Here is a 61,303-nt window from a genome sequence, read left to right on the forward strand (position 1 = left end):
CCCTAACCTGGATGACGCTGGGCCAATTGTGCGCCACCTCATGGGTCGCCAGGTCGTGGCCGGCTGCGACACAGCCTGGGATCGAACACTGGCCTGTAGTGACGCCTCTAGCACCTCGATGCAGTGCCTTACACCCCTGCGCCACTTGGGAGGACATTCCTGCAGTCAGCATGCCAATTGCATGTTCCCTCAAAACTTGAGACAACTGTGGCATTGTGTTGCATGACAAAAGTGCACATTTTAGAGTGGCCTTTTATTGTCCACAGCACAAGGTGCATCTGTGTAATGATCAGCTTCTTGTATTGCCACACCTGTCAGGTGGATGGATTATCTTGACAAAGGACACAATGCTCACTAACATGGATGTAAACAAATTTGTACAAAACATTTTAGAGAAATAAGCTTTTTGTCCACATGGAACATTTGTGATCTTTTATTTCAGCTCACGAAACATGGGACCAGCACTTTACGTTTATATTTTTGTTCAGTGTAGTTACATAGGCAGGCAAAACGTAATTATGCTTTTATCAACGATGACTTCAAACAATTAAATCAAATGACAATTTTTACAATCAGGTTTTCATACACATCTTTATCAGCATATCCATATACAAGAGATTTTTACAGCTATTTGTTGGGAAATTGTATCCATTGAATTGGACACTGAAGAGCGCACAATGAATTGAGAACTTCTGGCCTTTGCCATACAGTAATGCAATGAAAAATGTAACGCCGAGTGATCACTCCAGCTACAGGACAAAGCTAAAAGGCATTAAGAATGACACCTGGCTGGTGACTTTTGAAGGACAAATCCTAAACCATAAAAGCTTATCTCTGAAGCCAAGATAATTACTGAGCCTGTGTTCTCCAGGAGAGTGTTTATGCTAGTTCATTGTTTACTTAGCAAACTTTGTGGTGGGTCTTTTAGCTACTGACCCTAATTTCGCTCTGGGAGCCTGTAAGAGCTCTTAACTGTGTGCTGAGGGTTTGAGTGCTGCAAATGGGATTTCATATAATCAATGATTTGAGCTGGGTAGAGAAACGCAAAAGGCCAGATTCAGTCGAAGACACACTGCAGAAAAATGACTAAGCACTGCAAAATCCCCCCTTTCATAAAAATCCAAATTAGGTAGAAATTAGTCTGTACATTTTAACATGGTGATTTCCCAGTCCAGGCTTCCAGCAATGTGTATTTGATTGAATCCCTAGGAAATGTATTGGAGAGACAGACTGACTGAAAGACAGTCATAAACAGGACATTATGACACTCAACAAGGGCCATAACAACCACCTGACAGTACTCTCCCAAGTTATATGACACTTCAAATAGGACAGAACCTCTTCCTTACCCAGCTACTCACCGAAACAAACATTTGTTTCTTGGCACCACCAACTGTACCGAGGAATATTGGTCTTTGCAAATAATACTGCACATCAGCACAGCGGAGATACTGTACATATTGTCTGACTCAATGTCTATATAACTGGTCTGGTATCCATCCAACTTTAGCCCTTTAGCCTGATGCTAGCTTTTGAGAAGTTATACTTGAAGAGTCCATTCAATTTGTTTAAAAATGCATTGCAAAATGGGCACAGCACTGGGGTGTGATCTTGCCAAAGTCCTGCTGTTGTGATAGGCCACAGTGACTGGCGTACCATGTCTGATGGCTGTGACCAACTACTCTAGAGTAGCTTCCTTTCTTTGTCTCCTCTCCAACTGTATGACCACTGATGGGTGAAAGTGGTGGCTTATTTCAACGGTAAAGCTCTCAGTGAGAACATGGATTCTGATGAGTGGCCATGAAGGAAAGGATACAAGGGAAGGAAACACATTTAGGCAACTAGGACGCTTCCTATGAGAAGGCCTCGTGAGCGGGAAGTGGTGTCCCTTGACCCCTTGTTCTGTTCTATGGAGGTGTCCTTACAGCTTGAGGTCACGGTCCCCCAGAGACGAGAAGCAGTCCTCCACACTCTGTTCGGAGACCTCCTTCAGTGTGGATGGACTCCACTTGGGGCTGTGGTCCTTGTCAACCAGCACTAGGCACACAAAGCAAAAAAACGAATTGCATACTGACAGAAACAGCAACTGACAGTCCTAATAGCACAGAAATTCAAAAGGGACGTGGAGCAGTTTTTGCCAATTAGTACTCAATATCATTGTACAGAAATAAGAGGTCAATCTGTAAAATCTCAAAAGGGATTTATTTATGTGTTTTGCAAGAGTCAAACACCTTACCTGCCCTCACACCCTCGTAGAAGTCACTGCCCTTCTGCAAAACAACAAGAATCAAAAATCCTGACACATACATGCTTTAAACGAATAATACCAGGAGACAGGTACATAGCTGTTGAGGGTCTATTCTATTCAAAATCCAGTAAATTAGTCAATTGCATTACCTTCAGTTGGAAAAACGTTTAAGCTGTAAGATAAAGTAAATCAAATGTGACGAGGAAGAGAAGGTAGTATTAAAGGCCTGGGGCCTTTCGGTACGTACCACCATACAGGCCTGACTGAGTCTGTACTCCATCACCAGAACCTCCTGCAAACTCATGGTGCGTCCCGCCTGAAGTTGCTTGAAGGTTATCTTCAGTGATGTGGGAGACATCTTGGCGAGGGTCTGTGAAATTCACAAAAACAAAGAAACAACAAAAAAACTTCTTAGCTGTAGCCCAGGTGGTTATTAGCTAGCAGAACCTAATGTTCAATACACTAGCAATTCTTTCATGTGATATTGTGAGTAGCCTATATCATTACCCACGATTACTGCCTTTGCATTGATTAGTGTAACTCTCGTACCATAATTGGCAGTGACGAAATAAGGGCATTTCAGGATTTCCCTCCAAAGCCTGCATAGATACTTGAACAATTTTTCTCTTATTAGTGCCCTTGAACCAACAGGGAAACGTTTGTGCTTATGGACTATACCAATTGCTGCACTTTCCACTCAGCAGTTACAACATCCAGCTTCATAAGAAGAGTTGCTTCATTATCATCGCTCTCTTTCAAGAAGAGCGGGCCCATTTCCTGTTTTACATAACCAGCGTCTTCCTCCCAACTCATACACCAGCTGGATTCGGGCATGTTTACGATCAAGCACATCCCATCTCATTAACGACACCATCTGTGATTAAAAACGTGTGTAGGCACTCAGCGCATTATGAGGCAATCGTATCAGTTTTCTCCACACTGAATCTGCACTTATGATCACACGGCAACAGGGATGGCAACACCGTACAATGTCATTCCAGGCAACATGGAAATGCGTCGCAATCCTTGTGCACATCTCTCTCACATGGCATCCAGGTTTACAGAGCATTAGCATCCAATCAAACAAGGACAGCTTGGCTTTTGGCACTATTAAAAGGAGGTATTTATCATTCAGGATAAGGTTGTGCCACGGCAAGTGTTTGCCCAACACGGGACTTTGGACAGTTGGGAGAGATCGGGCGTTTCTGACCCAATGTCACACTGCCGATGGGACTGTTCGGTTAAGTGATCATCCTTATTAAGGGTGTGTTTTTTTAGAGCCTTTCATTGAGCCACTGTGATAAGCTTAACCATATTAAGGGCTTACAGAGTGGCAATTACTACTGTTAGCAGAGCCCTGAATGCTGGCCTTATGTTCTCATACTCTCAGATGACGTCAGACTGGCTGGCTAGCTGGGTTTCATTCACATTGAGAAGATGAGAGGAAGTCATTTAGGAAAGGGAGATCCCTAGTCAGTCGTACAACTCAATGCCTTTAACTGAAATGCGTCTTCCGCATTTAACCCAACCCCTCTGAATCAGAGAGGTGTGGGGGGCTGCCTTAAATCGACATCCACGTCTTCGGCGCACGGGGAACAGGGGGTTAGCTGCCTTGCTCAGGGGCACAACGACAGATCGGGGATTCGATCCAGCAACCTTTCGGTTACTGGCCCAACGCTCTAAATTTAGAACCTAGTCCAAAGACATTTCTACATAGCGACAGATTTAGTTCCTCTATAGCCCCTCTCTCTGCTAGCCAAAGCTCCTACCTTACCTCCAGTTAGCGTATGTGTGGGAGATGGGGATGGAGGTCACGGTGAGTCTAACTAGCTTGAGGCTGGACCCACCTCAGCTTGTTTCTGGGCGAATGGAGAGCCGTCTGTCTTTAGGTTGTGTACAATCCCCTCCACGCTGTTGGACTGGAATAACCTAAGGGCCGCAGGAATACAGGAATGAGACACGGTCAGTTGAAGTACATATGGCTGAATACACACATGCACACCCAGATAGACACACACAATAGAGCACTCACTCATTTGGTGTTGTGAGGGGCTGCACATGGAATTCATAGCCCTACCCCTCTATCTATAGCTCCCAAATGCCCTTTCCCTAACTTCACTCACTCCACCATCTGAACTCATCACCTAGTGCCGTGTTTCTGTGACTCCAGTCCTCGAGTCCCCAACCATCATATAAGATGGCGCTGCAGTGGATAGCGGCAGTCTTACAGGCTCCTGACCAATTCTGCTATTTTGTGTGTTCTTTTACGCTGATCTAAACTTTTTTGTACATAATGTCTCCGCCATCATTTCCTATGACCGAAAACAGATTATCAACACGGGGGCCCGTCGGAGGTGGTGTGTGTAGTCCCCTCCTGTACTCCCTGTTCACCCACGACTGTGTGGCCTCACACGACTCCAACACCATCAAGTTCTGACAACACGATGGTGGTAGGACTGACGACGATGAGGCAGCCTATAAGGAGGTCAGAGACCTTGCAGTGTGGTGCCAGGACAACAACCTCTCCCACAACGTCAGTAAGACAAAGGAGCTGATCGTGGACTACAGAAAACGGAGGGATGAGCACGCCCCCATCCACGTCGATGGTGCTGTAGTGCAGCGAGTCGAAAGCTTCAAGTTCCTGGGTGTCCGCATCACTAAGGAACTAACATGGTCCACACACTGCCAGTGAAGAGGGAATGACAGCATCTCTTCCCCCTCAGGAGGCTGAACAGATTTGGCATGGGCCCTCAGATCCTCAAAACGTTGTATTTATTATATTAAAAAAATGTTTACCTTTATTTAACTAGGCAAGTCAGTTAACACATTCTTATTTGCAATGACGCCCTACACCGGCCAAACCCGGACGACGCTGGGCCAATTGTGCACCGCCCTATTGGACTCCCAATCACGGCCGGTTGTGATACAGCCTGGATTCTAACCAGGGTGTCTGTAGTGACACTTCAAGCACTGAGATGCAGTGCCTTAGACCGCTGCACCACTCGGGAGCCCAAGTCGAGTTCTACAGCTGCACCATTGAGAGAATCTTGACTGGCTGCATCCAGGATCTCTGTACCAGGTGGTGTCAGAAGAAGTCCCCCAAAATTGTCAAAGACTCCAGCAAACCAAGCTGGACTGTTCTCTATGCTACCACACAGCAAGCAGTACCAGTGAACCTGGAACCAACAGGACCCTGGCCTGAACAGCTTCTATCCACAAGCCATAAGACTGCTAAACAAGACTGCTAAATAGCTAATCAAATGGCTACACGGATTACCGGCATTTACCCTTTTCTGCTCTAACACTTGCACACATACTGGACTGTACACACACACACACACACACACACACACACACACACACACACACACACACACACACACACACACACACACACACACACACACACACACACACACACACACACACACACACACACACACACACACACACACACACACGCTGCTGCTACTGTCGATTATCTATCCTGTTGCCTAGTCACTTTACCCCTACCTACACTATATATACAAAAGTATATGGACACCCCTTGCAACACCCGTTGCTGAAAACAACAACAAATCAGGCACAGCCATGCAATCTCCATCGACAAACATTGGCAGTATAACGGCTTTACTGAAGAGCTCATCGACTTTCAACGTGGCACTGTCATAGGATGCCACCTTTCCAACAAGTCAGTTCGTCAAATTTCTGCCCTGCTAGAGCTTCCCCGGTCAACTGTTAGTGCTGAAATTGTGAAGTGGAAAAGTCTAGGAGCAAGAACGGCTCAGCCAGGATGTAAAAATCGTCTTGTCCTCGGTTGCAACACTCATTACCGGGTTCCAAACGGCCTCTGGAAGCAACGCCGTTACAAAACCTTTTTGTCGGAAGCTTGATGAAATGGGTTTCCATGGCTGAGCACCCGCACACAAGCCTAAAATCACCATGCGCAATGCCAAGCATCGGCTGGAGTGGTGTAAAGCTCTCCGCCATTGAACTCTGGAGCAACAGTTCTCTGGAGTGATGAATCACGTTTCACCATCTGGCAGTCCGACAGACGAATATGGGTTTGGCGGATGCCAGGAAAACGCTACCTGCCTCAATGCATAGCGCCAACTGTAAAGTTTGGTGGAACAGGAATAAGGGTCTGAGGCTGTTTTTCATGGTTTGTGCTAGGCCCCTTCGTTCCAGTGAAGGGAAATCTTAACGCTACAGCATACAATGATATTCTAGACAATTCTGTGCTTCCAACTTTGTGGAAACAGTTTGGGGAAGGCCCTTTCCTGTTTCAGCATGACTATGCCCCCATGCACAAAGCAAGGTCCATACAGAAATGTGACTGACTGGGTCAAATAGGTCTTATGTAGCAACATTTGAAATTGTGTTTTTTAAATATTTTTTTACATTGGATAAAAGTAGAGACTTAGAGCTACAAAAGGCATATCATGCACTACAGTTGAGGAATGGGAAAGTAATTTTGCTTTTGAATTTGATAAACTTGTAAACCTACTTTTGAGAAAATGGCCTCTGAATATTTTGGTACCACTACTGGAGAGCCCTCCTTTGTCTGCACCCATTCAGCATCATTCACACCCTCTTAAGCTTTAGCCCCACCCATCTCTTTAAGGGTTGATCCGAGCGTTCTGTACTAACAGCAGCAGTCAAGCACCCAAGCTAACATGCTAGCTACTTCCAGACACAAATGAGAGAATAGCTCACTGAACATTACTTGCCCTAGCAGAGCTGGTTAGGCTGTTTTCATGTTTTCCAGAGCGTTAGGGACTGCAACTGTACTGTCAGATTGTCCATTCGTAAATTCAGAGCGTTTCGCTCTGGGAGCGTACAGAGCGCTCTGGCCAATGAGTAGGGTGGATCCGAACGGTCTGACCTCACAACGGCAGTCAAGCACCCAAGTTAACTGGCTAACATTGGCTAGCTACTTCCAGACACAATGAGAGAACACCCCACTCTGACCATTTGACTCACCCTACCAGAGCTGGTTAGGCTGTTTTCATGTTATCCAGAGCATTGGTGACTAACTGTGCTGCTGGTAACAATTTAATTACACTTTTTTGATGACGTTTACTGACACCGATTATATTTAACGGGTTTGTAAATTTATCAGTTATTCTGCAGTCTGGTACACTCAGACGAGAGTGCTCTGAAATTTGAGTAGATTGCCAGACTGAAATTACGAACGCACCCAAAATGGTTACTTGCATAGTGGAGTCTTTTGTTAAGACATGTAGCTAGCTAGCTAGGTAAATAATGAACCAGAATCCCAACTCATTACGTTACTACCCTGCATGAATCTGCAGTTAGCTAACCAACCAGGTTCAATGTTAGCTAGCTAACATTAGGTTTTAGCTCGCCAAGCTAATGGCTCCGAGATATGAATAATAAGATCATACACATAACATTAGCTATCTAGCTAGGTAAACAATGAATCATAATCCCAACTCATTACGTTACTACCCTGCATGAATCTGCAGGCAGCTAACCAACCAGGTTCTATGTTAGCTAGCTAACATTAGGCTATAGCTAGCCAAGTAAATGGCTCTGAGATACATATAAAAATATCATACACGTAACGTTAGCTAGCGAGACAGCCAGCTAAAGTTAGCTAGCTAGCTAAGAGTACACTAACTTGAAATGAAACCACTTAGTCAAAATTAGAAATGTGTAATATCTGAAAATGTATCCGTATACATCATTCATGGATGGACGCGTCTCCTGTCGGATGCCATGTTTGCCTTTAGTTTGAAGATGTAATCCGGAGTTTGCGCCATCTACTTAGCGATCATACTCGAATTCCACTGATTTCAAAATTCGGTCCTCCAGAAAGTGGAGAAACACTTCTGCAGTTTTACTACAGAATAAAAAATAATGTAAACCCGCATTAGACAGGATTACCTACACATACTGACCAGCTCAAATGGACAGAAGCTTGTTATATGGCAGACCAATCCAAACTCATCTCTTAGCATGTCCAGCCCACTCCTTATCTCAGCTAATCATGGCTAGTGGCTAAACCAACTAGGCTTGTAATTTAACAAATGTATTCGTATTTACAGATGGCATACAAGTTTGCTATTAAGGCACATGAAAGTTCACATGTTCAAGAAGGCACTTCTGCAAAAAAAATGCATTTTGATTAAAAAAAAAGTTCACCTTCAAGCGGCTCTCCTGTGAGGTAGTGACCCGCGACATACGCCTAGTTTCCTGAAACGGGTCACAAATGGTTTATCGAGATTGGTGCGGAAGAACTTGACTGGACAGCACAGAGCCCTGACCTCAACCCTATCAAACACCTTTCGGATGAATTATAACGCTGACTGCGAGCCAAGCATAAATCGGCCAACATCAGTACCCGACATCACTAATAATCGTGGCTGAATGGAAGCAAGTCCCCGCAGCAATGTTCCAGCATCTAGTTTAATGCCAATGATTTTGGAATGAGACGTTCGACGAGCAGGTGTCCACATACTTTTGGTCATATAGTGTACATGTACATGGCTACCTCAATTACCTCGTATCCCTGCACATAGACTCAGTACTGGTACTACTTGTATATAGCCACGTTATTTTACTTGTTTTTGTTATTCACTGTGTATTTATTCCTTGTGTCACTACTTATATTTTATCTTCAACTCTGCATTGTTGGAAAAGGACCTGTATGTAATAATTTCACTGTTAGTCTACGCCTGTTGTTTACAAAGCTTGTGACAAATAAAATTTGATAGATTTTTGTTGTTGCCCCTGACCACCTCACCTGATTAGATGACAAGTTTGTAATAATATTTGGAAGATAAATACACAACGCAGGGGATGAGAGGACTAGGATTAACGATCAATGGGATACTTGTTATTTGACCATTGGCCAAGTTGTCCTGCAAGGACTTCTGATTTGTTAAACCCAGGCTATGGTGGTGGGGGGGGGGGGGGGGGGGGGGGGGGGGGGGTTATAAGTGGCATCCTGTCCTTTGTTCTGTGGAGAAGAAAAAAACTGAAGGACAGGGAAGACTGAACATCTAATTTTCAGCATAGCACCTAGGATTTGTCCTGCTCAAATAAATCTATTTTCTCCCCCTGATTTGCTTTGGGGTCTGTGTTATTGAAGAATAACCTCAATTGCTAACAAGTTGAATCAGGTGTGTTTGTCCAGGGCTATAACTAAAAGGTTTGCTGTTGGGGGTACTCGAGGACTAAAGTTGGGAAACCACTAACCTAGCGTATGTCGGCACCTGAATGTGTTGGGGTCACTCTTTCATTTCATTATGTGCAAAATGTTTAAAGCAATGCAACTACTCACTGAAAAAACTATTTTAAAGAAATATGCACTTTCTTGGCACGAGACCAATGTTATAATACCCAGTGTGCAGGTGGGATTGACATCCACCAGTGCCTTAATTGTCTACAGTTAAACATTACATCAATCATCCTCTGAGAGACAGAAGGAGTATGTGTGTCAGTAAAACAGCAAACAGCCAAGGACAAGTGTCAAAAATAGCCTACATTACACAACAGCGTTTCATAACAAACACATACGGTAGACAGGGCCAGTGATGATAAGTGAAAATGAAGGGTGTACTCGATAAGAGGGCATATAAATAGCGACTATGGGCGATCTCTTTCTCAGCTCAAAAGGAAGTGCTCTCTCTCTCTGTGCTGCAGGCGCCCAACTGTTAGCAGTGCACCAATCAATGATGTATATAAACCCTCGATTGCTTATGCTATGTATTGGCCAATGAGAGGCTTTGAAGCAACCGGTCAGCTATACTGGCACTCCCCAGATGAAACAGTCCTCCATAGGAATTCATGGAATTCTACAGTATTTAAGCATTTGTTGTTGATGTGGGGAAAGTAACAATAGTACTTAAAAAAAAATTATGCTTTAAGAAAATGTTATATTTTTTCATTTGATATTTTGACATTTAGCTCACATAATTTAAAAGCATGCATTAAGGGGTCTGTAATAGAATACATCTGATAACATTTTTTTTTTTACATCTATAAATGCATTTCTCTAGCTTCCGAAATATATTTTTTTACAACGGTGGAGGAGTGCCAAGATGGAGTGCGGTGGCTTCAAAACAGCACCCCCCCCCCGTCAGTCATCTAGTGTATATATAAATCATTGGCACCAATGCTCAATGTAACAGAACAGTTTGTTTTGCAGTGTGCTTCAATGCTGTTCCTGGAAACGCACATGGTGTGCTGGCTTTTGTTCTAGCCCAGTACTAAAACATCTGACACCAGTAATTATCGAGCCCTTAATTAGATGAATCATGTGTGACATCATTTAGAGCTAGGCTGGAACAAAAGCCTGCACACCCTGCGGGTACCGAGAACCAGGATTAAAAGAACACTGGCGTCAAGCTACTACAGGGCAACTAACAGAGAGAAGCGTTTAATGCTAATAACAGTTGGCCTACTATGACTCAGGCTTATGTACTGCTCCAAGGGCTGTGGTTACACCACGGCTCAACGTCCTCTAGGCCAGTGTGCCTCTGTCACACATGGACACATATCGCAAACCACAGAGAAAAGTAATTCGTGCGAAGGAAATGTTCTGTATCTGTTTGGTATGGGAGGGAACGCAACCTGGCTTGCCAGTGTGTTATTACAATAAATATGGCTACGCTCTGTAACGGAGCCATGCTTTCGAAGAGCTGGGTTTTATCTTGGGGTGTGTGTGTGTGTGTGTGTGTGAGCAGCGGTAAAGCCAGCGGTAAAATAAGGACAGAGTTGGCAGGAATCATTAATCAGCGTGAAGACACTAGAGACGACGCACTCGTTTTTAATACAATCTGTAAACCTTTGTGAGCAGACTCCAGGAACAAAGGGACTTTGTTCTCCAATATACTGTAATATAGCTAGCAAGTTAAAAGCTGTATACACTTCTCTGACCCTCACCCAACTCGTTTCTAAATTGTGTGGCTCATGGCTTCATCAGTTAGACCACCTAGGGGGGAAAAAATGGAGGCTGTGGTATTCAGAGGACTTACTTATCAATCAAGTCTATGTGCTGCTCAAGGACAAATGGCTTCTCTGCATCCAGACTGCTCTGTGGACAGAATTCACGAATACTAGTTAAAACACATACATACACTTTCTCGTTTCCACATTCTTCCTCTTGGGAGTGTATTACAATGTTAAGGACTGGCAATGCAGATATTGTTGGCGTTGGCATTTAATTCCATTTACACTTTGGGAAATCTCAGGCCAGTTGGCACAACACTACGCCCCACATATTGTTGTGTTCAACTCCACCGGCTTAATGCAGGTCCAAGTTTATAATACCCCTGTATAAACCCACATAGGGGGCTATAAAAACCCTATCCCTGAACACACCAAACCAAGGCATAGACCAACGGTGCGTGAACACACACACACACACACACACACACACACACACACACACACACACACAGTAGATCCTACATAGATATGACTAACAACCCAATTAGTATGAAGCAAAACATTTACACAAAACGGAAAAAAGCAATCAAATCAAATTTAATGGTCGCAAAATGCTTGTGTGCTTGGCTCCAACAGTGCAGTAATATCTAACAATAAACACGAATCGAAAGAAGTAAAAGGACAAGCAATGTCGGAGTGAGTGAGTATGTATGGGATGTATAGAAATTATGGACGGTATACAGATGTAGAATATATAGTATATCTGAAGAATACGTAGGATAGAATAGTATATGTACAGCATTAGTTAAGTAGGATAGGCTATGACTAGAATACATATGAAGTGGGTAAAACAGTATGTAAACATTATTAAAGTGACCAGTGTAGTGCGGTGCGATTGCTGACGGTGCAGTTGCCGTACCAGGCGGTGATACAGCCCGACAGGATGCTCTCAATGGTGCATCTCTAAAAATTAGTGAGGGTCACATTTTTTTAGCCGCCTGAGGTTGAAGAGGTGCTGTTGCGCCTTCTTCACCACACGGTCTGTGTGGGTGGACCATTTCAGATTGTCAGTGATGGGTACGCAGAGGAACTTGAAGCTTTTCATCTTGTCCACTGTGGCACCATTAATGTGGTGCGTGCTCCCTCTAATGTCTCCCGAAGACCACGATCAGCTCCTTTGTTTTGTTGATGTTGAGGGAGAGGTTATTTTCCTGGCACCACTCCGACATTGCCCTCTTCTCCTCCCTGTAAGCTGTCTCATTGTTGGTAATCAGGCTTACCACTGTTGCGTCGTCTTGATGATTGAGTTGGAGACGTGCATGGCCACGCAGTCATGGGTGAACAGGGAGTACAGGAGGGGGCTGATCACGCACCTTTGTGGGGCCCCTGTGTTGAGGATCAGCGTTGTGGAGGTGTTGTTGCCTGACGGGGCCCCCCGGGTCGGCCCGTCAGGAAGTCCAGGACCCAGTTGCACAGGGCGGGTTTCAGACCCAGGACCCTGAGCTTAATGATGAGGGTCTATGAACAGCATTCTTGCATAGGTATTCCTCTTGTTCAGATGGGTTAGGGCAGTGTGATAGTGATTGCATCATCCATGGCTCTATAGGGGTGGTATGCAAATTGCAGTGGGTATAGGGTGGAGGGTAAAGGTGGAGGTGATATGATCCTTAACTAGCCTCTCAAAGCACTTCATGATGACAGACATGAGTGCTACGGCGCAATAGTCATTTAGCTCAGTTACCTTCGCTTTCTTGGGTACAGGAACAATGGTGTACATCTTGAAGCAAGTGGGGACAGCAGACTGGGATAGGGAGAGATTGAATATGTCTGTAAACACTCCAGCCAGCTGGTCTGCGCATGCGCCGTCAACCCTGCCACATACGTCTCGTGTCTGAGCCGTTGAATTGCGACTCCACTTTGTCTCTGTACTAATGTTTTGTTTAATGTTACGGATGAAATAACTGGACTGTTTGTACTAAACCGTATTCCCAGTCACCGTGGGACCAGTTGCCGTGGTTAAATGCGGTGGTTTACACTTTCAGTTTGTGCGAATGCTGCAATCTATCCACGGTTTTTGGTTTGGATAGGTTTTAAATCGCCAAGGTGGAAACAACATCTCCTATACACTTCCTGATGAACTCCGTCACTGTGTCAGTGTTATTCTCAGAGGCAACCCGGAACATATCCCAGTCTACGTAGTCAAAAGATCTTGAAGCATGGATTCCGACTGGTCAGACCAGCGTTGAACAGACCTTACCACGGGCACTTCCTGTTTGAGTTTCTGCCTTTAGGAAGGGAGGGGCAGAATGGAGACGTGATCTGATTTGCTGAAGGGAGGGCCTTGTTGCCGTCCCGGAAAGGAGAGTAGAAATGTTTGAGAGTTTTTGATGCGAGAGTATCGCAGGCAATGTGTTGGTAAAACTTTGGTAGTGTTTTCCTTAGATTTGCTTTATTATAGTCCCCAGCTAAAATAAATGCAGCCTCAGGATAAACAATATACTACAAAGTCGGTTAGGAGCCATGAACCAGGCAACCTACCCGTTTCTGATAGGAGTCCAACACTCTGGAGACATCTTCAATGGAGGGAGTTTTCAGGTCCACCAGCTCCTTCTCAAGGGCTGCAATCTGGGGAAAAAGAGGGAAGAGAATGATCTATCTTGATCTTGACCACACCACAAGACTTTACTTTGACTCATGATTCAAGACATTCACCTCTCCAAAATGGAACCCTCTCAGGTCAAGATAATTTTCCCAGTGTGGGCTACAGCTATTTGTATTACACACAGGTAAAATGTTGTTTTTATATTCAGGAAATCTGACCCCTGCTGCTCTCCTGCATCCGTTCAAGGTTGTAGTCCTACATGAACTCTAGTCCCTACTGATAATAGCCTCACACCAACAGTGTCATGGCAGCTATAAAAAGGAGAAGCCATTTTGTGCCAGGAGTTTGTTGGCACCTGCAGACGTTGGCCACGGACCCACTGACTCAGCACCCGGTTCCCCACTAAAGCCCTGACCTCCCGCCCTCCTCCCAGCCCCAGCCCTTAGCCCAGCAGTACCTTTTGAGACTCCACAAAGTGACTGGCAACTCCTGCTCTCTGGACATCGCGTCCTTTGAGGCGGAATCCCGTCAGGGCCAGGAAGAGGCCCAGCTGGCCCTGTAGCCTTGGCAGGAAGTAACCTCCGCCCACATCAGGGAACAGTCCTGGCAAATCAAGACAAATTAAGTCACGGTGCTGTAAATTAGATTTTAAAAAAACAACAAAGCAGTGAAACATATCTAGTTGGGAGAGTGGTTGGAAACATGTTTCAGTCAATTATTGATTAACCCAGTACAAATAGCAGGTGCAAATATGTTGCAATAAAAATGAAATGTCATTGGTACACAACATTGGAAGCTCTGTCCCAATTTCTGGTAAATACAATAAGTTGAAAGGGCAGTGTGGAACCTGTCAATCTAGTCACAGATCCTACACCCACAAGTGACAAAAGGGCCAGAGATTTCCTTCTCAGCGAGGTCCTGGGTCGTTGCTGTGAGGCCCAGAAAGACAACCGCCCAGTAATGACAACGCTAGCAGACAAACCTCCCTTGATACAGATGGTGTCTACAATAGCGGCTCTCAGTTGAGCCACTTCAATACATGGACAGGCACCTGAAATCAAGCTGGTGCTAGTTGGCCACCAGAACAAGAGACTCAAACAGGCCCTTTATTAGACTGCTTTCCAGAAATCTCTAATGGAGGCTCAATTGTGGTGAGGGGTAAAGCGGGTGATGGGGAACCGTCACTGTTCAGATCCTTGCCGTAATCTGCATGTTATTTAGGAAACATTTCAAGGACGTCTCAAATTGTAAAGGATTTGAGTATTCCTGTCTTAAATTATGCAACGCGGCAATCGTGTTCGACAGCAGAGCAGATATAAAGCGAGCTTGGCTTCTCCATGGCATGATGACACTAGTGGGAGAGGAAGAGAGCGAGAGAAAGAGAGTAGGGTCAGGGATTAGAATCTCTGACCTGATTCTGGACTGAACATGTAATATCATAAATGCCAGATTATAAATCCTGTTGAAACCTAAGGCAGGGAGGGTTAAAGACAAACACAATCTCTTAATCCTATAGCGGACGGGGTTAAGGTACTGGCGGTGGATGATGGGGGAGGGGACGTCCAAGTGAAATCCCAGATCGACGGCACAAAGTGATGAGATTTTAATTGAGCTGGGCAAGTGTAGACCCGTGTTAAAAATTGGCTTCCGTTTCTGTTTTGCTCTTATTTCTGGTCAAAATGGTTTAAGACTGTTCCATTATAAATGTTTCTCACAGGTTAAAACAAAATCACTGATTAATTTGTGCTTCTCTACATTTCTGGTCAACGTGCAGAAAGACTAGTGAGACTACTTGCTCTATAGCACCCACTCTGCATGACGCATTCAGAGAAGCACTAGTGGACATTGGATCTGAACTTTTCTACTGAACATCTCAGACGGAGGAAGAAATTAAGTTTGAAATGCTTCACTATGCGCCATTTCGTCAAGCCACGATCACACTTAAATCATGTTTGAAAGACACTTTCTTTGTGGGTGCAAGCATTGTGTGAGGGGGCGGTGGAGGGTGTCTGAGATAAATCGTTAGTCTTTCCTTGTCACTGCTTTCGGGATAATTGGACAAGTGATTACGAAGACACCAGCCAAGTGGACTGCAATGGTGGGATAAGGGCCTCGGCGTGGTTGCCTAAAACATCTTAAGTGACATTTTCCCCCTCATCCGTTCGCTTAAATTCTCCTTAACTTTTAGCTAAGTAGCTAGATAGCTATAGATCTAGCTAGCTGGTTGATGTTTTCCTTTTGCAACCAGGGCAGAGTGATTACGAAGACATCAGCCAACTTTTCAATCAATGACTCAGTTGAGATGATTGGCCTAGTAATATCCTCTTTTTCTCACCACCACCACCCCCTGCCCCTTATCCCACCATTGCAGTCCAAAAGTTTCCTTAAAGTTTCCTTAACTTCAGGTCAGTTGCACAAAAAATGTAGGTGATTTTACCCCCTTAAATTAAGCGAAAAGTTAAGGGTGCCCATGAGGTCCCTTATTAAGTGCTTCATTCAGTATTGATATGAATGTAAACAGCATTTTAGGAGGTGAATGTTGCTTTCCTCTGCCCTGTTTGCAAAAGGAAAACATCAACCAGCTAGCTAGATCTATAGCTGTCTAGCTAATTCGCTAAATGATGGAAGGTGCACAATCCATGGCTACAAAGCTAGCTGGCTAATTACGCTGTAAGTTAGCTTGACGTGCTAGAAAGCAGTGTTGTAGTACTCCAGTCCAGCACTCAGACTAGAGTCCCGATTTTCATGACTTGGACTCGACCATTGGTGACCAGGACTCACCTTTCTGTGACTTGTATTTGCATTTGGACTGAATAGGCTACTATGAATATTAGCAGCATTGGGTGCACATAGCGGCGAGGGTTCTGTTCTATAGCAGTGAGAAGGACGCGCTCCACCGGCACACAGCCTACATTAGCTGGTGAGCTGCGGCGAAGCAAGTGATGAGTGTGGAAAGACAGGCTCCACGCCGGACATATACAGTGGCAAGAAAAAGTATGTGAACCCTTTGGAATTACCTGGATTTCTGCATAAATTGGTCATCAAATTTGATCTGATCTTCATCACAACAATAGACACACACAGTCTGCTTCAACTAGTAACACACAAACAATTATACGTTTTCATGTCTTTATTGAACACAGCGTGTAAACATTCACAGTGCAGGGTGGGAAAAGTATGTGAACCCTTGGATTTAGTAACTGGTTGACCCTCCTTTGGCAGCAAATAACCTCAACCAAACGTTTTCTGTAGTTGTGAATCAGACCTGCACAACGGTCAGAATGAATTTTGGACTATTCCTCTTCACAAAACTATTTCAATTCAGCAATATTCTTGGGATGTCTGGTGTGAACCGCTCGAGGTCATGCCACAGCATCTCAATCGGGTTGAGGTCAGGGCCACTCCAGAAGGCGTATTTTCTTCTGTTGAAGCCATTCTGTTGTTTTACTTCTGCGTTTTTGTGTCGTTGCCCTGTTGCATCACCCAACTTCTGTTGAGCTTCAATTGGTGGACAGATAGCCTTACATTCTCCTGCAAAATGTCTTGATAAACTTGGTAATTCAAGCTGTCCATCTTGCTGAGGCAGCAAAGCAGCTCCAAACCATGAGGCTACACATTGCACAAGCAACTCTCTTGCTTCCCCGTAATCACTAGTCACCAGCCAACTATTTTTGCTTTGCCCGGTAAAGAAAAACTGCTTTTCAAAATGTAAAACAATAGTATTGAGTTAAAAAGTAAAATAACAGTCTAGCTATTGGTCTCTCTCCCATTTAGTGTAGAAAAGTAGCATGTCTGAATTTGTCATCTCGCTCTACCCTCCCATTTCCCCCCTCCATCCCATACCCAGGTTCTGACAAGTATCCATTTAGTTTTCACTCTGCAATAAAAAAACCTACACAAATAGGGCCTCCCAAGTGGAGCAGCGGTCTAAGGCAGACCCGGGTTCAATCCCGGGCTGTGTCGCAGCCGACCGCAACCAGGAGAACCATGAGGCGGCACACAATTGGCCAAGCATCGTCCGGGTTAGGCAAGGGTTTGGCCGGCCGAGATGTCCTTGTCCCATCGCGCTCTAGCGAGCCGGGCGCATGCACGCTGACTTCGGTTGGCAGTTGCACAGTCTTTCCTCCGACCCATTGGTGCGGCTGCCTTCCGGATTAAGCGAGCAGTTTGTCAAGAAGCAGTGCGGCTTGGCAGGGTCGTGTTTTGGAGGATGCATGGTTCTCGACCTTCACCTCTCCCGAGTCAATAGTTGGAGCGATGCGAGTTGCAGCGATGGGACAAGAATGTAACTACCAATTGGGGAGAAAAAGGGGTTAAAACGACACAAATATCAGTGGGTGATCACAAAAAGTGATTGAGAGCCTGTTACAATTATGCAAGCAATCATCTGGTCAATCCGACCATTGGGCAACAGGAAGTCACTTCAATGCTCACATGAAAATCTTCCTGCAAGCCCGCCACTAGTTGTTGCTAGGCAGATTTCTTAGACAAAATCCGGACAAAAAAATGCGCCGATGTAGCAACAGACGAGCCTCAAACAAGCAGTACGAACAAGCAAAAAAACAGCAGAAACCAAAATACCAACACCCCAAATCATTTGTTTTGCGTTCCAAAGTTTTTCAGCAGATGCTGCAGAGTGTGGCACAAAATAGGAAACACCGGAACGTTCCAAGAAGTCTCTCAACGTTGCGTCTCTGGGTTTAGAAACTCTGTGCCTTTACCTAAGGAAAACGTTTGAGGGGCTCTATGCAACGCCCTTTGGTAAGGGGAAATTATTCCTTCAGGGAAATCCCTGAAGGCCCTGTTCTTAAAGTTCCTTTCACTATAACATCAAAGAAAAACTTTCCATGCGGATGGCAGCAGTGTTGGCCTACCATTGGCTTTAGCATTCAAATGAAAGAGAAAGTGTCCAAAAAAACTGAATTCAGTTCTGAGAATTTAAACTTGAGCTGTAAACTTTGGCCCTTCCACTGTAGAGGTAGAGGCTGAAGTGAAGAGCAATGCATTGCAGCTTGTGGCTCTGAACCAGAGAAGTGTGACCAAGCAGCAGGGTAGAAAGCCAGGCAGCCCAAAAGAGGATTAGTCCCTCGGTTCTAGATGAAGTCTAACGCCGCCCGAGAAGCTGTCTCTGCTAATAGCTGGTCTGTCCTGTCCAGTCACGCACGCACAGGTCTCAGTATGTGCAATTTAATGATTATCCTGATTGTTATTTTTCCTCTGCTGTCTTGCCAGTCCCAGGGCACATGCCATGTGTTCAAAAACGACAAAATATGTAGTGTTTTTCTTCTATGAAAAACTTAAGGCTTTACTTCAGGGGTAGCCTATCCGTAAAACAATGAGACCCTTGGAAACACTCCATCACTTCCGAATTCAGTCGTAACTGACAATGACTGCTCCATCTCTCAGAAAAAGATAGACGAACTGATCGACCTTGATGCACGCGCGCACACACACAGCGAGAGATCAGAGGACTTCCAGAGACAGTCTCATCTCCAGTGGGAGACAGCATCTCTGCAGTGAAGGACACCACACAGCTCAGGTGGAGCAGTCAGGAAAGTAATCATTGAGACAGCTCAACCAGCACACGGACGTGTCCTTTTGTGTGTGTACTTTTGTGTGTGTACGTGTGTGTGCGCAAGAGAGTGAATGAGTGTGTGAATGAGTGAGTGAGTGTGAGAGTGAGAGTGAGAGGGGGACAGGAACAAGGAGAAAGAGAGTGACTATATGTGCGTCTCAGGATGTGTATTTGTATGCAAGTGTCCTTGAAAAAGAGGATGTGTTTGGGTGTAATAGGGTTGGGCGATGTCAACCTTTGTCCTCTGCTAAAATGACAGTTGGGCTATAAAACTAAATTGAATGCAACTGAATGAATCATGACAAAAGATAATGTTGTTGAAAGCCTGGGCAGAGGCTAAGTGCAGGCAATGGCAAATCTTTTCTAATATTCCTTTCTAGAGCAGTGACTGATGAGTAACGGGCTGTGTTACCATAGTGAGCTAGATGATAGGCCTACATTATGGGTTGGACAGTCTTCTAATCTCTCGCGGACTGATTCTCATGGACAGATGAAACGTTGAGAATCTGTCAAGGCTCAAGTAGAATTATGTGATTACGAGTCACTGAGCTATAATAGGTTACGAGCAGCAGTAGTTCCTGGTTTGGGGTTTTCGTCGTAGATTACTTGGAGGAATCGGGATTGGGTGAAGGCAATGCTTAAAATGGTGCAGTGAATGTGAAGCTTGTATGTGAAGGATAAGCAGTTTCCACTACATTCGACAGCCACAAAATCTAAACAGTCTGTATCTAAAATTCCAGATTTTTTTGCTGTTGCTTTTTGGCCATGATAAACATAGGTGAAGGGAGGGGGGTTGGGACGAGATATTCCGTTCGCGAGGGAGGAGACCTTGCTTCTTTCCTTTGCACAAAAAGGTAATCACAAAAGGTTATTGGCCATTTGGTTTCAACCTTGCATGGAGGGATTTTCCCGGCGCGCATGGATCATTTGTTGATTAAAAACGTGTCATTAGATTTTTCTAAAGGCGATTGACATCGTCTGTTCTTTCTCATGAATTAGTCCTCTGGCTACCTTACGTTTCTAGGCTACTCAAATAAAATGACATTCATTGTTTGATCTGGAGAAAGCCATGAATAAAGTGTATCCTTAAGTCATATTCATACTGTAGCCTATCGAATGGAGAGAAGGGAATAAGTGCAGTCAAAAACGCGATTTCCCGATGTTTAAAAAAAAAAAATGTATACACTATGAGGTTGGAATAATACTATGACAATTTGAAAATGATAATGACCCTTTAGGGCAGGGGTGTCAAACTCATTCCACGGAGGGCCTAGTGTCTGCAGGTTTTTGGTTTTTCCTTTCAATAAAGCCTTAGACAACCAGGTGTGGGGAGTTCCTAACTAATTAGTGATGTTAATTCATCAATCAAGTATAAGGGAGGAGCGAAAACCCGCAGACACTCGGCCCCCCGTGGAATGAGTTTGACACCTGTGCTTTAGGGTAACAGCGGTTTGAAAATAATGAATAGAACAATAAGAAAATAAACCAATAAACGACACACTGACATCACGCACAGATGCATGCGACTCTTGGCGGCAGTAAGAAAACACTGACATCCACGACAGTAAGAAATCCATTGCCATCTGAAGCCCATTCAACATGTACGTTTTTATTACATTAAACTAAATCGCTTTTTTGGGGGTCCTCACACACTTAAAACGATGTTCTGATTCTTGCTTCAACAGTCGCTGAGATATATTGGTTGTGATCTTAGCAAAAAAAAAAATGTTTTTTTGCCTATAGCAAAAGCTAGCCAAAGAGCCATTTTACTGGTGTAAAGTGCTCTTTAAGTATAACACAGTTGATTTTAGATAATGACACAAACATTATATGATCCAAAAGGAATGTGATATGCACTCCTAAGCAAAATGTAAATCAAGGCTTTTTTTGCTGGCGTTCTTGGCTGTCAATCATCGTCAACAGACAATGCTATTGTAATATCGCCCGACCTTTGAGGTGATTGATAAAGACCTAGCACACACCATCCTTCAGAATAATTGACAATATACAAAACGGTCACAGTCCAAAACAAAGACATTTCAATTTGATTCAGGAACATGCGCCGGGTTCAATATATGGCCCTCAAAAAGCTTGAGAAGATTATTTCGAGATTTTGGGACAAATGCCTTATAGCATGTGTACAGACGGTGAGGGTTACAAAAAAAGAAACAAACAAATTCCAACTTGCTTGCATGGAGTGGACAACCACCAGAACTAACTTAATTGCTGTGAGAAACCCTGAGATAAGACGAGCAAACGTAAGAGGGGAGGCTCATTAACCATAGAAGAAGAGTACCATTTCAGACATTAAGCATCTCTATGGCCCATTACAACTGCGTCGATATACAAGATGACCCCTTTCACGGCAAACCACACCGATAATTACAGGCTAGTACAAAACCTGCCACACAGCAAAGCATCTGGATCGATTCAGAACATGTCCTCCGTCGCTGACTGTGCTGTACATCTTTGTACAGTATAAGAGAGCCACTATGGCATCAGCCAGTATGGTGCGATAAAATCATCAAAACAGAAGAAATTAAACTCCCGAAATGATCTGGGACACATTATCACGTGGTGCCATGAAAGCTTTCTATTGTGCATTTTACAATCGATCGTCTCAGGAAAAGTGGCCCATCTTCGACAATCGAGAAGGTAAGGTAGAGTGTAAGGTGTCCATTATGCCTAGTGGAACAGTTTCTGGGCAACCTCACACCTGGCAACATGGCACAAAGTGCAAGCGGGTATGAGTGACTGTCCGAGACCAATGATCGACACTGAGGCTCTGTGTGAGACTGGCCTCAAGCATTTTAACGACCGTTTGATTTGCGGTTGGCCACGTGGCGAGCATTCCTTCCTTCCTTCCATTGCAAGTAGTACCCACTAGGTGATAATCTGCATACCCTCTTTCACACGGCATAAATTTATATTGTCAGTTTCCACATAAAACAGTATTTTCCTATAGTTCAAGGTCACCATAAACTCTTAAAATAATAAGACTGATATAGTCAAATCAATTTGTGCACTTAGGTTTATATTCAGACTTTAGATACGGATACTGTAGTTTGAGAAAATAAGACAGATTTTGACCTCAGAGTTAAACAGGTAACAAGCTATTGCGTAAATAGCTAGGTGTTAACATTTTTTTGCTACTAATTACTTTGTCACTTGAAAATTAAAAGCCGCACACACTAGGAACTCAGATGCAATAATTTAATAACCTAATAACCAACTAACTACGTACGTTGTCACCTGAAGTGTGACCATATAACTGAGGAAATATGTTGCTTGGTGGTATGAGATGGTCAAATCATTTTCTCATGTTTACATAACTGCAGAGAAACAGCTACAGAACAGCCTGTTCACATCTGGCTGATGATGATGATGCTCAAGTCCGCACGGCCCATTTATTATTAATGCACTGGAGCGACCGTGCAAAGCAAGGCAACACACTCGCAACAACATGAGCCAAACACGGACCTCGGGGGAAGAAAGGGGCGGATGCCAGTGCATCGTCTTACCGATTGCCGTCTCTGGCATGGCGAACATAGTCTTCTCAGTGGCCACCCGAAACCGCCCATGGACCGAGAGGCCCACACCCTGAAAAGCAGAGAGAGTGTTAGAGTGTGAGAAAGAGAGGGGAAGATAATGAGAGAGGGCAAATTAATTAGAGGACTAGAGACAGAGAGTGAGGCAAGAAAGAGGGAAAGCGAATAGATGAGGCAAAGAGAGAAGATGAGAGCAAGAGAAAGAAAGGTTAAGTGAGGGGACATCCAACAATCCAATGGATATGAGTGATGTGATTGACGGATAGGTAGGTAACAGATTGGAAATGTAGAATGAGGTAGAGGCCAGGCTATGCCCTTTGACCTTCTGTGTGTGTGTAATGAGCCTCCTATGGCACCAATGATTAGAATGGCGCTGGAGGGGATGGCTGCAGTTTAACGGGCTCCAAACCAACTGTGCTATTTTTTGTGTTTGTAACTTATTTTGTACATAATGTTGCTCGAACTGGACAAAGATGTTTTTCTTTAATGAGTTTGACGCGAAGGATATACTGCTTCTCTGAGACTAGGCCCAAATCCCCGTCAGTCGCGTTAAGACGAAAATACAGGGGGGGGGAGGGGAGATTGGGATGCCTTGTGAGAACTCGTTGGCGAATGGGTAACCCGCCCCTACCATCAGTTATATTGGCCAACGTGCAATCACTGAAGAATAAACTGGATGATCTCCATTCGAGACTATCCTACCAACGGAACATTAAAAACTGTAATATCTTATGTTTCACCGAGTCATGGCTGAACGGCGACACGGAAAATATACAGTTGGCTGGGTTTTCCGTGCATCGGCAGGACAGAACAGCTACGTCTGGTAAGACGAGGGGTGGGGGCGTGTGTCTATTTGTCAATAAGAGCTGGTGCACAAGCTCTAATATTAAGGAAGTCTCAAGGTATTGCTCACCTGAGGTAGAGTAACTCATGATACGCTGTAGACCACACTATCTATATTTTTCGTAGCCACCTATTTACCTCCACAAACGATGCTGGCACTAAGACCGCACTCAACGAGCAGTATTAGGCCATAAGCAAACAAGAAAATTATCATACAGAAGTGGTGCTCCTAGTGGCCGGGGAATTTAATGCAGGCAAAATGTAGGCAAACTTTGGCGGATGCTATGCCAAAGGACTGTTTTGCTAGCACAGACTGGAATATGTTCCGGGATTCATCCAATGGCATTGAGGAGTATACCATCTCAGTCATCGACTTCATCAATAAGTGCATCGACGACGTCGTCCCCACAGTGACCGTACGTTCATATCCCAACCAGAAGCCATGGATTACAGGCATAGCTAAAGGCTAGAGCTGCCGCTTTCAAGGAGCAGGACACTAACAGAAAAGCTTATAAGAAATCCTGCTATGTCCTCAGACGAACCATCAAACAGGCAAAAAAAAAACAGGATTAAGATTGAATTCGACTACACCGGCTCTGATGCTTGTCAGATGTGGCAGGGCTTGCAAACTATTACAGATTACAAAGGAAAACCATGACTCGAGCTGCCCAGTGAGCCTACCAGTCGAGCTAAATGCCTTTAATGTTTGCTTCGAGGCAAGCAACACTGAAGCATGTATGAGAGCACCAGCTGTTCCGGATGACTGTGTGATCACGCTCTCCGTAGCCGATGTGAGCAAGACCTTTAACCAGGCCAACAATTACAAGGCCGCGGGGCCAGACGGATTACCAGGATGTGTACTCAGAGCATGCACGGACAAACTGGCAAGAGTCTTCACTGACATTTCCAACCTCTCCCTGACCGAGTCTGTAATACACACATTTCAAGTAGACCATCATAGTCCCTGTGCCCAAGAAAGGTAACCTGCCTAAATGACTTCTGCCCCGTAGCACTCACGTCGGTAGCCATAAAGTTGTTTGAAAGGCTGGTCATGGCTCAGATCAACACCTTCATCCTGGAAACCCTAGACCCACTCCAATTCGCATACTGCCCCAACAAATCCACAGATGACGCAATCTCAATCGCACTCCACACTGCCCTTTCCCACCTGGACAAAAGGAACACCTCATCACTAAGCTAAGGACCCTGGGACTAAACACCTCCCTCTGCAACTGGATCCTGGACTTCCTGACGGGCCGCCCCCAGGTGGTAAGGTTAGACAACAACACATCTGTCACATTGATCCTCAACACGGGGGCTCATCAGGGGTGCGTGCTTAGTCCCCTCCTGTACTCCCTGTTCACCCATGACTGCGTGGCCACCGACAACGATGAGACAGCCTTTTGGGAGGAGGTCAGAGAACTGGCAGTGTGGTGCCAGGACAACAACCTCTCCCTCAACGTGAGCAAGACAAAGGAGATGATCGTGGACTACAGGAAAAGGAGGGCTGAACACGCCCCCCATTCACATCGACGTGGTGGCAGTGGAGCGGGCGGAGAGTTTCAAGTTCCTTGGTGTCCACATCACCAACAAACTATCATGGTCCAAACACACCAAGACAGTCATGAAGAGTGCACAACACCTTTTCCCCCCCAGGAGACTGAAAAGATCTGGCATGGGTCCTCAAAACGTTCTACAGCTGTACCATCGAGAGCATCACCGCCTGGTATGACAACTGCTCGGCGCTACATATGGTACTGTGTACGGCCCAGTACATCACTGGGGCCAAGCTTCCTGCCATCCAGGACCTATATAAGAATAATAGCGAAGACATCAAAACTATGAAATAATACATATGGACTCATGTAGGAACTAAAAAAAAAAGTGTTAAACTGCGTTTGAGCCAATCAGTTGTGTCATGACAAGGTAGGGGTGGAATACAGAAGATAGGCCTATTTGGTAAAAGACCAAGTCTTGGCAAATGGCAAAACAGCTCAAATAAGCAAAGAGAAACGACAGTTTATCATTACTTCAAGACATGAAGGTCAGTCAATCCGGAACGTTTCAATTACTTTGAAAGTTTCTTCAAGTGCAGTCACAAAATCCATCAAATGCTATGATGGAACTGGCTCTCATGGAGGACCGCCACAGGAAAGGAAGACCTCTGCTGCAGAGGATAAGTTCATTAGAGCTACCAGCCTCAGAAATTGCAGCCCAAATAAATGCTTCACAGAGTTCAAGTAAGACACATCTCAACATCAACAGTTCAGAGACGACTAAATGAATCAGGGTTTCATGGTCTTATTGCTGCAAAGAAACTACTACTAAAAGGACACCAATAAGAAGAAAAGACTTGCTTGGGTCAAGAAACACGAGCAATGGGCATTAGACCGGGTTAAATGCCAAAATTTGACATTTTGGGCTCTAACCGCTGTGTCTTTGTGAGATGCAGAGTAGGTGAACGGATGATGTCTGCATGTGTGGTTCCCACCATGAAGCATGGAGGTGGTGGTGTGATGCTGCTTGGTTGGTGACACTGTCTGTGATATATTTAGAATTCAAGGCACACTTAACCAGCATGGTTACTGTTACGCACGCCTCTAAGAAGAGGGAACGCAACACCCTGCTACAACTCAACTCCCCATGAAGTGAAAGAGGTATGGGACTGTAGGTGTGAGAAAGGATGACAAAAGGCAGAATAGACCGTTTACTAGGATTTTATTCCTTTACACGGTAATATGGGGAATAAGGGGCTGGACGGAACCAAAGCAAAGAAAGTAAATGTCAAAGCCCCCCCCTCTCCTATCTAACCTGCCTACCCACTACTTACCTAACTTAGCACCGCCTGGTGCGCTAACCAAAATACAGGGGGTGGTCCGCCCAGGTCTTACCTAGTGTGCCTAGACAGTGAATATACTACGGGTATATGTATGCCCGCGGGCCTCTTGCCTAAGCACTCCCTAGGTGCCTTCCCCTTCCCCCCTGGGAACAAATGAAACAGAATATCAAACAATATCTCAAACACACTAAGAAACAAAGGACATCAAATAAGCTCTATCTGAGCAACAATCTCACACAGAACATACCAACTGCTCCCAGCATCAACTATCACAGTACATACCAACGACCAACATGCTATAACCCTCAGCCATCAACCTCCTCTCTCAGCAAGGATCTATATCACATTCAATCTTTCTGCAATCTCTCAGCAAAAATCTCTCTCTTCTGAACAACAGAACACTGGCTTTTATAGCTTCAGAAGGCATTGGTAATTAGAGACAGCTGCGTCTTGACGAGCGGGCGGGGTCAGCTCTCCAATCATCAATTAGGGCCGACTGCTTGGGCAGTCGGCCAGCTGCTTGGCCAGCTGCTTGGGCAGAATTTCAGGAAGCCATCATCCTGAAACACACACTCAAATACAAACTACAACACAGAAACTGGGGAACGTAACAGCTACCACAGCGATACACCATCCCATCTGGTTTGCGCTTAGTGGGGCTAATTGTTTTTAAGCAGGACAAGGACCCAACACACCTCCAGGCTGTGTAAAGGGCTATTTGACCAAGAAGGAGAGTGATAGAGTGCTGCATTCGATGACTTGGCCTTTACAATCACCTGACCTCAACCCAATTGAGATGGTTTGGGATGAGTTGGAGTTGGAGCATATGTGGGAACTCCAAGACTGTTGGAAAAGCATTCCAGGTGAAGCTGGTTGAGAAAATGCTAAGAGTGTGCAAAGCTGTCATCAAGGCAAAAGGTGGATACTTTGAAGAATCTAATATATTTTGATTTGTTTAACACTTTTTTGGTTCCTACATGATTCCATGTGTTATTTTATAGTTTGATGTCTTCTCTATTATTCTACAATGTAGAAAATAGTAAAAATAAATAAAAACCTTTGAATGAGTAGGTGTGTCGAAACTTTTGACTGGTACTATATGGTAAGAGAGACTGCCGTCAGCTCAAGCTCATTTTATATAAGGTTCCTCTCAGTAAAAGATCAGTGTAAAAGAGCAGCACATTGTTCACAATACATGGCTATTGGTTAAGACCAGCTGCACAGCTCCCTTAATCTTAACATGATGTGGATAGCCTTATCTAATCTTTAGTTGTTCTATTTGGCGTGATTTAAAACTTTGGTAGATGTGCACAGAGCACATCAGCACCTGCTCTGCATTGAATGTGAAGGAGCACGTAGAATCTAGTCTGCAGTGAGTCCGTGACTACAGACAGGCTAACAGTAACAATAAACAGCGAGCCAAAACAAACACAGACGACCCCAACCGCCCCGGGTAAATCTAAGGGTTGTGTGACAAATGGCCGTGCAGATTAAACAACATCTTATCAACAGAAACTGAACAGACGCCTCTCTGGTGTTGACCGGGAGATATGTAGCTCTGACGTGACGTGACGTGACAGCCCCCAATAGACAGGCATGACGTACAACAGACAACGACCCTTGAGCTGAGTCAACTCTGCTTGGGGGACACGAGTGGGCAGCAGCCCCACTCATTTTTGAAAGAAAATTAGGATATGCAGTATAGGAGACCTTTAAGGAAATAAAAGCATAGAATGACATTGAGGAAACGACGAGATGATGGGAGAAGACCTTGGTAAGGAAAACAGAACTTTACTAGTTGATTGAACTGCCCTGACAGAGTCAATGGTCCCCGGAGGATGGACATCTTTTACCGTAGGTCTGTAGAGCAGTCAGTGGTGATAAGTGTCCCGGTTAGTGTATCAATACCTCCGTTTGCAGCAATTCAAATCAATCACATTTTGCTGAAGGCCTAAAGCGTCAAGTGATTTCTGTCGCACTGAAGGATGATTTATATGCAAGGACCAAGTTAGCTTGTAGTTAGGGACTTCTACAACATATTTGACCTCTCTAACTAGCATGAAATTGTGTATGAATCAAAGTTCTGATTACATTTTGTTATAGAATGTGCAGGGTAAGGCTTGTTCATAAAGTGTTGTGCGTGTAAATGGCCGTTGAAGGACATTCTCTTCTTGTTTGGTTCTCTGAGTCATTCCCATCGAATCAGGACACCAGAGATAGAGAAGCCAGTAACAAATGGATGGAATATGAGTTGTCTGTCTAGCCAGCTCTAACCAGGCTTTCCTCCGAAGTGGAAAATACCACCCATTGACATGGCTGTGCAGACTCTGGAGACGGGAGTGGAAAAGCAGATTTCCCCCCACCAAGGTTCAAGGAGAATCCTTAACAGGATGGAATCTGAGGCTGTATATCTCTCACCTTTTTATAACGATGGGAACTGCTGGTCGGAATGAAGACGCATGAAAGGGAAGCGCTTCATTTAACATTCCATAAAATGAAATCATACCCATAAAAGTAAAAGGAACAACATGATCTATCGGTACCGCCAAATTACACGTCCAGGGTACTCGGCTTCCTGGGAACATAGGACTTGTCAAATATACAGTGTAGCCCAGGCCCAGCACATTTCGTTCTTCACATTCTATGGCTTCATCAGGAGTCACTGGGGTATTCTCATCTACAGTATATAGCTATTAATACTCTGCCGAAGAGTGTTTTTCCACACCTTTATAGGAAAAAACTTCTCCGTAAAACAATTAAATATCCATGTGAGTAATAGTGATTCTTTTGGGGGGTGGGGGGGTCCGCTTCTGACTCTTTATTCCACTTTCACTCAGCTTTGCATCTTTACTTTAGTAGTTAAGTAGTTTAGTAGTTTAGTCTTTACTTTAGTAAAGCTACTGCTCACTAGAATGGCATCAGAGGCAAAGACAATGGCTAAGTATTCCTTTTGAAGTCAACAAAAAGCTGCAGGATTTGACAATAGTTCATTACAATCCTCTGGTCTTTGTGTGGAATAACATCCCCATTATCTGATGAATGCAGGAGAGAGGGGCAGGCTAATCTAACTATGACTGAAACAAGGTTAAGGGATTTCCTTGTCTTTTCAACAGGAGTCTAAATGAAAACGGAAGGAAATACCCTGAGGAGAAACTAAGGGTTTCTGTTAGAGCCGACTCTCCCTAAATGAAACACACAGATAGTATTACAGAGACATTAACGAACAAGAAGGCTTTTCTCCGGGAGGTAGGTAAAGATTGCATACACACAACTAACCAGGGCCAAATCTCAATCAATGAGCAGCCATTACTCCCAAGCCTTTGCCACAGAACAGTCCTCTCTGGTCTTCCCACAATATTAGAGCCTTTCAATAAATATGGAAATGTACCGCACTCTTGAGAAGGAGCTGAGTGCACTCTACCAGCCATTATTGTGGTGTAAGCACTTCTCACACAACCACTGTCTTGCTGTTTCAATGTAAGGCCTAGATTTAATAGTGGCTTTCATAGTGTGACTGGTTTTGGATTCAGAGTTTGTGTGTGAGGTGTGAGCGTGTTCTCGTCTGACCTATCAGGATGATTCAATCCCCCATTTCACCCTTCAGACTACAAAGTCATGCTTGGCAGAGGTTTGTTGATAAGATTATCATAAGATCTGCGCCCGATTGTGCAGAGCATTTCAAATCGTTAGTGAAGCATTGTATTGCATCAGTATTTACCTGTAATATTCTATTCAAGGGAGACATTTGAGTACCGTCACGCGATGCGTCATCATGACGTCGTCAGCTTTTTTCTTACTAGCTCGGAATTTGCTGATATCTACTTTGAGGAAAATGTACTTACTATGACGTGGTTTTCCCACCTAGCCGTCTCAAGATGAACGCACTAAGTCGCTCTGGATAAGAGCGTCTGCTAAATGACTAAAACGTCAACCTGTAGCTGTACACCCTGTTTACATAATAGATAGGAGACACAGGATAAGGAACTGGGATGATCTAGCTAGAACGTCACTAAGATATTACCCTCTGAACGGAGTTGGGCATTCATCATGCCATGGCATTAGATCATCTGGTATTCATCACCACATCACCTTCGCACACGTGCCAGTAAGCCTTTACATCACAAGGAAAACTAGCCTGGGGCTAACACGGCATCAGTGCGAAGTAACTGAATACAGTAAAGGATCCCCTTTGTCACAGAAAGCAACGAAAACGTCACACTTACGTAAGCCCCTCTACTTTACTAACGCTGATAGGAAGGTCCTGACTCCATCTCAGGTAGCGATAGGGGGGGGGCAGAGGGGGGGGGGTCAGTTAGCATGGAGCTTTATTTAGTCCCAATGGAAGGGCTGAGGTGTAGTCCTCATTCTGCAGCCTCACCCTAATCAGACATGTCACTACAAGTGGGTGGAATTCATTATGAAACACGGAGAGACTACATGGACTTGTCCAATAAGAACTTCTCAATTACAGTTGAAGTAGGAAGTTTACATACACCTTAGCCAAATACATTTAAACTCAGTTTTTCAGAATTCCTGACATTTAATCCTAGTAAAAATTCCCTGTCTTAGGTCAGTTAGGATCACCACTTTATTTTAAGAATGTTAAATGATAGAATAATAGAGAGAATGATTTATTTCAGCTTTTATTTCTTTCATCACATTCCCAGTGGGTCAGAAGTTTACATACACTCAATTAGTATTTGGTGGCATTGACTTTAAATTGTTTAACTTGGGTCAAACGTTTCGGGTAGCCTTCCACAAGCTTCCCAAAATGAGTTGGGTGAATTTTGGCCCATTCCTCCTGACAGAGCTGGTGTAACTGTGTCAAGTTTTTAGGCCTCCATGCTCACACGCGCTTTTTTAGTTCTGCCCACACATTTTCTATAGGATTGAGGTCAGGGCTTTGTGATGGCCACTCCCAATACCTTGACTTTGTTGTCCTTAAGCCATTTTGCCACAACTTTGGAAGTATGCTTGGGGTCATTGTCCATTTGGAAGAACCATTTGGAACCAAGCTTTAACTTCCTGACTGATGTCTTGAGATGTTGCTTCAATATATCCACATCATTTTCCTCCCTCATGATGCCATCTATTTTGTGAAGTGCACCAGTCCCTCCTGCAGCAAAGCACCCCCACAACATGATGCTGCCACCCCCGTGCTTCACGGTTGGGATGGTGTTCTTCGGCTTGCAAGCATCCCCCTTTGTCCTCCAAACATAACGATGGTCAGTATGGCCAAACAGTTCTATTTTTATTGCATCAGACCAGAGGACATTTCTCCAAAAAGTACCATCTTTGTCCCCATGTGCAGTTGCAAACCGTAGTCTGGCTTTTTTATGGCGGTTTTGGAGCAGTGGCTTCTCCTTGCTGAGCGGCCTTTCAGGTTATGTCAATATAGGACTCGTTTTACTGTGGATATAGATACTTTTGTACCGGTTTCCTCCACCATCTTCACAAGTTTCTTTGCTGCTGTTCTGGGATTGATTTGCACTTTTCGCACTAAAGTACGTTCATCTCTAGGAGACAGAACGCGTCTCCTTCCTGAGCGGTGTGACGGCTGCATGGTCCCATGGTGTTTATACGTGCGTACTATTGTTTGTACAGATGAACGTGGTACCTTCAGGCATTTGGAAATTGCTCACAAGGATGAACCAGACTTGTGGACGTCCACTATTTTCCCCCCCCTGAGGTCTTGGCTGATTTTCCCAAGGTAGGCCTTGAAATACAGGTACACCTCCAATTGACTCAAATGACATTAATTAAAGGCTCTAAAGCCATGACATCAGTTTCTGGAATTTTCCACGCTGTTTAAAGGCACAGTCAACTTAGTGTATGTAAATTTTTGACCCACTGGAATTGTGATAGATTATTTCACTTATAATTCACTGTCTGTAAACAATTGTTAGAAAAATTACTTGTGTCATGCACAAGATAGAGGTCCTAACCGACTTGCCAAAACTATAGTTTGTTAACAAGAAATTTGTGGAGTGGTTGAAAAACGAGTTTTAATGACTACAACATAAGTGTATGTAAACTTCCGACTTCAACTGTACATTTTCCGTTGCGTGCCCTAATGACTATGACACCGGATTGGGAACTGTTTTTGACCTCACTAACAGATTAATCAAACATCCAGATGCGAACCGTTCCAGAAAAAGCATCTGGTGGTTTGGGAAGAACACGGTCTATGATGCCTGATTTGATAGACTACAACGTCTGGCAGCCACCAGCAACCCCTCCACATCCTAATAAAAATTTGAACGAACAAATGTCCAGAGAACTGCTGAAAAATCATGCAGACTTAGTAAAACAAGCAGTTCAAAGCCAAAAATATCACGCTTTATCGATCCAATACCGAGCGTCAGCTAAGATCAGTTGTCACATGCAGTAGAGAATCAACCTGACACTACATCAGTACATTATCATCATCAACAGAAGACAATGCATGTTGCTGCAACAAAGGCTCAATCCCATTTAAATGGTTTGCTTCCTCTACTGTTTTGCCTATATGGCCTTTTCATTTGGCCAATAGTCTGTCCTCCAGCCCCTCTCTCCTCTGTGACCCGGAAACAGATAGGTGGTTGAGGAGATGTAAATGTAAATGGAAGTGCGTCCTCCTCTCCTCGACAGCCACCTTTTGTCAAGGGTAGTAATGTGTATCCTACCGGAGTCCTTTGCAGAAGAGTTTTGAAATCTGCCACACACCCCCTTTGAATCAGATTTTGTTTTGTCCGAGAAGAAAACCACGTTTTTTTTTAAAAAATGCTACTTATCATTTTATCTATAAAGTGTCTTGAACAACAAACTCAATTTATTTTTGGGATACGCCCCTGTAAATGTAATTTGCCTGATGACAAGCGAGTGGAGAAGGAGAATCTAATTTCATACTCATTTCAAGCGCATTTTTCCGTCCACGTCCCTCTCTGCCTCTTCTCGATAACCTTTGAAAAGTAGGCGAGAGAGGCCACAGGAGTTGAACAAATCCAAATGAGAAAAAAACCTATGTAGATATTGCTGGGTGAACATTGAAGGCAAGCACATCAAACAAGGGGTAAAAGCAAGGGTTAAGGGCATGAAATGTAACAATAAGAATACACCTACAGAGTGATTCCTCACAAAACCAGGACAGAAGACGACCATGACTTTGGAGATGGATTGTGGACATGTATTTGACATTTGTATGTAAAAGCATAATTGAGAAATAATTGATCAAAGTTGGCATTCAGTGCCTTCAGAAAGTATTAAAGTATTCATACCCCTTGACTTATTCCCCCCAAAATTGTAACAGCCTGAATTCAAAATGGATTCACACCATTTTTTCCCTCACCCATGTATATACACAATACCCCATCATGACTGTGAAAACATGTTTTTAGAAGTTCTTGCAAATTTATTGAAAATTACATTAATAATTTGAATATTCATTAATATTCAAACCCACCAGTCAATACGTTAGTCTTTCTGGGTAAGTCTGTAAGAGCTTTGCACACCTGGATTGTACAATATTTGCCTGTATAATTTTACCTGTGCTTAGCTCCATTCCGTTTCTTTTCATCCTGAAAAGCTCCCCAGGCCTTAACGATTGCAAGCATGCATACCCTTAACATGATGCAGGCACCAATATGCTTGAAAATATGCAGAGTGGTACTCTGTAATGTGTTGTGTTGGATTTACCCCAAACATAACTTTTTGTCCTGAATACAAAGGGTTAATTACTTTGCAACATTTTTTTGCAGTATCACTTTAGTGCCCTGTTGCAAACAGGATACATGTTTTGGAATAATTGTATTATGTACAGGCGTCCTTCTTTTCACTCTGTCAATTAGGTTAGTATTGTGGAGTAGGCCTACAATGTTGTTTATGCATCCTCAGTTTTTCCCCCCCATCACAGCCATTAAACTTACTTTCTGGCTTCATGGTGAAATCCCTGAGCGGTTTTCTTCCTCTCCAGCAACTGAGTTAGGAAGGACCCCTGTAAATTTGTAGTGACTGGGTGTATTGATACACCACCCAAAGTGTACTTAATAACTTCACCATACTCAATGGGATCTTAATGTCTGCTTAAAAAAAATAAAAAAAAATATACCAATAGGTGCCCTTCTTTGCGAGGCATTGGAAAACCTCCTGGTCTTTGTGGTTGAATCCATGCTTGAAATTCAATGCTCAACTGAAGGACCTTTCATATAATTGTTTGTGTGGGGTACAGAGATGAGGTAGTGACTCAACAATCATGTTAAACACTATTATTGCACACAGAGTGCAACTTGCACATTTTTACTCCTGAACTTATTTAGGCTTGCCATAACAAAGGGGTTGAATACTTATTGACTCAAGACATTTCAGCTTTGCATTTTTTATTGATTTGTAAACAATTCTAAAAACATAATTCCACTCACATTATGGGGTATTGTGTGTAGGCCAGTGACAAAATACCTCAATTTCCCCCTTTTAAATTCAAGCTGTGAAGTTGGTGTTACCCAGGCCTTCTTTAAAAGGTGCAATATACAGAAATCGCTCCGTCATTTCCCGGTTGCAAAAATTCTAATAGTTCGCCTAATTCCAGTTTAAGTGTCAAAACAAGCAAGTATAGTGTAGAGAATCATTATACCATCTAAACCACTGAGAAATATTTTCAAAAACATGTATTTTCAGCTGGTGTACAAAACAAGTAAAAGACGCAAAAACGAAACATAAGAACCGGAAGCATAGAAATAGCGCACACAGAACAGATCTACATGTTCTTAAACTTGCTTTCAATGAGAAGTCTATAAGTCCATTTATATGTCAATTTGGTCAGCTCACCCAAAAAGTTATATATTTTTTATGTTTTTATTTAACCAGGCAAGAACAAATTCTTATTTACAATGACGGCCTACCCCGGCCAAACCCTAAACCAGGACGATGTTGGGCCAATTGTGCGCCGCCCACTTGTGCGGACTCCCAATCATCGCCGGTTGTGATACAGCCTGGAATCAAACCAGGGTCTGTAGTGCTGCCTACAGCACTGAGATGCAGTGCCTTGCGCCACTCGGGAGCCCCAAAATAATATTGCAGCTTTAAGACTCCATAATGTTTCATCTGTTAGTGCTACAAAGCAGACATTGGTGTCACATGAAGCTTTTCCGCTTGCTCTGTAATATGAGTAGTGTTTTGTTTCCATTAACCTTTTTTTTTTTTTTTTTTTTTTTTACATTGATTCATAAACATTGAAAAAAATTACATTTTGGATTTGGCTAATGTTTCAATATATTGTTGAACATAAAATACTGTACGGGCATATCAAAGTTCTAGAGTGGGATTTCTGCTACTTTTACAGTTATGATCCAATTTGTAAGCATTGCCAACAGAGTGAATGTGAAAATATATTAAAAAAATGTTCACCCTCTGCTGGTGATTTGCAGAATTTGCAGTGATCCAAGTATAAAGGTGGGCTGCTTACTATTCCAATTTTTATGTATACAATGGGCCATAACTTTAAAACTAACACTCTGGAACTTTGATACGCCCGTAGAGTATATTATGTTCAATAATATATAGAATAATTTGTCAAAACAGTCTGTTTTTCCAATATTCATGTTTTTATTTTTCTATATTCAGAAATTAACATAAAACAAAGGGAAAAAAATACTACTCATATTGAAGAGCAAGCAGTAAAGCTTCATACAACACCAATTTCTAATTCGTAGCACTTACAGATGAGTGCTACAAATCCGTCTTAAAGGAGGCCTGGGTAAGGCCAAAATGTCACAAATATACTAACTTTTATTAATTATTTTTCAATTATGCTTTTAGATACAAATGTATGTCAACAATCCTTCCTCCAAAAGGACCATTCAATGGATTGCATTTTGTGGAAAAGTGAGGAATCGCTCTACAATGTAAGAACGATACTGTCTTCCAAATGCAGGGATTGGGTAAAATTGTGAAAACACTATTTGAAAGTGTGTTTTGTGATAGGCAGGCAATGTTTAGTGAAAAGAGGTGTGAGGATGGAGTGTCATCGGGTAACAGTGATAATAAATTGTGTCAGTATAGCCTAGCCCAGTAACTCTGTTGTGTTTGATTAGGCCAACAGGTTTGCTGCGTTAGACCGGGATGTGGGAACACCCTTAAAAATCTGAAAGGGCAATAAATCAAGCCCTCATTCAGGACAGATGGTTCTGATCGGACAGGGCTAAAAACCTCCATTAAACTACTGCTTTACACCATCCAACCACTGAATTTATGCCTTTTCCTAGTCGTCTATCGCTAGACATCCACACCTTCACCCCCATGGAAATATGCAGAGAACAAAAGTAAAGCCCTAAAGTATAAACAATAGTGATAAAGATGTTGAGGGTAAAACATACTTTAGAGGACTTCTCAATCCACAGGAGATTCCAAGGAGCGCCCCTTACTGGTGAGTAAGTCAGACTGTTCTCTCTGCTACCTCACGGCAAGCGGTACCGGAGCACCAAGTCTAGGACCAAAAGGCTCAACAGCTTCTACCTCCCAAGCCATTAGACTGCTGAACAATTCATCAAAATGGCCACCGGATTATTTGCATTGACCACTGCCCTCCATTTGTTTTTTACACTGATGCTACTCGCTGTTTATCTATGCATAGTCACTTCACCACTACCTACATGTACAAATGACCTTGACTAACCTTACCCACGACATTGACTTGGTACCAGTACCCCCTGTATATAGCCTCGTTATTGTCATTTTATTGTGTCACTTTTTATAATTTTTTACTTTATGTTTATGTGGTAAATATTTTCTAAACTCTTTCTTGAACTGCACTGTTGGTTAAGGGCTTGTGACTAAGCATTTCACGGTAAGGTCTACACATGTATTCGGCGCATGTAACAAATAGTTTGATTTGTTTTAAGTCTGACCCTGCACAAAAAGAGTTATCTGAATGAGTCCAACCCTTTCATATTCCACAAGAACATTGACATATCTGTGTGTGTGTGTGAGAGAGATTTCTCACAGCTTTCTGTGACTCCACCCTGCCAGAGGGATACCGAGAACAAACACACGACGCCATTGAACCCGATGGACACACGCATCTCGTCTGTGCTCAGAGACCTTGGTGGGCAGCCGTGAACATGCAGGACACAGAGGATGGGCAGGGGCCAGGGAGGAAGAGGAAGCGACACACAGCTGACAGTCTGACAGCCGGGTGGGACTATTGTCACAGTGTCTCATCCATCATACATCACTTCTAGTGACAGGCTGGGCAAAATAATGCAGTACTACTGTAGAATTACAGACGTGACTTCACAAGGAGCTGTGTGGATCGAAATGTGTTGTTAACAACAAGGTACGTATAAGTGAGACATTCTACAGTCCTATATTCCAAAACGATCTACTCATATTAACTCATATTAAAAAAAGAGGGGGTGGCGTGTACTCTAATATTAAGAAAGACCGATAACGGTATGCTTTCATGTCTGTATTGACTGCCTTCGGCATCAACTCAGGATACGACTACCATCTGTGTAATTCTAGCTAGTGTCTCTCCTCCTCTAGCAAACTGCAGGACAACAAGGTATTCATTCCCATTCCAAGCAGTCTAACAGGAGGATGAAAGAAAAAAAAACAAGTGGCAGCAACATGCTCTGGTTTACGCCACTTCTCATCCTAACCAATGAGAGCCCAGCTAGGTATCAATTCACAATAAAAGGAGCTGGTCAGGACTACAGGATGTAAAGCATATGACTGACACCTGCAGGGTGGTCGGTGTATTACCACTCGCAATGAAAGATTAATCTTCGCCCATAGGCCCCTTTTTAGTCCAGACACACTGACCTCAGGCACTGATGCTCTCAATTTTTGGATGCTGAAAGACCCCCATCGCTATCTGTGCCCATTCAACATAGCCTAGATTTACGTAGGTATTACTTCTCATACGCTTACTGCTTGAACAGTCGCTAAGATTATATTTGGTTGTGATCATTGCAAAATACCTATTTTGGATGCAGCAGCAGTTAGCTAGAATGCTGACGCTCATTGACCTAGGCTGTAGCAAAGCTAGCCAAAGAGCCATTTTACTGGTTGAACTTAAAGTACAATGCAGTTCATTTGCGATGATGACACAAAGCTTATATTAAGTACAACATTCATATGAGCCTTAATATTCAATTATAATCCCAAAGTAGTGTGAAATGCACTCATAAGCTACATGTAAAGAGAGGCTTTTTTGTTGCCCGTCTATGAGAACTCCCCCATGTTCTGCAACCAATATGGCTCACGTCGCCCTCGTGCAGCAATGTTTGCAAACACACAAGGGTGATGTAAATTTATAGGGACATATTATACTCTAGAGCAACTGGCGCCCGTGGGTGACTTCATTTGGCCTCCCAAGTTCTGAGCAAAAAAAAAATTATACAAAAAAATTTATACAATGTATACAGTATACAAATGTATACAAAATCTATTATTTTGGGGGGGAAATAAAATACTGTACAAACACCAGCAAACCAGCTCAAAGTGATATAATTTTGAAAATCGGTTCTAAATTATTCCCACGCATAATAGAGAGACGTATGTGATAATATACAAACGTAAGCAAGGTTTGAAATTATTATGTTTTAGTCAAATATTATATTGGTTTGGTCTTCTTGCGGTCAATTTGCTGTCTGATTTGTAATTGTGTGCTAAAAAGAAAATCGTCCCGCGGCTGAATCTAGTTTATGATCCCTGCTCTAGAGGGCTTCATGTAAATGAGCTGTATACGGTTTAGCTATGATCAAACCTGAGAGTACATTTGAAGTGAATGAAATACAAGCACTTGTGAAATACACGACTACTCCCTTGACAGATTGAGGGCCGCTGAATCAAAACAACAAAAATCCATCACTATTTCTTCCACCTCAGTCCCATAACTTAGCAAATTAAAGCAATTTAATACTGCTGTGGACGGTAGTCTAACGCATGCACAGTACAAGTTTTTTCCACCAAAGGAAAAATCTGTCCTTGTTTGTGGTACATTGTCATTTCAAATAAACCTGAAACTGGGTCACTGGCGATGGCTCAAAGGCTTAGCATTCTCACTTTATTTCTGCACAGATAAAAGGGACATGATATTCACGAAATGACAGCATATTCAAATACCAATTCTAGTTTGGGAACCAACCGGTTACCCATTTGCCATTTTGTTGGGTTTTGCCAAACCACGTTTGGGTTGAGAGGCCCTCCCCTCCTACCCCTATGTTTTTATTTTGTTCCATCATTTTTTCCCTCCAAAAGAGATTACAGAGACAAGCTGCTGTAACAGGATGACCACCAGGACCACAATACATCCCTGCCCCTCTGATCCCAAGAAATCATGTTAATCATGCCCTCGTGTCGCCATCTTGTGGTGAAAACATGCACCACAGTGTCATGACGTTGGCCTGTGGTTAAGTTTTATGACCCCCCCTATAAATACCTTTCTCCCTTCCCTCTCTCTTGACTCTACAGAGGGACTCTTGAATAGCCTTTGTTAAACATAGAGAGTCTGGGAACATCAAACAAGTGGAGGGAAAGGAACCATATTTCGGTAATAGAACCAGTTGAAAATATGCGTTGGTACTTAATGAATATGATGTCAGTTCGGTTGTCATCTGAGACATTATGACTGATGACAGGACGACCTAAACTGTATCTGGGAAAGTCTACACGTTATAGTTATCAGATTCACATGGAATTATTGTGCAATTCAAATGTATAAAAATAAAATTATTTGTGAAAAGATTAAATGTAATTTTAGCTTCCAAATGAGAGATTTGGGTTTTCATAAGGTTAGGGCTCTGCTCAATCAGTGGCCCGCCCCTGTGAAGAGACATGGGTTATAAACTATCCCAGCTTCCAAGATGGCGTAGAAGTCGGACGTGTGTTTGTCTTGTCCCGTCTTGTCCCGCGTAAATAGTCCTCGTATTTTTTGTATACATTTCGTATACATTTTAATTTCACTTTCCATCTTGGAACTGAATATACATTCCCGCAACCCGCCTCACCCAATGCGGTACGGATCTGCTATTTTTTTTATACTTTAGAACCGTAACCCCAATCAGAAGCTAGCCAGATAACTAGCTACTAGCTAGTAGTCAGTTAGCCACTGCTGCGGTCTTCAGCCTTAACTCGGACACCAGCCAGCTTCAGCTCGGGCCAATACATGCCAGTCTACAGGCGCGATATCAACCCAGAGAATATAGGACTGCTTTTTCTCTACCACATCACCGGATTCCTGACGCAAGCTCTGGACAATTACACCGGATCATCGTCGCTAGCTAGCTGCAACCAAGTGGCTACTACTGGCTAATACCTCTGTCCCGAAACAAGCACCAGTTAGCCTTGAGCTAGCCTCGATCTAGGCCCATCTGCCGGCTAGCCGAAGAGGTCTACCTGCGAATTCTTGGGCTACAATACCTCCTTTGCCAATTGGACTGGACCCTTTATTGCCGACACGGAGCCCCGCCGATCCATCACGACTGGTCTGCCGACCGTCTTTGTCCGAGGTGGTTTCAACAGGCTTTTCCATTGCGACGTTTCTGAATACCCATCTGCTAATTATTAGCTGTCTTATCGGCTGCTATCTAAATAAATATACCGGACAATTTTTTTTTTTTTTTTTTTTCTTGGGTCACTATATCTATTTTGCCAATTGGATCGATCCCCTCTACCACACGGAACCCCACTAATCTACCGACGGAAACGAATGAGGTGAAAAAAAAAATATTATAATAATAATAATAAAAATAAATAAATAAATAAAAAACCAGACCTTCATCCTATGTTATCTTGCTACCGATAGCCAGCTACCCGGCCAGCTGTCTGGATCGCCGTGACCCCAACCAACCTCTACTCACTGGACCCTTATGATCACTCGATTAAGCATGCCTCTCCTTAATGTAAATATGCCTTGTCCATTGCTGTTCTGGTTAGTGTTTATTGGCTTATTTCACTGTAGAGCCTCTAGCCCTGCTCACTATATATCCAACCTCTCAGTTCCACCACCCACATATGCGATGACATCACCTGGTTTCAATGATGTTTCTAGAGACAATATCTCTCTCATCATCACTCATTACCTAGGTTTACCTCCACTGTATTCAAATCCTACCATACCTTTGTCTGTACATTATTCCTTGAAGCTATTTTATCGCCCCCAGAAACTTCCTTTTACTCTCTGTTCTAAACGTTCTAAACGACCAATTCTCATAGCTTTTAGCCGTACCCTTATCCTACTCCTCCTCTGTTCCTCTGGTGATGTAGAGGTGAATCCAGGCCCTGCAGTGCCTAGCTCCACTCCTATTCCCCAGGCGCTCTCTTTTGTTGACTTCTGTAACCGTAGTAGCCTTGGTTTCATGCATGTTAACATTAGAAGCCTCCTCCCTAAGTTTGTTTTGTTCACTGCTTTAGCACACTCTGCCAACCCAGATGTTTTAGCCGTGTCTGAATCCTGGCTTAGGAAGACCACCAAAAATTCTGACATTTTCATCCCTAACTACAAGATTTTCAGACAAGATAGAACGGCCAAAGGGGGCGGTGTTGCAATCTACTGCAAGGATTGCCTGCAGAGTTCTGTTTTACTATCCAGGTCTGTTCCGAAACAATTTGAACTCCTACTTTTAAAAATCCACCTCTCTAAAAACAAATCTCTCACTGTTGCCGCCTGCTATAGACCACCCTCTGCCCCCAGCTGTGCTCTGGACACCATATGTGAACTGATTGCCCCCCATCTATCTTCAGAGCTTGTGCTGCTAGGCGACCTAAATTGGAACATGCTTAACACCCCAGCCATCCTACAATCTAAGCTTGATGCCCTCAATCTCACACAAATTATCAATGAACCTACCAGATATCACCCCAATTCCGTAAACACGGGTACCCTCATAGACATCATCCTAACCAACTTGCCCTCCAAATACACCTCTGCTGTTTTCAACCAAGATCTCAGCGATCACTGCCTCATTGCCTGTATCCGTAATGGGTCAGCGATCAAACGACCTCCACTCATCACTGTCAAACGCTCCCTGAAACACTTCAGCGAGCAGGCCTTTCTAATCGACCTGGCCGAGGTATCCTGGAAGGATATTGATCTCATCCCGTCAGTAGAGGATGCCTGGATATTTTTTTTAAATGCCTTCCTCACCATCTTGAATAAGCATGCCCCATTCAAGAAATTTAGAACCAGGAACAGATATAGCCCTTGGTTCTCTCCTGACCTGACTGCCCTTAACCAACAGAAAAACATCCTATGGCGTTCTGCATTAGCATCGAACAGCCCCCGTGATATGCAACTTTTCAGGGAAGCTAGAAACCAGTATACACAGGCAGTTAGAAAAGCCAAGGCTAGCTTTTTCAAGCAGAAATTTGCTTCCTGCAACACAAACTCAAAAAAGTTCTGGGACACTGTAAAGTCCTTGGAGAATAAAAACACCTCCTCCCAGCTTCCAACTGCACTGAAGATAGGAAATACTGTCACCACCGACAAATCCACTATAATTGAGAATTTCAATAAGCATTTTTCTACGGCTGGCCATGCTTTCCACCTGGCTACCCCTACCCCGGTCAACAGCACTGCCCTCCCCTCTGCTACTCGCCCAAGCCTTCCCCACTTCTCTTTCTCCCAAATACAGTCAGCTGATGTTCTGAAAGAGCTGCAAAATCTGGACCCTTAGAAATCAGCCGGGCTAGATAATCTGGACCCTTTCTTTGTAAAACTATCTGCTGAAATTGTTGCCACCCCTATTACCAGCCTTTTCAACCTCTCTTTCGTGTCGTCTGAGATTCCCAAAGATTGGAAAGCAGCTGCGGTTATCCCCCTCTTCAAAGGGGGAGACACTCTAGACCCAAACTGCTACAGACCTATATCTATCCTACCCTGCCTTTCTAAGGTCTTCGAAAGCCAAGTCAACAAACAGATTACCGACCATCTCGAATCCCACCACACCTTCTCCGCTATGCAATCTGGTTTCAGAGCTGGTCATGGGTGCACCTCAGCCACGCTCAAGGTCATAAACGATATCTTAACCGCTATCGATAGGAAACAGTACTGTGCAGCCATATTCATTGACCTGGCCAAGGCTTTTGACTCTGTCAATCACCACATCCTCATCGGCAGACTCGACAGCCTTGGTTTCTCTAATGATTGCCTCGCCTGGTTCACCAACTACTTCTCTGATCGAGTTCAGTGTGTCAAATCGGAGGGTCTGTTGTCCGGACCTCTGGCAGTCTCTATGGGGGTGCCACAGGGTTCAATTCTTGGACCGACTCTCTTCTCTGTATACATCAATGATGTCGCTCTTGCTGCTGGTGAGTCTCTGATCCACCTCTACACAGACGACACTATTCTGTATACTTCTGGCCCTTCTTTTGACACTGTGTTAACAACCCTCCAGGCGAGCTTCAATGCCATACAACTCTCCTTCCGTGGCCTCCAATTGCTCTTAAATACAAGTAAAACTAAATGCATGCTCTTCAACCGATCGCTGCCTGCACCTGCCCGCCTGTCCAACATCACTACTCTGGACGGCTCTGACTTAGAATATGTGGACAACTACAAATACCTAGGTGTCTGGTTAGACTGTAAACTCTCCTTCCAGACTCACATCAAGCATCTCCAATCCAAAGTTAAATCTAGAATCGGCTTCCTATTCCGCAACAAAGCATCCTTCACTCATGCTGCCAAACATACCCTTGTAAAACTGACCATCCTACCAATCCTCGACTTCGGTGATGTCATTTACAAAATAGCCTCCAAAACCCTACTCAATAAATTGGATGCAGTCTATCACAGTGCCATCCGTTTTGTCACCAAAGCTCCATATACTACCCACCACTGCGACCTGTACGCTCTCATTGGCTGGCCCTCGCTTCACACTCGTCGCCAAACCCACTGGCTCCAGGTCATTTACAAGACCCTGCTAGGTAAAGTCCCCCCTTATCTCAGCTCGCTGGTCACCATAGCAACGCCCACCCGTAGCACGCGCTCCAGCAGGTATATCTCTCTGGTCACCCCCAAAACCAATTCTTCCTTTGGCCGCCTCTCCTTCCAGTTCTCTGCTGCCAATGACTGGAACGAACTACAAAAATCTCTGAAACTGGAAACACTTATCTCCCTCACTAGCTTTAAGCACCAGCTTTCAGAGCAGCTCATAGATTACTGCACCTGTACATAGCCCATCTATAATTTAGCCCAAACAACTACCTCCTTACCTACTGTATTTATTTATTTTGCTCCTTTGCACACCATTATTTCTATCTCTACTTTGCACCTTCTTCCACTGCAAACCAACCATTCCAGTGTTTTTTTTTTACTTGCTATATTGTATTTACTTCGCCACCATGGCCTTTTTATATTTTTATTTATTTATATATATATTTTGTTTGCCTTCACCTCCCTTATCTCACCTCACTTGCTCATATTGTATATAGACTTATTTTTCACTGTATTATTGACTGTATGTTTGTTTTACTCCATGTGTAACTATGTGTTGTTGTATGTGTCGAACTGCTTTGCTTTATCTTGGCCAGGTCGCAATTGTAAATGAGAACGTGTTCTCAATTTGGCTACCTGGTTAAATAAAGGTGAAATAAATAAATAAAAAAATATACTATGAAACACACCCTTCTCCCTCCACTATATAAGCCCTTGACGAAAATGTAACCTCCTGTTCCGGGTACATTAGGACTACGGTCCGATGTCAGAAGGATTCAGATAATAACTACAGAACGAAGCCAACCTCAGCGTGAGTTTTGGTTGCTAATGGTATGAACTTTGAACTCTTATTCACTACAGAAGTGATACCTCCTAGCCGTTGAGTTAGCAGCGGCCGCTGTAAACCTGGGCTAGGAAAGGACGGACAGAGTATCCCGTCTACCACACAACGACAACACTACAACCTTTCCAGTTCACCACCAGAGACACTCTTCAAAGAACAAAGGACTCTGTTGGGCAACACGGCCTTCCATCTACCACCAACCTATTGAAGCGCAGCTTAGAGTAAATATTTATTGCATTTTCCTTTTCCAAATGGGCGGTAATTTAGAATGCATAAGATTCTGTATTTACGATAGAGTAGCTGCCTACGGCCCGATAGAGACATTGCTTCTCCCTTTGTTCTTCAGTCTTCCCGCTCTTTCACTCAAACCCAGCCCCCTTTTCTTTGTGTAACCAGCTGTCATATCTGTTCCGTCCGCTAGGGACATTTTCCTTTATGACATAATTTGTAATCAAGGTATGATTCATTCTGTGTATATGTAAATCTGTGTGATTAGTTAGGTATTTAGTAAATAAATAATTAAATCCAATTTTGTATTGCTGATTCAACTTGTTAGCCAGGGTTCGTGAAGATAACCAAGAATTTACAACTGATATACAAATATGAGACTGAAATAAGGTGACGATTAATATTGACTGCTTTTGATGTAAAATATTACTAGGTCTTTAACTTCTTAGCGCTAGGGGTCAGAATTTTTGTATTCTTTTTTAAATAACGTGCCCAACGTAAACGGACATTTTCTCTGGCCCAGATCGTAGAATATGCATATAATTTACAGATTAGGATAGAAAACACTCCAAAGTTTCCAGAACTGTCAAAATATTGTCTGTGAGTATAACAATACTTATTCTGCAAGCGAAACCCTGAGAAAATGTAACCCGGAAGTGATATGTTTTTTTAAAACTGTGTTTCCTGGCCCGTCTAACCTCCATTTAAAGGGGTATCAACCAATTCCAATGGCTTCCTCAGGCTGTGACCAGGCTTTAGACATCGTTTCAGGCTTTTATTTTGAAAAATTAGCAACATTTTTCAAAAGTAGTCAAGGAATATTTCCTGCGCGCGACAGAGGGGCTCACCATTTTCCTTTTGTCTCTTAATGAATAGGTTATGAAATATTATCGGGTGAAATATTATCACTTATGTTTGTTAAAAACAACCTGAGGGTTGATTATAAAAAACATTTGACATGTTTCTACGACCATTACGGATACTTTTTGGAATTTGTCGAACGGAATACGGCTTTGGTTCTCAACATAATGCACAACCCAAATCGCGTTTTTTTATGATAAAAGTAATATTTATCGAACAAAAATAACATTTGTTGTGTAACTGGGAGTCTCGTGAGTGGAAACATCCGAAGATTATCAAAGGTAAACGATTAATTTCATTGCTTTTCTGACTTTCGTGACCATGCTAATTTGGGGCTAGCTGTTGTAGCATTGAAAGCTACACTCACAAAAGCGTGGATTTCTTTCGCTGTAAAATATATTTTCAAAGTCTGACACGATAGGTGGATTAACAACAAGCTAAGCTGTGTTTTGGTATATTTCACTTGTGATTGCATGATTATAAATAATTTTGTAATATTTTTGCATTTGGCGCCCTGCAATTCTAGCGGTTGTTTAGGAAAGTGATCCCATAAAAGGGATCCGTAGCTGAGAGAAGTTAAGAGTTTATTCGGAAGATAACTGCTCTATAAATATTATTTTGTGGTACCCCGACTTTCTAGTTAATTACATTTACATGATTAGCTCAATCAGGTAATATTAATTACAGAGAAAGGATTTTATAGAATAGCATGTCTTAATCCGGCATAGCCAAAGACACGACAACAGCAATAACATACAATGTCATCTATCTGTATGCTTGGTGATCTGGGTCAAAAATTGTAACCAACATTTTTTAATTTTTTTAAGATACTCACCCCTCCCATTGTTATCCCATCAATAAGGGCCACATATGGTTTCTGATATGTTCCTTAAAAGATCAAATAAAATATAAGTCAAAACAGAACAGATAGCCAAAGGAGGGAACAGGTGCTCCCAAGATACTAAACATAACTGGTATCATCAGAGAATGGTCTGTCCTTGTAGATTCATAATGAAAATCAAACGTTTTGTAATACACAGGCATATTGTTTGTTCTAAAATGTTTCCCCTCTAGCAGAATCTTGGAAGAGGCGAGATTGGGACACATACCAATAGTATTGTTCAGGATGTATTCTTCACGGAAGAAGTTCTTAGCAAGGGCATCTCCTATCTTCCCTGCTTCAGTCACAGCTAGAAGGAAATGTGATCACAAAATGCACTCAGTAAAGCACAGAGATAAGACACTTTTGAAAACGAAGATGACGACATATTCAGTACAAATCAAGATACTGTGTGAGTATGCGTGTGCGCGTGTGTACTCTCGACAGTCTTATTTACCTCTGATGTCTCCACCAGCACAGAAGGCTTTCCCACCGGCTCCTTTGACAATAACAAGATCAGTCTCCTTGTCCGTCTCCCATTTCTACAATGGAACGTGCAGTAGATTCAAAACAGTTTGAGTACATTATGTGGATCAAGTCAATTCTGACTGCTATCCAAGTTTACACGTGGTACATTACAAGATATTACATTGCCCATTGCAATGCCCATGTAACCCTGATCGCATTCAAGCTATGTATTTGTGTTTAGACATTGAACCACTTCCAAGTTCCACTTTCCATTGCCATTAGCCCTTTACACTCATACCCGTATACGGGTTAGAATTGGCAGATTTGGGTACTGAAAAACACCTAAATTAATTTGGAACGTAGCGGCGGTACAGTAACATGCTATACATGACGTCAAAGCTCTGGGTTTTGACTGACAGACGATCTGACCTTGAGCACCCATCCCTTCCGGGAATTGGGCAACTTTTGCAATTTTTTTGTTTCCTAAGTGAGGAAAACGCTGTAAATTCAGATGACTATTTATTTTCAAAGATGAAACATTGAGGATCACCTACCCCACATTTTTCAGGAATAGTCTTATCATGTTACTGAATGTATCCAGAGTGTTTTCAGATTTCGTTATCAACAAATGCAGCGAAAAGTACAGTAAATGTAAAATGCACATAAAATCAACAGTGTAATGTTTGGATTCAGTCTTCTGAACTGTTGTGTACTCACCGTTGGCCTAATAATTTTCACATTATCTCCAGACTGTTCCCTTTCAATTGCTACCATGGTTATGCATATGCTTTTCATATTACTTCTGTAAGACACTCTTCAATGTATCCTTATCCATATAGGCCAATTCCCACAAGTGTAAAGGGTTAAAAACAGGGTTTTGAAAGATTTGAATTTGCCGAATGCAACCTTAACTCTCCCATTTACCTTCTGTGGCTAGAGGCCTTAACAGTAAGCCACATTTAACAATTTGCCACATTTAATGAACTACTCCTACAGATCGCTGCTGTTGTTTGCAGCAGGACTGATATGTTTGCCTGTCCTTGCCCCCTGTCCCAGTGACAGGTAGCCTAGTCAGTGTTAACTAACTATCGCTCACCTTGAGCTGGGGGTACATGAGTCGTATCATGTTCATGTTTAGGGCGTTCAGGGCTTTGGGGCGGTTCAGGGTGATCACCCCAGCATTCCCCACTTTCTCCACCAGTATCTCGGCTCCCGCCTGGCTCGTCATCTGCCAACAAACACACAGAGAAAAAAGGCAATGTAACACGAGCAAACATGTAGGTATAGCAGTAGGACGAGCATGACAGGTTTGACTTAAACTCCTGAACCAAAGGAAGAGGATTTCTATTCTATACAATAAAGTGGTGCTGTTACCTACCGTAGCTATAGCTTAACGTGTGTGTCCATCTCTCTCCCCTTCACTTCTGTGGAGGGAGTATTACCACACATATAGCTGCATAGCTAGCTAACTGTCTTACAGAAGAATTTTAAGTGCTTACCATTTGCCCTCGAATTCTTTGCAATCTGCAGAGGGACCTAAATCTAAAGACAATACAAGAAAGATGTGAAAATGGTGACAAGAGATTAAACGTGATTAAACCCTATGAACACTAAACTTGGACATACTGACCTCTTATTAGGCAGTGCAAACCTGATTTTGGTGATTTCTGGTACATCGTCAAAATAAATCAATTGCAACACGTTTTTTGGACTCATTCAGCAGTTTTTACCTGATTAAGTACAATCCCATTGGAAAGTTATGTTGAAGGTAGAATGCAGCCATCATTACTTGTATTTTTTTTAAAGCACCTTATAAAACTGTACAAGCACCAAAAGCCCTATTGTTTTGACAAGTGGCAATGAATCACGAATTGATTAGGTGGAAATCTGGTTGTAAAACGCTGTTGAAACTAACACAACAACAAAAAAAAACATGGAAACAGGAGATGTTTTCTCTTCTCACAGGTGAGAGGACAACCGGCAGAAGACAGTCAGCTATATTTCAGAGTGTTCGATTTTGATACGGGCGTCGCCAAAACAGAAAGGGAAACGCAGCGCTGTTTTGTCAATTACTCATATCAATTTCACATTGAAATCAATAGAGAGAAGGCGGAAAATCACGATGGACATCCTGTTAAAACTAGCACAGCTCAAAAACCACACGGAATCTGGGAATTTTATATCACTGGCAGTGGACAACTTGTAGAAGACAACCAGCCACACTTTGACGTGTTGCATTTTGATTGAGGTGGGTCGCCGACGCGGTAAGAGTAACGCAACACTTGTGTGTTAATCACTCATATCTTTACATATTGAAATCAATAGAACGAAGGCAACATTTTTGGGTTGTATGTTCCGTTTAAACGTACATTATACAAAGGTCACATGGAAATGTGGAATAACCTATATGTTAACCTTCCAATGAGCTTATCATATAAACTACAACGCGAAAAGTACGATTTACTTCACTTTTAATCATGTCAGCACAGGTAACAGCCATTTAGACTTTCTTTAGTTTTCATTCTTACTCTTCCCAATTCACTTAAACTATATTTCCCATGGGCTTCACCAGAGTACCCCCTAGTGGCTGGAATACAACTGTATTAAGCCCCTTACATATACAGTAATCCCTCGTTTATCGCGGGGGTTACGTTCCGAAAATGACCCGCGATAAGTGAAATCCGCGAAATAGAAAACTTTTTTTTTTTTTACAATTAGCAACTATTACATGTATACAAATACAGTGACTCACGTGTAGGCCGTTTCACTGCTCTTCAGACTGGGCCGCTGCATCCTGACTGCGCTCTGCAGTGTTCTCTTCTTCTGAAGCCCGCGGTGCAGGTGTGTTTGTTCGGGAGAAGAACATAGTGATAGGCAGCTGTTGTCGCTCTTTTTTCTTCTTTGCAAAAAGATCCTTGTACACCGACATGCCACCATCGATTACGTTGGAGAACTGTAATGAACGGCTCATCAAAGGGTCCCATTCCTCAGCTACTCGCTTAAGTTCAGTGGCCATTCGCACCATGGTTGCTAAGCGACCAAGCGTTAGTCCTTCCTCCTCATCTCTCGTGTCCAATTCGTAGCATGTTTTGATACAAGAAGCGGGAGTGAGTTTTTAGCGAATCAGAATGCAGAGCACAATGCACCAAAAAAAAAAAAAAAATGCTTTATGAAAATCCGCGAAATAGCGAATCCGCGATAAGTGAACCGCGAAGTGGCGAGGGATCACTGTACATTGGGTTTATCTAACAGGTTTTACAATGACCGCCTACAGACCCATAGTCCACTTGTCAAACTTGTTCCACAGAGGGCTAAGTATTTGCGGGTTTTCGCTCCTCCCTTGTACTTGATGAATTAAGGTCACTAATTAGTAAGGAACTCCCCTCACCTGGTTGTCTAGGTCTTAATTGAAAGGGAAACAGAAAACCCAGCAGACACTAGGCCCTCTATGGAATGAGTTTTACAACCCAGCCATAGACGATGTAAGCAGCCATCCAAAATAAAGAAGGGGGCAGATTATTTTTCATTTTTTTCACACTACAGACGGCAATATTGGTCACTAATACAGGACTAGTAAAGCCCCAATGCAGTACTTGTAAGAAAAAAAATATATAACTTTTTTATTAATTTTTTTTTTTTAATATTCGGATTTTTCAGAGGGTGCTGCCCTCAGCACCCCTATTTCCCGCAGCTATGCCTATCTGGCTACCTGTGTGTGCAGAAGCACGCAGATGGAGCCAGTGACATAGTCAAAAGAGCCTCGCTGTCTGTGCATCTTGTGATGGGCTGTAAATCATCATGGGCTGCAGAGCAACTCTGCTGTCCTCAGAGCTGGATAATTATAAACTGATTCACATTTTTCCCTCATCCTCCTCTCATATTAGGCCTAGGCTACTATATGCGTTGTAGGTAGGTTGCACATTGCTAAAATAATATGGAAATTGGCCTATCCTAACTATGCATTTCTTTCATAAGCATTCCTCAGCTGTAACCTAAGTTCTTTTGACTCCTCATTTGATTTTTCCATCTTGGCACTGTTTGCTCAATTTCACTTCTTGTGGCCTAAAATATTTGTAATTCAAAATAAATATGTGAATGAGAATAGCATATACTTCGACTAATTATTCCCTTCAAAAGCTTCAACTTTAGGTCATTAAACATTATTAGTATAGTTTGGAAATTCCTCTTCATAACTTTCATTTCTCTTAATGCTTTAATGATATTTCAGTTAGTAGGATTAGGCTTTTGGTCGTTTGGTTTGCAATAACAAGGACGGATTTATTTTCTGGCCACGCATGCATAATTTCTGTTTTAAGTTTGTTTGTTTTTTCTCATTCGATTTTTCTATCTTGCTATAGTTTTTTTTTTATCTCTTGTTATTACCTTAGGCCTCCCAAGTTTTGGGGTTATTAAAAAAGCACTTAAAACTTTGAGATAGAACTAGGACTCCGTTTGATTAATTCATTGTTTGATCATGAAACAGCATGGCAGGAGAAATCTAGCATGCAATTAAACTGAAAGAGTTTCTTAATAGGCCAAGTCATATTCATTTTCAAATTGAGAGAAAATAGAACATTTGGGCTTTTACAAAAATAAGACACCGGAGCGTCTGCTATAAAAATAGACTTTGGCTATTGGCCCAGATCATCCAACATTCGAGAGGGAGAAGAAAAAAATAACAATTCTGACCGGATATTTTGCGCTGCTTTGGTGAGACTCTTAGCTCTGTCTTTGTTCTCTTGCTTTGTGTAAATATTAAATATTTATTGAAATAGGTTATAGCAAATAGGAATATAGGCAATTTACTCAGAATGTCAACCATGTACTGCCCTGCGGCAGCACAGCTGCCTGATCAGAGTAATTGTTTTATATTGTGATTCATACTTTTTATTTTTACTTGTCCATTCGGACAACTGAAATCTAGTTTCTAGTTGTCCGACAATTTTTTTTTACTTGCTCCGGACCAGCCTTAATGTCGAGTCCTGGTTGGCATCCAAAGTTGGTGCATTTCCGCCACCGACTTTGCTGGAGTATGAGCCAGAGAGCGACAGCAGCCTCAATGGTAGTGTGCGCAGCATAGTAGGTGTAGCATGTAGTAACCGCAGTCAGCAGATATACATTATTGGTCCAAACAGCAAGTTACTTTTGACCAAATAGGATGTGTGTGTGTGTTCAGACAGCAGTCGTTTGCTGGCATGTCTACGCTAGTTGTCATAGTAACAACGGCAGTTGTTGCGTGCAGTGGTGTATGCTGATTGGTGGTGGTGCTCATGCTTCCTATCACTCACAAGTTATGTAGCAAGCCAAGGTGACAACAATGCCTCCCATGAACATTTCCAAGTTGCTTTGAATGTTAAAAATTATAGTGTAAGACCACTTTTAAAGTCTCAAAGGATAAGATTATTGAACTTTCAAAACAAGTCATTTTTTGGCAAGCCACAACAGTCAATTAGCTAGCTAGGTAGCAGTTTAGCCCATTCACTAACGTGTCTGTAAACAATTAAGCTAGTTAGCTACCACATGTTTTTTTCAAAACTGTCAGAGTAGCTAGCAAGTAACAAGATATGCCAAATAACAGTCTAAAAACCACTTGTGAGCTAAATAAAATCAGATTTTCGCACGGCCAGGAATCAGATTTATATCGGATTTCAAACCTATGAAGGTGGTTTGAAATGTGGCTTGAAATATGATTCCACGTGCTTTTTGGCTGTTAACACAGCAGGAAAAATAACAGATTCAAATCAGATAAGCAAAAAATGTAATTTGAGTCACTCCAATGTGAACAAGGCTTAATGAGTTGACGAATGCAATGTCAAGATATTAGCTACTGTAATCATGCATGGAGAGTTGAAGCACTATTGGGCAGCAACACAACACAGTCTACTCAAAAAAAAAAAAAACAATGTCTGTCTAAGTAGCCCCTTTGCTCCCCAATTTCATGGTATCCAATTGGCATTACAATCTTGTCTCGTCGCTGCAACTCCCGTACGGACTCGGGAGAGGCGAAGGTCGAGAGCCGTGCGTCCTCCGAAACACAACCCAACCGCAGTGCTTCTTGACACAATGCCCACTTAACCCGGAAGCCAGCCGCACCAATGGGTCGGAGGAAACACCGTACACCTGGCGACCGTGTCAGCTTGCACTGCGCCCGGCCCGTCACAGGTGTCGCTAGTGTGCGATGGGACATCCCTGTCGGCCAAACCCTCCCCTAACCCGGACAACGCTGGGCCAATTGTGCGCTGCCCCATGTTATGTTTGTTTACACCGAGCTACACTGGGGTCGGAACGCAATCATTGTTACATCTCACGCTGGCTCCACGGCAATGATGCATCTAAACCCTGGATTGCGGATGCTATGTATTGGCCATTGAGAGGCGTTGAAGCCACCGGTCGACCATATTGGCACTCCCAAATAGAAACAGTCCTCCATTAGAATAAATGGTATTCTACAGCATTTCAATTAAATGTTTCAGGGACAAAAATACATGTATTTAAGTATTTTCTGTTGCAGTGGGGCCATAACATTTGTACTTAAAAAAATAGATACTTTAAGGAAATGTTTTATATATATATATAAATAAATAAAACAATTGTATATAAAAATATAAATTATTATGTAAACCTAACAATATATATATATATATTTAAATTACATAATTTAATTGTATGCATTAAGGTATATAATAGAAAATGAATGTAGAAATTAAATGCATTTCTATGGCTTCCAAAAATATTTTTTTACAATTGAGGAGGAGTACCAAGTTGGCTGTGTGGTAGCTTCAATACAGAGCCCCCTGTCAGTCATCCAGGGTTTATACACATAATTGTTACATGGTGTCTCAATGTAACCATGATTGCGTTCAGACCCCAGTGCAGCTCAGTGTTAACAAGCGTAACGGTATTGTCAGTATCTTCCGAAAACCCCTCACAAAGCTAGCCAGCTAACGTTAACCTCTAGCTACATGCACGGAGTCCTCATCGACTAAGCATAGATTTCAATCAACCTTTGCAGGCGTAGGCCTACCTGTGCGTTGAATTCAAAATAGTTATTGACATTGTGTAGTTTTTCCTTCTCTGGTTAGCTTGAAAAGCACACAGCTTGCTTCAAGAAATGGTTCAAGTTTACGAACAGTTCTTCCTGGATAGCAGACAACAGGCTATTCCTGATTGGTTATTTTTGTAAGCGTCATTGGGGGCGTATGCACCATCAAATAAACGCTCGATGCGTTTAAAAGTTGAGTTTGACTACACTGCCATCTACTGGGACAATATATACATACACGCACCAAATTGGATTTTAGGTTACTACAAATCACTGTTTAGGCATGCTTGACTTCGAGGAAACTAGGCATGGTTCAAATTATAAACCGGCTTGGATAAACAAATACTCATAAACAAATTAGCATCCCCCCAGGCCCACAATAACTGAAATATCAAAGACATAATTGGACAGCTATTTTAATAATTTTGGCATAAAACAATAAATGAGATGTTCTCCTATGGGAATCATTTAATTATTCTACATAAAACAAACCAGATACAATATTTTAATCAGACAATATTCACTATTCGCTGACATTACTATGATAGAAAAAAAATCATATGAGCAAGGAGGGACATGGTTTTGTAGAGCACATACAATGCCTTCGGAAAGTACTCAGACCCCTTGACTTTTTCCACATTTTGTTACATTTCGTTATTCAAAAATGGATTTTAAAAATCCTCAGCAATCTCCATCGATCATCCTTGAGATGTTTCTACAACTTGATTGGAGTCCACCTGTGGTCAATTCAATTGATTGGACATGATTTGGAAAGGCACACACCTGTTTATCTAAGGTCCCAGAGTTGACAGTGCATGTCAGAGCAAAAACCAAGCCATGAGGTCAAAGGGATTGTCCGTAGAGCGCCGAGACAGGATTGTGTTGAGGCACAGATCTGGGGAAGGGTACCAGAACCTTTCTGCAGCATTGAAGGTCCCCAAGAACACAGTGGCCTCCATCATTCTTAAAGGAAGAAGTTTGGAAACACAAAGACTCTTCCTAGAGCTGGCCACCCCGCCAAACTGAGCAATTTGGGGAAAAGGGCCATTGTCAGGGAGGTGACCAAGAACCCAATGGTCACTATGACAGTGCTCTAGAGTTCCTCTGTGGAGATGGTTGTTCTTCTGGAAGGTTCTCCCATCTCTGCAGCACTCCACCAATAAGGCTTTTATGGTTGAGTGGCCAGATGGAAGCCACTCCTCAGTAAAAGGCATATGACAGCCTGTTTGGAGTTTGCCAAAATGCACTTAAAGACTCTCAGACCATGATAAACAATATTCTCTGGTCTAATGACACCAAGATTGAACTTTTTGGCCTGAATGGCAAGCGTCACGTCTGGAGGAAACCTGGCACCAGAGGATGTTTTTCAGCAGAAGGGACTGGGAGACTAGTCCTTTATGAAAACCTGCTCAGGACCTCAGACCGGGGCGAAGGTTCACCTTCCAACAGGACAACGACCCTAAGCACACAGCCAAGACAACGCAGGGGTGGTTTCGGGACAAGTCTCTGAATGTCCTTGAGTGGCGCAGACAGAGCCCTGACATGTACCTGATCGAACATCTCTGGAGAGACCTGAAAATAGCTGTGCAGCATCGCTCCCCCATCCAACCTGACAGAGCTTGAGAGGATCTGCAGGGAGAAATGGGAGAAACTTCCCAAATACAGGTGTGCCGAGATTGTAGCGTCCAACCCAAGAAGACTTGATGCTGTATTCGCTGCCAAAGGTGGTTCAACAAAGTACAGAGTAAAGGTCTGAATACTTATGTAAATGTGATATTTTTATTAAATTAGCAAACAATTCTATAAACATGTTCTTGCTTTGTCATTTATGGGGTATTGTGTGTAGATGAGGGAAAAAAACAATTTAATCAATTTTAGAATAAGACTAAGAAAATAGTCAAGGGGTCAGAATACTTTCAGAATACATTGTATGAGACAATTTGAATGAACACAATATTTTAAATTCACTCTTTGCCTGTGTTTTCCTTGGGCCAATAATACTTTTTTAAAGTCCGGTAACACTTTGTAAACAAAAGTACTCAATGTGATACATGTTAAACTACATGAATCAGGTCTTAACAGATCTGTTTTAAAACATAGTATTTTCAAATTGAAATTTCAAAATGAGGCTTAGCATTTAGAAGTAGCGTAGTTCCAGGAAGCGTTGTCTGCTTGGCTTCCCAGAGAAATCCTTCTAATTTACTGTGCCATCAAAGTACTCATACCCGTTGACCGATCCCATATTTTCTTGTGATACAGCCTGAATTCAATATGGATTCTTTTTTTTTCTCACCCATCTAAACACAATCTATAATGACACAGTGAAAAGGCATGTATCTGGGGAAGGGTATGAAACAATTTCTAGAGTGTTGAAAGTTTCCAAGAGCACGGTGCTCTCCATTGGGAAATGTAAAAAAAAAAATATTGATCTACCCAGACTGTGCCTAGAGTTGGCCGTCCGACCAAACTGAGCAACGGGGCAAGGAGGACCTTGGTCAAAGATGTGACCAAGAAACCAATTGCCACTCTGACAGAACTACAGAGTTCCTTGGCTGAGATGGGAGAACCTACCAGAAGGACAACAGTCTCTACAGCACTTCACTAATCTGGGCTTTACGGGAGAGCGGCTAGGCAGAAGCCACTCCTGAGAAAAAGGCACATGACAGCACATGGAGTTTGCAACAAGGCATGTGAAAGACAGATCACAAAGCAAAAAAAGGATGTGGTCTGATGTGACAAAAATATAACACTTTGGCTTGAATGCAAAGCACCATGTCTGGAGAAAACCAGTCACAGCTCATCATCCGTCGAACACCATCCCTAAATCAAATCAAATGTTCAAATCAAAATTTGAGTGGTCACAAACACATTTAGCAGACTTTATTGCAGGTCTAGCGAAATAGTTGTGTTCGTATCTCCAACAGTACAGTAGTATCTAACAATTCACACAAATCTAAAAGAAAGGAATTAAGAAATATATAAATATTAGGAGTGGCATTGACTAAAATACAGTAGAATATAATACAGTATATACATATGAAATGAGTAAAGCAGTATGTAAACATACATGGGATTTTCTTGTTACTTTAATATGGGGCAGCAGCCTTAAGGTGCAGGGTTTAGTAATTGGGTGGTAGCCGGCTAGTGATGGCCTTGAGATGTTTTTCAGTCTTTTGGTCCCAGCTTTGATGCACCTGTACTGATGTAACGATTTCGTAACTACAGACGCTGGGAGAAGGGAAGCAAGTACAGCAAGTAAATTGACATGAAACTTAACAAGAACAGCATCTGGACAAAAGCTAAAAAAACAACATCAATGCAGACACGGAAATGAAACTGAGGAAGTGACAGATATAGTGGAGGCAATCAATGACGTGATGGAGTCCAGGTCTGATAAACCACTGGTGCGCGTAACGATGGGCACAGGTGTGCGTAATGATGAGCAGTCTGGTGACCTCGAGCGCCAACGACGGGGAGCGGGAGCAGACGTGACAACTGACATAAGTACAGGTGAATGGTGGTGGCAGCATCATGCTATGGAGGATGTTTTTCAGCAGCAGGGACTGGGAGACTGGTAAGGAAAGAGGGAACAATGAATGGAGCCAAATACAGGCAAAGCCTTGATGAGAACCTGCTTCATAGTGCAAACAACATTACACTGGGGTGAAGATTTACGTTACAACCGGACAAACACCCCAAGCATACAACCAAAGCAACGCTGAAATTGCTTCAGAACAAGAATGTGAGGGGCAGTCATTTCTATTTTATGCAATTTGATTAACTAATTTAAAAAACGGCCAATATTTATTGATCTTTCATTTGACAAAGAATTAATTTGAAATGAAATAGTTCATATGATCCATTTTGGGGTTGTTTGGTATTTTATTAGGATCCCCATTAGCTGTTGTAAAAGCAGCAGCTACTTTTCCTGGGGTCCACACAAAACATGACATAATACAGAACATTAATAGACAAGAACAGCTCAAGGACAAACCTACATACATTCTTTTTTAGGCACATGTAGCCTACATATCAATACATACACACAAACTATCTAGGTCAAATAGGGGAGAGGCGTTGTGCCATGAGGTGCTGCTTTTTTTAAACCAGGTTTGCTGTTTATTTGAGAAATATGAGATGGAACAGAGTTCCATGCAATAATGGCTCTATATAATACCGTAGGCTTTCTTGAATTTGTTTTGGATTTGGGGACTGTGAAAGACCCATGGTGGCATGTTAAGTGGAGTAAGTGTGTGTGTCAGAGCTGTGTGTAAGTTAATTATGCAAACAATTTGAGATTTTCAACACATTGTTTCTTATAAAAAAGAAGAAGTGATGCAGTCGGTCTCGCCTCAACTCATAGCCAAGAGAGACCAGTACAGAATGCATAGTAATTATATCAGCCCTCTGATTACAATGAAGAGCAAGACATGCTGCTCTGTTCTGGGCCAGCTGCAGCTTAACTAGGTCTTTCCTTGCAGCACTCGATCATACGACTGGACAAAAATCAAGATGAGACAAAACTAGAGCCTGCAGAACTTGCTTTTTGGAGTGTTTAGTCAAAAAAGCAGAGGATTTCTTTATTACTGACAGACCTCTCCCCATCTTTACAACCATTGAATCTACATTTTTTGACCATGACAGTTTACAATCTAAGGTCACACCATTCATTACCAGACTCAGCTGAGGTCTAGAGCTTAGGGAATGATTTGTAGCAAATACAATGTTCTTAGTTTTATATATGTTCAGGACTAGTTTATTATTGGCCACCTATTCCAAAACAGACTGCAACTCTTTGTTAAGGGTTTCAGTGACTTCATTAGCTGTGGTTGCTGATGCGTATATGGTTGAATCATCAGCATACATGGACACACCTGCAGTGGCAGGTCAATGGTAAAAGTAGAAAAGAGTAGAGGGCCTAGTGAGCTGCCCTGCGATACACCACACTTTACATGTTTGACATTAGAGAAGCTTCCAAGAAAACCCTTTGAGTTCTATTAGATAGATAGCTCTGAATCCAAGTATCCACAGTGTGATTCCATGCAAATTATTATGTGACTTGTTAAGCAAATGTTTATTCTTGAACTTATTTAGGCTTGCCATAACAAAGGGCTTGAATAATAATTGACTCAAGACCTTTCAGTTTTTATTAATTTGTAAAAATGTCCACTTTGACATTATGGGGTATTGTGTGTATGCCAGTGACAACACATCTCAATTTAATCCATTTTAAATATAGGCTGTAACTCAATTTTTTTTTTTTTTTAAGTTAAGGGGCGTGAATACTTTCTGAAGGCACTATGTACTGTATGTGCAATATATGTAATTCAGCAAATCTGTATATTCTCTTAGGTATTAATAATTTAGAACGCAGTATGTGAAATACAAGCAATACGTATGATAATTAAAGACAGATGATAGGATATGAGTCGTCTAACCAACCATCAAATGACTCACACTACACACCTTTCTAAAAAAAGTATGAGAAATTGGAAAATTAAGAGCATTGGGAAAGTTATGAGCATTGGGTAATACTGAGCACATTTTAAAGAGTTTCTTCTTATCAGTAGTCATGCTTCAGGAGCAAAATAAATATGATGTCACATGGGGAGGTAAAACAACTATACCTATCAAGTACACCTTCTTTGGAAGGGCTGTTGGGCAACACTTCTACTGTGTGTTATCCCCTTACTATTGCTGTGATTGACAGTGCCAGATACCTTTTCATCCAGACACAGCTGGACCCCCACCCCATCACACACACACAAAGTTGGAAGTTGTGTAACGGATGTGAAATGGCTAGCTAGTTAGCGGGTACGCGCTAGTAGCATTTCAATCAGTTACGTCACTTGCTCTGAGACTTAAGTAGTGTTGCCCCTTGCTCTGCAAGGGCCGTGGCCTTTGTGGAGCGATGGGTAACGGTGCTTCGTGGGCGACTGTTGTTGATGTGTGCAGAGGGCGAGCTGGTTCGCGCCCGTGTCGGGGCGAGGGGACGGTTTAAAGTTATACTGTTACATTGATGCTGTTGACCCGGATCACTGGTTGCTGCGGAAAAGGAGGAGGTTGAAAGGGGGGTGAGTGTAACGGATGTGAAATGGCTAGCTAGTTAGCGGGTACGCGCTAGTAGCATTTCAATCAGTTACGTCACTTGCTCTGAGACTTAAGTAGTGTTGCCCCTTGCTCTGCAAGGGCCGTGGCCTTTGTGGAGCGATGGGTAACGATGCTTCGTGGGCGACTGTTGTTGATGTGTGCAGAGGGTCCCTGGTTCGCGCCCGTGTCGGGGCGAGGGGACGGTTTAAAGTTATACTGTTACAGTTGCAAACATTCTCCACAACCGCACCTTGAATTCCATTGGATACTTTGATTTGGCAACTTCTGTGAGAGAGAGCGTGTATGTCAAATCCAATTTCATTTGTCACATACTCCGAATACAACAGGTGTAGACCTTACCATGAAATGCTTACTTACAAGCCCTAAACCAACAAAGCAGTTCAA

At 42.8% G+C, this 61,303-nt stretch overlaps 1 protein-coding gene across 1 annotated transcript; it reads right to left on the minus strand.

Moving 5' to 3' along the window:
* Positions 1-417: 417 nt before the first annotated feature.
* On the minus strand, positions 418-54,928 carry hibch (3-hydroxyisobutyryl-CoA hydrolase). Its single transcript, XM_055878982.1, has 14 exons — positions 54,791-54,928; positions 49,266-49,308; positions 48,863-48,994; positions 47,756-47,840; positions 47,528-47,608; positions 47,254-47,306; positions 22,866-22,944; positions 14,227-14,372; positions 13,706-13,792; positions 11,254-11,312; positions 4,096-4,177; positions 2,496-2,618; positions 2,237-2,270; positions 418-2,037 (listed from the first exon to the last, which is right to left on the minus strand). The coding sequence occupies exons 1-14, from the start codon at positions 54,820-54,822 to the stop codon at positions 1,922-1,924; spliced, it is 1,152 nt and encodes a 383-aa protein (XP_055734957.1). The 5' UTR covers positions 54,823-54,928; the 3' UTR covers positions 418-1,921.
* Between the last annotated feature and the right edge of the window lie 6,375 nt (positions 54,929-61,303).

The sequence above is a fragment of the Salvelinus fontinalis genome, chromosome 23 (genome assembly GCF_029448725.1).
Source record: "Salvelinus fontinalis isolate EN_2023a chromosome 23, ASM2944872v1, whole genome shotgun sequence".
In the NCBI taxonomy this organism is placed as follows: domain Eukaryota; kingdom Metazoa; phylum Chordata; class Actinopteri; order Salmoniformes; family Salmonidae; genus Salvelinus; species Salvelinus fontinalis.

Coding starts and splice junctions, on each gene's coding strand:
- hibch (XM_055878982.1), bottom strand. CDS start 54,822: ATGTCAATAACTATTTTGAATTCAACGCACAG. Junction 11,313..13,705: donor TGGACTCCTATCAGAAACGG/GTAGGTTGCCTG, acceptor TTCTGTCCACAG/AGCAGTCTGGATGCAGAGAA. Junction 4,178..11,253: donor CACATAGACTTGATTGATAA/GTAAGTCCTCTG, acceptor TGCGGCCCTTAG/GTTATTCCAGTCCAACAGCG.